Source organism: Theobroma cacao, chromosome 9, assembly GCF_000208745.1.
Source record: "Theobroma cacao cultivar B97-61/B2 chromosome 9, Criollo_cocoa_genome_V2, whole genome shotgun sequence".
In the NCBI taxonomy this organism is placed as follows: domain Eukaryota; kingdom Viridiplantae; phylum Streptophyta; class Magnoliopsida; order Malvales; family Malvaceae; genus Theobroma; species Theobroma cacao.
Genome location: NC_030858.1, coordinates 10194561 through 10261485, shown reverse-complemented (window position 1 = coordinate 10261485; position 66925 = coordinate 10194561). Strand labels below are relative to the sequence as shown.

General features: G+C 33.2%; 4 protein-coding genes and 1 pseudogene across 7 annotated transcripts; 3 read left to right on the top strand and 2 right to left on the bottom strand.

Moving 5' to 3' along the window:
• LOC18589099 (RING-H2 finger protein ATL13) lies at positions 7340-9372 on the top strand. The gene has a single exon (XM_007013922.2). The coding sequence runs from the start codon at positions 7640-7642 to the stop codon at positions 9122-9124; it is 1485 nt and encodes a 494-aa protein (XP_007013984.2). The 5' UTR covers positions 7340-7639; the 3' UTR covers positions 9125-9372.
• Positions 19947-39678, bottom strand: LOC18589098 (annotated as a pseudogene).
• LOC18589096 (GPI mannosyltransferase 3) lies at positions 41222-45922 on the top strand. Of its 4 annotated transcripts, XM_007013916.2 has the most exons (9): positions 41222-41576; positions 41746-41863; positions 42893-42997; positions 43103-43389; positions 44309-44590; positions 44699-44900; positions 45185-45336; positions 45424-45586; positions 45690-45922. In XM_007013916.2, the coding sequence occupies exons 1-9, from the start codon at positions 41368-41370 to the stop codon at positions 45771-45773; spliced, it is 1602 nt and encodes a 533-aa protein (XP_007013978.2). In that variant the 5' UTR covers positions 41222-41367; the 3' UTR covers positions 45774-45922. The 4 variants fall into 4 exon arrangements, with proteins under 4 accessions (XP_007013978.2, XP_007013980.2, XP_017981907.1 ...); XM_007013918.2 differs by having other exon boundaries at positions 42893-43389; XM_018126417.1 differs by lacking the exon at positions 41746-41863 and having other exon boundaries at positions 41485-41576; positions 42893-43389.
• On the top strand, positions 50508-51290 carry LOC18589095. The gene has a single exon (XM_007013915.2). The coding sequence runs from the start codon at positions 50788-50790 to the stop codon at positions 51118-51120; it is 333 nt and encodes a 110-aa protein (XP_007013977.1). The 5' UTR covers positions 50508-50787; the 3' UTR covers positions 51121-51290.
• LOC18589094 (VAN3-binding protein) lies at positions 51696-54854 on the bottom strand. Its single transcript, XM_007013914.2, has 8 exons — positions 54485-54854; positions 54301-54378; positions 54134-54202; positions 53694-54051; positions 52593-52760; positions 52362-52411; positions 52163-52211; positions 51696-52035 (listed from the first exon to the last, which is right to left on the bottom strand). Exons 1-8 carry the CDS (start codon positions 54662-54664, stop codon positions 51815-51817), a joined length of 1173 nt encoding a protein of 390 aa, XP_007013976.2. The 5' UTR covers positions 54665-54854; the 3' UTR covers positions 51696-51814.

Here is a 66925-nt window from a genome sequence, read left to right as displayed (position 1 = left end):
TCGGGATAGTCGGTAGATAGCCGATTGCATCAAGGACTTCAGTTAGCTTTGCATCGACAAAATTGTAGTTTCACAGACTCGTACCTTATTGGTTAGTTGGGGGCTCACGTGTCACTGTAAAAGTAATTTTATACTTCAGTTATCTGCTTTAAAGTACGTATGAATATATTTAGCTTTTACACTACAGAAATTAATTATGAATTTCTCTATAAATATTATTTTTTTTTTAAAATAGAATATTTTATTGAATATTATTATTTTATTCAAACAATTATAATTTCATTTCAAATAATTATTTTAGACATCTAAATTTACTTTTAATTATGAAACATGGGTTTTTCACCCACACACCAAGTTTTTAGCGGGTTTCGATATTTTCGAAGAAAAATGACGAAAATGCCCATGTAAGCTAGAAAATAATATTATATTGTTTTGATTTGAAAACGACTTATGATTTCTTGAAATGCGAGATTTAATAACTATCGCTCACCGGGGAGATGCGGAAGCTGATGCTAAGCCTGCGGGGTTCTGATCGGCATTCCGAGTAATAAATGCCTATCGGGATATCGCGGCGGTTGTCATGGGCCCGATGGGAGTTCCAGGTCATGACATTTAAGTTGCTGTTGGAAATCTGAAGGTGCATTTGTCCATGAAGTTAAGGAAGATCCTTGATTATTGGCCCAAGAGAAGTTTGGATAGTTCTTCTACCTTGGGTTGTAAGTGTTAGAGTAGAGGTTATTTTGTTGGCTATTCCCCACAAATTGCACTGTCTCTGTTGAGCTTAGACATTGATAACTTGCATGATTATCTTCACAATACTCACAAGCTACAAAAGGACTTTGCACACTATTTATACCAAAAGATTCAAGAGTTTTAGTTAAAATAGCTACTTGAGCGGATAATGTTGAAAATGCATTTACATCATGAATTCCAGCTACTCTCTTATGCATTGCTCATTTTGTTGGCCATTGGTAGTTGGTTGCAACCATTTCCTCCAACAAAGCGTATGCCTCATCAATTGGTTTAGCCATTAAAGCTCCTCTCGCAGCGGCATCAATGGTGGTTCGAACTTGCCCACTTAGACCATTGTAGAAAGTTTACACTTAAAGCTACTTTGGAAGACCATGATGAGGACAACGCTGAAGTAATTCTATGTATCTTTCCCATGTGTCGTACAATGATTCAAAATCTTGCTACATGAATGACGTGATATCATTCTTTATTTTCGTTGTCTTAGTCGGAGGAAAGAACTTAGCAAGGAATTTCTGAGCAAGATTATCCCATGTTGTTATTGAGCCAGTATGGGAACGTATTCAACCATGCTCTAGCCGCTCAATGAGAAAGGAAAAAACCTCAAATGAATTGCATCATATGTGACACCATTATGTTTGAAAGTGTCACAAATCTCTAAGAAGTTTGATATATGGCCATTGAGATCATCATTTGGAAGGCTCCCAAACTAAACTGAGGTTTGAATCATGGTGATTATAGCCGGCTTGATCTTGAAATTATTTGCTTGAATAGCTAGCCTACAGATGCTTGATGGAATTCCTTTTACCAAAGGAACAACATAATCCCTTAAGCAACGATTGTCAACTACTACATGCTTTTGGATTTGCTGTTCACCCTGCTATCAGCCATTGTATTTACTGGAGCAATACCTTGTTGATTCTCTAGTCGAAATCTGCGAAATGTTTGCTCAATTTTTGGATCACACGAGTAGTTTCCAAGTTATTTGCTCTTCTCATACAATAGTTGAGCACAACTGCAAAACAAAGAAAAAATACTTAAATTAAGACTAATATGTAAAATTTTAATATTAGTAAATAACAAAGAAAACAAAATCTTAGGCAATGGTGCCAAAAACTTCTTGTTGAATTTGCACACATAAGTATACATATCGAACAAGTAATATAGAGATGAAGAAGAATATCGTTCTCACAGAGATTTGTTCTTAAATCTTTAAGTATTAAAATTTATGACAAATTAATCTTATTTAAGTAACTAAAATTTTCAAAAAATTAATTAAAACAAGCACTAAGTTAACTAACAGAAATTAAAATTATTTAGAAAAGACAGTAGACTAAAACCTAAGATTATGAGTTCATTTAACATTTCATCTGATATCAACTTCTCTTATTATTTACATTCATGGGTGTTTTACTAACATAGAATCCAAAGCTATGTACAAGTCTCCATTGACATGCTTGCACAAATACCTAACTTAATTGAGTCACTATATATCTATAGGAACCAATTAAATAAGGTTTATTAAGCTAGTGTTCTAATTTGGCAATATATGGCAATTGGCGTATGTCTACCTGAATTGTGAATCAGATCACTTAAGTGACGTGAACATATACTATTCAAACCTTAGTCCAATCTAAAATCTCTCTGTCAAATCTCAATTAAATTCACAAATCAGTTAATTGTTGGTCAAACAATCTAAAGCATTAAGAATAGATTTGAATAAGCAAAACTACACCCACTCATAGTAAATAAAAGAGAAACAAATATTCAAACTACATGTTGAAATCTACCACAATCTTAGAAAAATAGTTTAACTCATAATATCTAATAAAAGCAACATCCAAAGAAATTTAGTCAAGAATCCAAGTCAAAGAAAATAAAAGAAACACAAGAGTAGAGAAAGAAACTAAGAGTTGAAGCTTTGCAATCTCAATTCTCTCTCAAATTCTCTTGTTTTCTTGCTTTGTTCTTGGCTCCAAATCTCTAGAATAGTTGCTTGCTGCCTTCCTCTTAAAACCTCTGAAAAATGTCCCTAAAATAGGCTCCAAGTAACCTAACTTCCATAATCACGTTAAATTTTTATTTTTGAAAAATCACCTAACCCCGTGGCGCTCTAGCCTTGGGAAAATGTATGGTGTGCTTCCTTTCATCAACACTGCAGCCTTGTTTTCCAGTGCTGCAGCCTTGGCTTCCTTGGCGTTGCTGCCTCGTTTTCCAACGCTTTGGCCTTCCTCCACCTTATTGCCTTGTGCAGAACTGCAGCAGTCGAGCATCTTCCAACACAATTTTCACCTTGATATGATTCGAACTAGGCAAAGTAGTAAACAAGAAGATTTTATCTCCTAACTTTCCCATGGCTTAAGAATCACGTCAATTGAATTTTTTGAGTAAAAGATGTGTGCCAAATACCGCATCATGTGCAATCTATGCATACTACTGCAGTACCCCGATTTAGACAAATATTTTGACCATGATGGAGTCAGAACTAGGTGAAGTAGTAAACATAAAAGTTGTATCCCTTTCTTTTAACATTCTAGTGGTCAAAGAATCACCTAATTTGGAGTTCTTTATAGGGAGATATGGTCAAAATACCGAAATATATACAAATAAGGCCATCCCCATACTTGCATAGATTTTCATCAAATGATCTTTTAGTCATCAAATTTCCTACAAAAGTAATAAGAGAAATTAGGAATAACTACTCTTAAAGTAATTTAAAACAAACTAATATAAAATTAAACTAAAATAATTTAAATTAACTACTCAACATATAATTAAACGTAAATTAGAAAAACAATTAAAATGCTAAAATCCGAATCTAAAATCTTAAAAATATAACTATTTAAGCATCCAAAATATATCAAAATAACTCTATATAATAGATTTATCACTCCGCTGGGTTTTGGTCCTGCAGATGTTTTTGAGTTAGGGACAAATTCACTCATGATATATGAAATTATTCTCATTGCCTTTGAAAAAAAGGAAAAAGAAGAGTATATGGGAGTTACTTACCATGTAGAAGAGATAAGAAAATTATCTAATTAATGCGCCTACTCAAAAACTCCCTACAACAATTTGCGGATTATTAAAATCAATGGGCCTTGGGACAAATAAATGGTGATTTTTTTTGAAGCAACATAAAAGAAAGGAAGCATTTGCACTCTTGTTGCCGACAATAACGAAAGGCTTATTTTCATTCAAAATGGTTATTTTCATTGAACAAAAATAAAAGGGAGAACTGAGGTGAGGTGACAATGGCATTGGCATTGACATTGTCATTACGTGGCCTGTTTCGGCTTGGTCTTACAATTTCTGAGATCATCAGCCACTTGGAAATCCTAAGGAACGCCACATACCTTTCCATTCACGAATCATGTCTAACAACGCAGGCAATACCTTGATTTTTCAGACAAAAAATAAAAAAGAAATACCTTGATTTCTCCCTTTTTTTAAAAAAAAAATCCAACAAGTTCTGATTTATAATAACTGGCAAATAATTCTTTGATATCGAAGCTAGCAGGTACAAGTACTTTGAGACATTTAAAAAAAATAGAAGAAAAGAACCATTTTAAACTCTTTAGGAAACAAGTAGAGGAAAAAGCAAGCAGAAAATAGTGTTGTTTTTTCCCATAAACATGGCAACATTATATTAGTTTAGGATATAAATCGGGGGCGGTGCATTTCAACATTGTGTACGTAGGCATTAGCACTATTATGTCAAATATTTAATATGCCAGCACAAAAGTTGCATGTAGAGGCTCGAGTGGATTAGTTATGTTCGATTCAATTATTTTCAAAATACTCTCTCCCTCTCTCTCTCTTTTCATCACAATCAAATAATTTAAAACAGAAATTTTTTTCTTTCTTTTATAATTAATTAGAAACCCTTTATCATGTAAGACAAAAAACATTTGTAACTTGTTTCAAGTATGAACTCTACCCAGTTTCCTTATCTTAATAACAAGAATTTGGTTTCCAAAATTTTGTTAAGGCCCATGGCTCTGTATAGAAGTTTGTAATATTCTATACTTGCCTCGAAGAAATTGAAAAGAGAGAAAAAAGAAGTAAATAAAAAAGCCAAAGTTTACCTCTGTATTTCATTTTCATACCGCAGTTATTGACATGGGTAAATGTTAAACAAAAACTGTCATAGCCAAAGACACCTGACATTTTCTCGAAAAGAACTTGCAAATTGTAGGACCATGCCCAGGTTTGGTAATGGACTAAGCAGCTGCAAAATTGTCAACGTAAGGCGGTTTATATTTTTGCCCTATTTCTGTCGGGAAATGAGCCTGACCACAACTCGTCAAAGCATGATAGGGATTGGTAAAAAAGGAAACAAAATTCTTTTAAGATATCCTCCAGGCTAAGGTCTTCAAATAGAAACACCATGACGTTCGAAAAAATTGGTTTGTCACTATACGTTTGGAGAAGCATCACTCTGCAGTGGACAGATGAATAACCAGGATCTGATGAGTATCCATGTTTGGAGGAAACATTGGAATAAATTGCATCCTTGCCTATAGAAATTAATCCAAATAGCTATACTAAATAAACCATGGCTATAAGCAAAATAAATACAAATAGCTAGCTATTGACCTTGTGCTTCAAGTGCAGGTGCAAATTAAAGTCTGGTGATGCCCTTACTCTCATTCCAGCTGGTATTTCTACTTTTATTTGTTTACAACCAGACGACATATTTTAAACAGGAAAAGTAACAAAAGCGTAGACTTCCTGTCATCGCTTTTTCTAATTGTTTCCTCCCAAACAATTTTACTACTCTTATTTGGTGAAATTCACGTGTCAGGGAACTAATTCAAGATACAAAAGTGAGGGTAAGAACTAAGAAGTGTAAAAATTATTAACTTCAACAATAAAAGGAAAAAAAAAAACCACGTGTTCTCTAATCCCATGAAATTTAATATCCATATCAGTCATCTAATTATGTAAATTTGTCAAATTATTTCAACAAATTCTTAACCAACTCAGATGATTTCAGGAGCTGAATGACTTAAAACTCTATTATTTTATCTTAATATTGGTTGAGGAAATTGGCTTAAATCTTGAAAAAGTGCGAGACAATTAATTGCTTGGGGACCATTGATTAAGATATTAGCTTTGGAGAAGATCACTTAGAGGTAAGTTGTTTGCTTATACTTTCATCTTTTTCAATGTTGCTGTCACTCTTTGTCTGTTTTTGAAATTCATGAAGCTGCTTAGTCGAGGATGCGATGCTCAACATGTCCATATACTTTAAATAAAAAGTGACAAATATTCGGAAATTATGACCAAGGGAGCTAGCTCACATTTCAATGAACCAAGTTTCTTTAGCTTGTTCCATGACCATGACCATTGTCACGGTAACATCCCCAAAATTTATTGCCAACTACAATAAACAAAATTAATTGGCAAATCATATGCATTTTGAATTGCAATGTATTAAATAATCTAAATTCAAAAATAAAAAATAAATAATAGTACAAATTTTTAAAATAAAAAATTAATGTCTCTTTAGCATTTCTCTCTTAAGTTTGGGATAGTTATGAGTTATGAGTCACTATCCACAATAACTTTGCCGTCCAAATTTCTCTTTGCAGATCACATCAGTATCACTGAGGGAGCAATTATTTACTTGCTGAAGTAAAACGCGGAAAAGGAAAATTGATGCAACCTTCAGGTGTAATTATTCTTTTATACTATATTTGTTAACTTGTAGTATTTCGTTCCTTTCTCTTCTTTTTCTAGTGCACGAAATCCAGAAGATCATTTCGTAGCAATGAGACAGCAAAAGTGGAGACTTCCCTTCTCCTAAAATGGGTGTTTGATTCCGTCAGTGACTTCACTTTAAATAGCACCGAAAAGCAAGTATCAAAATCCATGAGGAAGGTTCAAGGAAAAAGTTGTCACTTCCTAGGCTATGGGGTCCAGGAGCTTCCACAATTTGTATATTTTTCCCCCCCAGTAAATCCGTATACTATGCTTACTCTTCTACTGTTTCAAAATACCATCTCTCTCCAGCTGTCTCTCTCTCTCTCCCCCTTGTAGACTTTGGAAAGTTCACTTGTCTTTAGTTTTTTGTCTTTACCCAAGAAGAGAGGAGAGGCTGATCTGAATCAGGTACCAAACTATCAGCCCATAGAAGTGGTGGAATAGAAGGGTCTGTCAAGAATGGGGATCAGAAAAAAAAAACAATGGCACTAAAATAATGCAAAAAGATAATCCAATTTCCTAATCCTCTATCTCTAAGCCAAATAATTATGGATTTGTTTTCTTCTGAAGATTATATACATTTTCTAAGTTTAAGGAATTAAACAGGCATTGGGGTTGATGCATCAAAGGGTTCCGTTTTAAGTCAACCACTGAAAGAGCCTTGTATTTGATGAATTCTTGACAAAACTCACCTTATTTATAATTTTTAACCATAGACAGATACAGGAGATTTTATTTTTCATCATTACTTTTTTTAGTTTGCAGCATGAAAGTGATTGGCTATGCTGTATTTACGCAATAAGATCTATTCTCATTTATTTTCTGCTCTGTTGGGTAGATTTATTGGTTCCTATTTTTTGAAATTCACCTTCTGGCCCATTTATATCTACCCTTTAAAAACGTATTCAATTCTTCTTCTCCTCTCTCTCTCTCCCCTTCTGGTTCACTCCCTCTCTTCCTTTTGACTTGCAGCTTCTAATGCAGTAAAAGGAAACGAATGTTACCATTGAGTCTTAACCAGAAAGACTTGCAAATCCTGGAAAACTTTTTCTACTGGTTTTGCCATTAACGCTGGGATATGTTTTTCTTGGTAGTCCCAGATGGGATCCTTGTTAGCATATGATTCAAGCCTAAAGTTTCAATCTCGGTAAGTTCTCCCCATCTTTTTCCAGAAAACACAATGGACTGGATTTTCCATGAAATTAAGCAAAGAAGCTTGCTTTCTCCATCAGAGCAGCCATATTACCTCCCTCAATCATCACCATTAATGCCTCCACCGCAAAATTTGCATTCTGATAGTTTCAATTTGAATAACAAGGTTAGTCCGAGTATCTTACTCATCATTATAATCCTAGCTATCATTTTCTTTGTTTCTGGTTTGCTTCACCTTTTAGTTAGATTTCTTTTGAGACCTCCCAATAGAGAGCCAGAAGATATAGACAATGTGACTGCTCTTCAAGGGCAGTTGCAACAACTATTCCATCTCCATGATGCTGGTGTTGACCAATCTTTTATAGATACTCTCCCTATTTTCCACTACAAAGCGATCATCGGAGTAAAGAACCCATTTGACTGTGCTGTTTGCTTGTGTGAATTTGAGCCTGAAGACAAGCTTAGATTACTACCAAAATGCAGCCATGCCTTCCACATGGAGTGTATTGACACTTGGCTTTTGTCTCATTCCACATGCCCTCTGTGTAGAGCTAGCTTACTCCCTGATTTCTCTCCAAATAATAGCTGTTCACCCATTGTTCTTGTTCTTGAATCTGGGAGTGAAAGCTCAAGAGAGATTGTCACTGACAGAGAAGGTGCTCTAGGCAGAACCAATTCAGTTGTGAGATCAAATTCCCATCTGGGTCTTTGTGGAGACACTGAATTGGGGTCATCCCAGCGTAAATCATGTGAAATCCTGGAAAAAGATGAAGTCAACCCAACAGTGGCGGTGGATTCTGGGGAAAAAGTGGTGCCTGTTCGGCTAGGAAAGTTTAGGAATGTTGATGGTGGCGAAAGCAGTAACAATAATGTGGATGCTAGGAGGTGTTTCTCAATGGGGTCCTTTGAGTATGTAATGGATGAGAATTCTTTCTTGCAAGTGCCAATTAGAACCCCAATGAAGAAACCATCAGGCAAGAGGATTTGTTTGCCATTGACACCCGGTCACCGCCCAGCAATGTCTGAATGTGATTGTGAATCAAGACGAGGGTTCAACGGTTTTGAAATCATGAGAAACTTTGAAACTAAAGGGAGTTCTAGTGCTAGTGACAACAATGGCAAGGCCATTGGCAAGAGCAAGAAAGAAAGCTTCTCAATATCGAAAATTTGGCTTCGGGGGAAGAAGGAAAAGCAGAATATTACAGGGGATTCATCCAGGAGGGCCTTTTCATTTCGATTTCCGTTGCATCAGAATGTTGCTGCTACTGCTGCTGCTGCTGATGATAGCATGAAGGTGAAGAATGGTATTGGAGGTGCCAGGGATACTATCTCTGAGATAGACTCTGGCAGGTGGGGAAATGGAGGGAGTGAATTAGGTTTTGACGTGGAAAATCAGAGCTGCTATAGCTTAGATTCACAAGCTAAAACACCATCTTTTGCAAGGAGGACTCTGCTGTGGTTAGCTGGGAGACAAAACAAGGTTGTTCACTCATCCTTTACACCAAAGGTCTAGTTTCTTTCTTACTTTCTTTTTTCTTTTTTCTTTTTCTAGAAAAGTTCTCTTTGATTTCTTCATTTAGAAGGCAAAATTGGATGATCGTGTACTAGGAAAAGGAATGGAAAAAGCAAGAGGAGAGAAAAAAGCAAAAGAAGAAGGTTCTATTGAAAGAAATCTTGGCACAAATTTTTTACTCATTTCCTCCCTATTGCTTGTTCACCACAGTACATTAGGATATCCAAATTGATTAGCATTTCATGGTTTGTCTGCTTTCTTTTGTCTGTTTCAAGCTTTACGCTTTTCATAATCTTTAACAGAAATTATTGTTTTTGATATAACAAAACAGACTTAAAATAAATTTTATGTTGTGTGATTGGATTTTTTTTTCAAAGGAACGCTGTAACAGGAGGACCGACTTTTCCTTTTTCCTATGCTATTTTCTTTGTGTGGGTTGGTTCCTAAAGATTAAGTCATAGTACTTGTTAGTCTGTCAGGGGTGGTTGTGAACAATGAGTTGCTTCAGATTTTTTTATGGTGCTTATAAATTAGATTTGGACATATGTTGTTGGATGTCATTTTAGGCTACTTCTCTTTGGTTTTACGTTTTAATCCAAGATATTAAGAGTGTGCTCTCAATTCAAACCTTTTATATATTTTTCTACCACCGGATATAAGCCCAAATGGCAATTCTACTTTTTATTCTTAGTAATCTTCCTTTAATACTGAATGCAACCTGTAATCTAATCTTGAAGACCACAACGCAAGTGCTTGGGCTGGCTGTCGCAAATACTTTTCTGAATCATCAATTCCTTTCTTTTTCCAGTTTTGTTGTTAGGTAACAGCTACCCGTGGGCACCCGATGTGGAAATAAACATATGAAATTAGTAAGGCTTGAGGACTTTCAAATGGTTTGGGCTTTGAATCTTATTGTTCTCAAAGAGAAAGTAGGAAAGAAAAAAAAATCCAACCATTTCCTCATTTATTTGCGTAATAAATTCCATTATTCGACATGATTATCCGCTAAACAGGATCGACCCAAAGGTTTTTAGGCCGCAATGAGAAATGAGAAATAATAATAATAAAAGGTACAGCTAATTGAATATATTAGATTCTTCAATAAATAGCTCATCTAGCACAATAAATGTTAGTAACTGGGAATACAAATTATATTTGAGAAATGCACGCAACTCTTTCCGTTTTTCATCCAAATTCTTGAATTTGAAAGCATAGCAGCAGAAATTTGCTAAGACTCTGTCTACAGCTGTCGCATTTAATAGAGGCCAAAAGGCCAAAAGAAAAAAAATCATCTGCTAAAGATTGCAGCGATTGAGGGAAACTAAACATTAATGGCTGATGTCAATAAGGTCACGGGAGCCGTTGAAGGGCCATTTTCTAGCATTATTTGTCATACCTAACACCATTTCATGTGAAATTGTCCCATTGTGTAAATGTGGACTTTTATTGCAACCTTAAATTTATGAGATGAGTTAAATTAAATAGGCAGAATTGGTGAAATTCGAAAATTTTTGTATATCGAGTAGAATTATTGAGTGTTTATTGAAGTTTATCAACAACAGGGGATGAGAGATGTTGTAAGGCGATCTTAATTATGAATAATAAAATCGTTGCACAAGTGATTCAAATGAAAATAAATGAAATGTTAATTCAAATTTAACTTTTACTATTAAAGATCTCTTAAAAAACAAATAACAAGTCAATATCATATTAATGTGTATAACAAATCTAATTGTTTATCAATTTTCTTGTAAATATAACTTTTTAATATTCTATTAATACTCTTATAATTGTGGTTTAATTTTATTAAATGATTTTATAAAAATTTCATTTTCACGTGTTATTTTGACACAAAATGTTTTTTTTTTTTGGACCTTTTATGAGGTTTACTCGTACCAAATCTTGCTTTGAGGGATTCACGTTTGGCATGTAGAAAAATCCAGGATTGTTGCATCAAGTTTCTGTAAGTCAACGAGAATTGGGCCAAAAGACCTTAAGCCCTGCCTCCGTGCTCTATACGGTAACCTGATTTTGTTTTCAAGTAATATTTTTGGCTAAATATGTCAAAACTTGAATGTAATCTTTATAATAACAATTAATTAAAGATAATAAAGTTTTGTTCTTCCATTTCATTGAAATTTCAACTCACCTATTTTGATCAATTAGGAAGATTGACAACGAGAGTTACTGTACTTAAGTCCCCCATTACGACTCTTATGTGATAAATTTTTTTTAAAATTTGAAAGTTTTAATATAAAAATTTATTTTTAATATTTTAATAATAAATATATGGTTGAGAAAGGTCGAGCTCTAACCTGAGATTAGATTTTCGATCAGCCGCACCTAGCTTGATCGGACACATGTACACTTTTAATCTATACCATACGATAGATAGTATGGTCACGAGGTTCCAATTGCTTGACACTTTGCAGCCTAATCAGCTACCATTTTCTTGCATAACCCTTAAAACAATTTTTATAAACTTTTTTTATTTTTTATATAAAAAAGAGTTGAAAATGATATTTTCAAAAGAAAAAAAGAAAAAGAAGAAGAGAAATTTTGACTCTATATATTTTTTATTATAATAATACATTACTCATTCATTAATTTCTAATTACGTTACTTGAGTGTATAGAAAAAAGTTTAAATCTCTTAATAAAAGTATTGTTTGAAAGCAAGTCAAGAAGCTTGTTGTGTTACAAGAATGGTTAATCAATTAAAGAGCAAAGAAAAAAGGGCTAAGTAAAGTTAAAATGATGTTAACTGATTAACATGGAGCCTTAATCAATTAAGGCAATGATGGATGCTACACTTAAGTGCAAACAGAAAAGCTTTAATTAGTTAGCACATGGCTTAACTAATTAAGGAGGAATTGGATGCAAAATAGAAAGTTCTTAACCAGTTAAACAAAGGGTTTAATTGGTTAAAGCTCAAAATTGAAGTATCTAGAAAGGCCAACATTCAAATTCAAAGTAATATTGACCGTCAAAGGGCACCAAATAAAGAAATTCAAATTTGAAGATTTCTTAGTCAATTAAAGCCTATTTCAATCAATTAAGGTTGAAGAAAGAGAAGCTCTAATCAGTTAAAGGGAAGAGTAATAAGTTAAAAGAAGTCTGATGAAAAATGCTGCTTGAAAACAACAAGTCTCTAATCAGTTAAAGTTATCGTTAATTGGTTAACACTAATAAGCAGACTACAAGTTAAAGAGGGTTTAATTGGTTAAAGCCTATCTTTAACCAGTTAAAGGTTCATTGCTAACGCATTTGAATTTAATTGCTACAAGACAAAATAATGGCTAGTAACAGCTAGAAACTATTTTTAATAACTAGAAATGTGTCTTCCAAGTATTTAAAAGGCCTCTAACGGTCATAAATGAGATAGAGAACCTACCAAGAGTTTGAAAAGAGCTTAGAAGAGTAAAAACCTTATCTTTTACACTTGTATTCCACTCCTATCTTGGAAAAAGTGGTTGAGCTTGAACTTATACTTCTTAGATCAGTTAAGTGATCATTTGTACATCATTTTTCTCTTATTTCTTAGTTGAATATAGTGTGTGAGGCACTTTAAGGGTTATTGTAAAGGTTTAGAGCTTGGGTTAGAGGCTCGTCTTGTGAAAGCGTGGTAGAAGTTGTTAATTTCACTAGTTTTAGTGAAGTTGGGTTGAAAATTCTTGATTAGGAAGATCAAGGTAGTAGATGTAAATCAAGTGAACCAAATCAATATAAATATTGTGTTTTGTCAATTTCTCTTAACTTCTTTTTACTTGGTGTTTACCAACTTCAACAAGTTCATAAACCATTCATCTCAAAATCTTCTAAACGATTTTAAATTCCAAGAGTTGTTTTCAAAATATTTTTAACTACAATTCACCCTTTTTAATACTCCTTTTGGGATCAACAAGTGGTATCAGAGCCTAACTCCTTGAATTTAAAGTTTAACATTCTTACAGGAAGATCCAAATGGCTACACAAAACACTAATGTGGTTGAGGGGCTATCCACAAATAGGCTTCCTCTATTTGATGGATCCAACTACCAATATTAAAGCATTACGATATCTATCTATATTAAAGTGTTGATTATAAGATGTGGGATGTTATCACCAATAGTTTTTTCCATCCCCACTAGCACTAACTTAATTATGAATGAGAAAATTCCCAAATCTAAGGAAGAGTGGACTGAGGCAAAAATGAGAAAAATCCAAATAAACTTCAAAACCAGTAACACTCTTTATTGTGCTTTGGCTTTTGTTGAATTTAACAAAATTTTTGGTTGTACCATAGCAAAAAAAAAATTAGAAAAAATTTAGGATCATCCATGAAGGGACTTGCCACCATGTATGACCGATTGATCAACATAACCAATAAGCTCAACCAACTTGAGAAAATGATACCTAAACATGAGTTTGTGAAAAAGTTGCTTAGAAGTTTAACAAAAACTTAGAAACTAAAAGTTATTGCCATTCGAGAAGTTAAGGATCTTAACAACATCAACCTTGAAGAAATATGTGGCTCACTTATCACACATAAGTTGGAAATGAAAGAAGAAGAAGAAGAAGAAATAAAAATAAAAGGAAGGCAAGGAGAAAAAAAATCTTGCATTAAAAGTGAGTTCATTTGAAGAAGAATTGAAAAATGTCACAAGTAATGATGACAAAGAGTTAGCCATGATAGTTAGAAGACTTAAGAAGCTCATGGGGCAAAGAAACCAAAGATTTGGAAGAAGAAATCAAAGAAAGGATTAAGGTTCCTTATGAAAGAATATATACAAGATTGACTTCAACAAAAACGATAAAGTGGTTGCTTTGAATGCAAAAAACCTGGCCACTTTAGATCCGTATGCCCATTACTTAAGGAGGAATCCTCAAAGAAGATCAAGAAACCAAAAAAATTAATGGTGGCAGTAACATGGCTAGATAGTAATTCTTCAAGTTCAAAGTACGAGAAAGAAAAAGTGGAAGAAAGAGCAAATTTTTGCTTGATGGCAAAAGATGAAAAACGTGAGGTAACATCTAACTTATGTGATATTTCATATGATGATGTTCAAGTTGAGTGTCATTAACTATATGCTAAATTAGAAAAGTTGGCTTTAAAATACAAAATTTTAATAAAAAAAGCCATTTCATTAAATGATGAATTAGAGAAAATCAAACATGATTTTAATTCTGTTTTAAATCAAAAAAACATTTTTCAAATTGAACTTGACCATTCTAAAACAGATTTTGAATTTTTGAAGTTGAAACTAGAGAGCAAAAATAAAGCCTTAGAAAAGACATTAGATGAAAATGCTACTCCAATGATGAAAATTAGTTATCTTTATCTCTTTTGCTCTTAGTAGATGTAAATATTATTTGAGTATTGTGTTGAACTCTCATGATAAGCATCCTTGTAGGATGAAATGTTCTACAATTTGAGCACTATATCTATTGCATTGAATTATTGTGTATATTTAAAGAAGATTTATGTGAATGTAAATTTTTGAATAATGTCTAAGTTTTAGAATTTGTTTGAGTTTCTCTCAAGGCGAAATCATAGGCTATATTTAGTTAAGAAAATGACTTAGGCCATCCTTGGACCGATTGAGCCTTTCGTGCCACCTTACTTTAAATTTATCCCTAGAATATCTCTTTGAGCTTAATGTACCATTTTCTTTGTTTAAACACTTAATTATTAGCCTAGACCGTTACATAAAATATTTCAATTTTTTGCATCCTTCACTTCTAATTGCATAAGTCGATTTAGGAAGTGTAATGAGATAAAAAAAAAGGGTAGTAAAGAAGAAAAGTGATTAAGAGTTCAACATGTTTGTGTTCATGTCACTGCCCAATAAAAGAAATAAGTTTGAGGTGTGAAAAAAAAGAAGAAAAAGAATGAAGTGTTAAACAAAAGAAAAATTTGATGTAAAATGAGTGTACTGGAAGAAGGAAAATAAAGCTCTAAATAAGTCTTAGATTGACTATGTGCTTATGGTGAATTCAACCATATAATATCCCATCCTACCTTTATCCTAGCTATACATTACAAGCCGAATAAAGTCTTAAGGATCCTTAATTAAGTGTTAGTCTACATCAGTGGAGAGAGAGATGAAGGCAAACAAATGAAACTCTTGACTAATTTGAATTTTGCATGAGCATAAATTTATCTGAATTGCATAATGGTTCATTGTAAGAGATTGCTCACACATAGGAATTCCTTCAAAAATGGGCTTGTATGTGAGCTGAAATGTGAACTTGAATAATAGTTATGTCTTACTTTGAGTTGAGAGAAAATAAGATGACTTATGAGAAATATGAAGGTAATCATTACTTTGGTGCAACCTAATTCTAGTTAAATGTTTTTCTTTTCATTTAGGTTATTTCCTTTTTGTTTTAAATTTTGCTCAAAGACTAGAAAAAGATTAAGTTTGGGGGTGTGATAACTCTATTACGTAGAGTTATCTTATCATATTTCAGGTGCTAAAATAACCAAGTTTTCGAGTTTTAAGTGTGGTTTAGGTTGTTTTAGTTGCTTTTCTTTAATTAAATAAAAGCATGTCAAGTTAATTAAATTTTAGTTATTTTAGTCCAATTATGTGTTAAGATATTTGATTTTAGTTACTACTAATTTAGCCCCTGTTTTGAAGGTTAATGAATGAAGAAGGGTTGAAGTTGAAAGGAACCATGAAAGGCTGGATTGGTGTAGATGTATGCTAAACATGTTGTGGTTTTTTTAGCATAACTTGAGTTACAGAGGCCCGCTTGACATGATTTTTAGATCACCAGAAAGCTAAGTGAAAAGTCTACAACCTCCATGTTGATCACCTTGACTAGTTCCAACTAGATCATGGCAAAAAATCATATGGAAAGTGATTGAATTGTAGTAAGGGAGAGCATTGAAGCAGGAAGGAACAAGGCAGGAAACAGCAATGTTGTGCTCTCAACGCCACAGCACTGTCTAGGTCAGGGAGCAAAGCATTTGACAGAAGCTAGGCATCATGACACCACCTCAACATATAAAGGAATTGGCAAACATAAGCTTCAGCACCACGACGTCAAGCACTCAACGTCGCAACACTTCCCTAGCCAAGCACACCTTCCCAAGGCAATGAGCTTGGTGTCCTGGCACCGGCCTTCCAACATCGCGACGCCAACATTAAATGTGATAAATCTGGACCTTTCGATCTTTCAGATCAAATGGCCATTTCGAGGGGTATAAAAGGGACCTTTTAAGGGTTGGAAAAAATGAACTTTTTGGGGCAGCAAATTTCAGTAGATTAGAAGAGAGACAACTTTCTACAAAAAAAGAAAAAAAGAAGAGGATTCAAGAATTTTTGGGGAGGCTTTAATCATATGCATCAACTCAATTTTCTCTCATTAGTTTTATCTTTCATTCTTTACCTTTTATTGTAGAAATGAATGATTTTCTGGAAATGTTGGATTTTGTTAAAAATATGCTGAACTAATTTTCTCTTTCTAGGATTATGGAAGATGTTACTACGTAGATTGGATATTTAGGTTGGTTAATAAATACTCTTTATAGATTTATCAGTGTTTATTTAGTTCTATACTTATTTCCTCTTTTATTGATTAATAACCAACAAGATGAGATTGGGTGTTTAGATTATGCTTGACAAAGATAAATCTAAATAGACCTAAAATTGGATAATGTATGTTAATTCATTTCATGAGTTGAACAAGTGATGAATTGATAGGGTAGACATACACCTATTAATCATACATAGTCAATTTAGGACTTAAGCTGAAGGTATTTGACTTGATTTAATGCTCCACAGACATGTGGGAAGTAAATTTAGTCAGGTAATTGAATGATATCTCGATGGAGAATCATATAAATTGGTAGATCTTAAACTAACATGGAATTCTATAAAGAGTAGACCATTAACCAATTTATTACCCAATTGAAATATTAGCTAAAACCATAGTCTTAGGCCTTAGTCCATTTCTTCTTCATTAAATTTGATAGCAATTCTTAGTCTAGTTTTAGTTATTTAAACCTTATTTTCATTTCAATTCTTAAATCATAATTAATTCGATAAAATCGGCTTGTTTTAGTGTTAGTACTTAGTAACGATCATTAAGCCAATTGCTTGTGGGATTGACAAGCTTTCTTTTATCACCCCACATATACTTGTGTGAATTTCATGCTAAATTGTATAATTTTTTAAGTAAATATATTGGGAATTTAGCAAGCAACAATGGGCGCTACACTTAAGTGAAAACAAAAAAGCTTTAATCAGTTAGCACAAAGCTTAATTGATTAAGGAGGTACTAGACGTAAAACAGAAAGTTCTTAACTAGTAAACCAAAAAGGTTAATTAGTTAAAGCTCAAACTTGAAGTACATAGAATGCTAGAAGCACCAAAATTCAAATTCAAAGTGATATTGATTGTTAGAGGGCGCCAAATGAAGAAATTTAAATTTAAGGATTTCTTAATCGATTAGAGTCTACTTCAATGAGTTAAGATTGAAGGGAGAGAAGCTTTAATCAGTTAGAGAAAAGACTAATTAGTTAAAAAAAGGCTAGTGAAGAATGCTACTTGAAAACAAAGAGTCTTTAATCAATTAAAGCTACCGTTAATTGGTTAACACAGAGAAGCATATTACAAGTGAGAGATGGCTTAATCGATTAAAGCTTATCTAACTAGTTAAAGGTTCATTGCCAGCACATTTGAATTTAATTATTAGAAGAAAAAATACAGCTAGTGATGGTCAGAAATTGTCTCTAACAGTTAGCATGTGTCTTTCAAGTATTTAAAGGGTTTCCACCGTCATAAATAAGATAGATAAGCTACCAAGAGTTTGAAAAGAGCTTAGAAGAGCAAAAGCCTTCTCTTTTACACTTGTATTCCACTCTTATATTTGAAAAAGTGTGTGAGCTTGAACTTGTACTTCTCAAATCAACTAGGTGATCATTTGTACATCATCTTTCTCTTATTTTTTGGTTGATTAGAGTGTGTGAGGCACTCTAAGGGTTATTATAAGAGTTTGGAGCTTAAGTTAGAAGCTCACTTTGTGAAAGTTTAGTGGAAACTATTAATTCCACTAGTTTTAGTGAAGTTGGGTTAAACATTCTTGATTGAAAAATCAAGGTAATGGATGTAGGTCAAGTAGACCGAGCCACTATAAATATTGTGTTTTGTCCACTTCTCTTAACCTCTATTTATTTGTTGTTTACTAACCTTAACAAGTTCTCAAACCTTCCATCTCAAAATCTTCCAAACGATTATAAATTCCAAGAGTTGTTTTCCAAAATATTTTTAAGTGTTATTCACCCCCTTTTAGTATTCCTTTTAGGACCAATAAGGAAAATAAGGAAAAGATAAGTAAAAAGTGAGTAATATTTTTTTTTCCTTCTCTCTCTTTTTTATTTTTCCTTTCATTTTTTCTAGGTAAACATTTTTCATGAAAAAAGATAAAAAAAGAGAAAAATGTAAAATAAGCTTAATTTAATTTTTTTTCATTTTCTTTTTTTCTGAAGTACAGCAAAGAAAATAAACTTTTTATTTGAATAATTTTTAAAAAATCAATTCAATCATTATAATTATAATAAATAAAAAAATATAGGCTTGAATAATAATAAATATTCAAAATTAAAGAAAAAAGAAAGAGAGAAATCAAAGACAAAAAGGAAAAAAGAAGATAAGGAAAACTGGGAGGAGAAAGTATTACTTTGCATTATAATAGTAAACATTATAAATTTAAATACACATAAATATATAATTTTGTAATTATTATGCAAACACTGTACATAAAATTCGTATCATGAGTTTCTTTTTTGATTTTTTGTTTTTAGATTATTTAAAAGATATTAGTATCATTAAAATAAAATTTAAATACTCAAATAAAATTATTATTAAATTAATTTTTTTTATCTTTTTATGGACTTTGTTTTGAGAAGTATCGTTTTATGGACTTGAAAAATAAATAATTTTATTATTTATTTGTAAATTTTAGTTCATAATTTAATCATATCATTGAATATTTGACTGAAAAGTGTTTGTTTATATATTAATTTTAATACATAAAAAGATTGATATTAATTTAATTTTTGTTATAATTAATTGAAATATGCTGGAGTCATGCAATGATTTATTAAGAGACACTTCAGCATTATAAATAATTATTTTATTTTTCAAATGCATTTTCACAATTGCCAAATTTATATTAACTTCAGTGTGTATTAAAGTTTATGATAAATTATAAAATTTATAAAAAGTTCGTAAAATTTTTCACTATTTTCAATTTAAAAAAAAAATGAATGATAGCATCATGCAGGATCATTTCTCAGTGTTTTAGGTTAGAAGCCTAATTAACATGCCAAGAAGAAATGGCTGTTTTATTAGCAGCATGAACCACAAGGAATTGAAAGATCATTTTGTTACAAAAGTTATAGATCATCATGACTAGACAAAGAATCAGCCAATGCATAATGAAATAGAAACCCAATAATCTTGAGTTTATGATGAACAGATGTTTCTGAATGTTTATTTTAAATTAACATCTCAAAATTGCTTTAACTAATTGATGAATAGGTTTAATTAAAGTACAGGTATTTCTTGATCATTTGCATATATTTCTATTCTACTTCGCATCATGGAAAAACCAAAACAAAAAGAAAGAAATAAAAAAGGCAGCCCATTTTTTTTTCTCTACAGCTCGGATTGCACAATGGGGTCAATGACTGTCCTAACTTCAAATAGTTCATGTTGTTAGAACCACCCAAAGGCAAGACCCAACTTTACAAGTCTTTGGCTAATACAAACGCACATCAATCATCCTAAGGATATGAGCAAGGAAAGCAGATGGCAACTTCAGAACATCATTTATGTTCGGACGTAAGTAGTCCTTAGTTGTTGTTGCACAATCAACACAGAATAATTGCCACCAAAATCTGCAGATGAAAGCAGGTCTCCAATGATCCCAATCTCCTGAAATTCACTCCATTCCTTGAGACCTAAAGTCTAGGGATCTTCCATGTTGTATCATCTCCCAACAATGATAAGCTAGTGATCATCCACAATGGGTCGAAGAAACGATTAAGTTTCTATCCCATCATTTACCTGCTCATCTACGTACTTATATATCCACTTTCCTTAACACCCCTCAACATCTCATCATCAAGCATTCTATCAGAATCAGCTAGGATGGCACCTAATCTATTGGTAGCTTTGAGATGAATTACCGTAAGGCTAACCCTTTGATCTTGGGAAATGCGTTTCCCTAACACTACTGCCTCCCTATCATCTTTACCGCCCAAGAAAACCACAGAAATGCTATATGATGATGACTCTGATGATGATGTGTCTCTAGAATTGGAGCATTTTAGATGGCGGCGGCCTTCAACAAGGATCCCTATTGAGCAAGGCGCCCTTTCCAAGATGCTGCAATTCAGGCTCCCAATGGCTTGGTCTTCTGATTCAATGCTTCTATTAATGTACCATCTGCGGTGAAATGGAAGTAGCATAAAGGATGTGAGCTTGTCCGGGGCGAGGTTGCATATGTCATCATACATCAAATTTGGTGGACAGACTACAGTGAAAACATTCATTGATACAACTCCCCAGTTATCTTATTCAAACTGATTGAAAGACCGGACAACGTTCCCAGAGTAAGATTGTTAGACAGGGTTTTCTTGTGCTTTTGATGCGTAATGAAAAGTGGTGTGGCACGCTTACTGAGCTTAATGAGGTGAAGGACATCAATAGCAATAGGGCTTTCTCTGTTTGGGCAGGAGGCATTCAAAATGTTAATGATAGAATTGACATTACTCGGTATGTGAATGCAACCAATCATTCACAGTTCCTCATTGAGCTTGGAATGCATGATGCTCCTTTTATGGTAGCCTATATATTTCCTCGAAGGATCATAGAGGCTTTTCACAAGCACTGGCACAATGCTTGCTAACAAAACGATGATAATAGACACGAAAGCGAATGTATCCTAAGATACAACCTGCATTTGTTCAAGTGATATAATCAAATAAAGCATTAGAGGCCTCTTTTTGTGTGCATATGCACGTGTTCATTATTAGAGATTATGAAATTAATAACATGGCCTTCATCAATTCTCTAATAAAACCAATTAGGGTTGATGTTCAGATATTAAAAAACTGAGAAAAATGTCTGTTTGTAATAGATGGATTTCAAGCTCTTAGGTTTTATAGTATGTACCCCATTTCCTTTATCTGTTAAGAAATGTTAATTCACCAATACATGCGTCCTCGTGCTTGTGAGAACGTGATTACATAGTTATACAGAAAAGGATCGGAAACAGGAGACTGAATACATACCATGTTGTCATTCAAGAAGCTATACAAACCCATCTCAACGATACCTTTGGTTATCATTATAAAAGCAAGTGCCAAAGAATCCCTCATGGGCATCTTGCATGATAAGGGCAATGCCAGAGAGACTACAAATTTGACAATAATTGCTACAACAACAGCAATTGCTTAGTGTTGTGCATAATCACTACTCTCTTTGAGGTAAGACAGATCAATCCTTATGCCATATGTTGATGCAAACAAAGGCAAAAACAACCCTGATACAACAGGGTCCAACTTTTCAACCAGAGCAGATCCCAATGGGGGTCCATCGGGGACAACCAATCCCAGAATAAATGGGCCAAAGAGAAGGAATATATTAAAGATTCCGGTCATCCTAGGTGACGACATGAACCCCAAAACGACAACATAAAGGAAGACATCTTTTAGCTGGCCACCCTTAGGCGTGAGTTTCACCATCCATTTCATCGTCAGTCTCAACACAAACACCACTAATAAAATAAAGGCTATAGCCAATCCAAAATCCTTGAGAAGCAGTGTTGCTGATTTTTCTTGCGCTACCTTCACACATTGGCTGAGATTCATAAGAACTAGTCACTCCATGTCACTGACAAGTGCTGCTGATAGTCCTAAGCCTGCCAAGTTCCGAATTCAGGATTTTCAACTCAATGAGAAGGCAACGTATGACCGGAAATGAAGTTCCGGAGTATGTCACTACAAGAAAGAAACTGTTGTTTTTAAACAATTCACCATCTGTGCCAAAGGCCTTAACTGTTATCAAACAAAATGTCAAAGGCACCATCACTGTTAGTAAACCAAAGCATACGACTTTCCTTCCAGCCTTGTATGTCATGCTCAGGTTCATAAGTTGAAATCCCTAAATTCATGTGTGACTATTAGAACACCAAAAGCATCAACTATTTATTATGTACTTGTTTAATTCATAAAGGTAGCCATTACTTGCAACCGAAAAAACAAAAAATTATTGATCAAAGCTAGATCTTCCTCTGTGCATTTCTCTATTGTTTATGGTGGCTCTCAATAGGTAGATATCGATGGTTTAGAAAGGAAGAGGGGACCTAGCCAGATATATATAGTAAAATAAACCATGGTAAAAGCCTCCCTATAAAAGCTTATTGAGCTAAGGCTTACACAACCGCCAAACCATACTGACCGAACTAGACGTGCAAAGCCCATCATTAACTGATCATTTTAATATTAATTGGACTCTCATGCTTTGTCTCACAATAGGACTAAATCATCGGTCTGTTTTATCAAACCAAAATTTCTAATTAATAGTATCATACATAAAATTTTAATATTCTCTTACTTAGGCAATATTAATTGAAATTTATTTTGACTTTAACAAAATACTTTAAAAAACAAGACTATAGATTGATTGACTTAATTTTGATGTGGCCACAATTTAAGAAAAAAACTATTTAGCCCTTAAAGACAACGTCTTAATGATCTTGTCTAACAAAAATATTTAATACTGAATTATGGCAGCCATTATGTCCCTTATTGATATAAGACTAATCCATAGTTACAAGTACTAGTGATGCTATCAACAATGGATCATAGTGTGGCTGTGTAGCAAGAAAATAACACCCAAATGTGATCCTAATGTGCCATTGTCACTGTCAATCCTCTTGTTGATTTCTTTAAACCTGATGTGAAATCTATTTTGGCATTAGCAACATGCTTGTATGTCTCCCACTTATCCTTGAGGTTCCTTACTAGTATCATTTATGAGACATACTACTAAAATCATTCTTGAGATAGACACCAATCTCAAGATTTCACAAAACATATATGCAATATAACAAATTTAATAAATCAGGTGTACATGTACAAATAATATCAAATAACATGTATTACCAATCAACGATGATCATCAATAAATATGAAATTAAACATCTCATGGATGTCCAAAGACATAGAAAAGGGTCTCAATACAAATAAATGCAAAACATGATGTGAGAGTTTAAAAACATAAATAACATACTTCCACTAACCAACTACGTCAAAAGACCTTAAAAATGCCTATGTTTTCAACATGTCTACTAAAAATGTAGGTCTTAACCCCCTAGTTAAAGGATTAACTAACATGTCATTAATGTTACCGTGCTCAACAACAATGTCATCATTTTTTTACAAAATCTTTAACTATCAAATATTTTATCTCTATATGCTTGGCCCTTATAATATTTTTATTAGTAGTAGTAAATAAAACCACTACAATGTTATCACAATAAAACTATATAGGTCTAGTAATAAAGTCAACCACCAACAGTTCTTTAATGAGATTTCTTAACTAGAAAGCTTGTGTAGCTACTCCATAGCATGCTACAAATTTTTGCTTGCATAATGAATGAGGTCACAAGTATTTTCTTTATACTTTTCTAAGATAATATACCATCAACCAACGTAAAAATATATCTTGATGCGAACTTCTTATCATTTAAGTAACTGGTTAGGTTAGAATCTGTATGACCCTTTAGTTTAAAGTCTTCAACTTTTTTTTTTTTTGATAAACTAGCATGTAATTTTTTAGTCATATTCAAGTATTTCATCACATCCTTTTTAGCTTCCTAATGATTTCTATTGGGATTAGATAAATATCTTCCCAAAAGACCCACTGTATAGACAATGTCAAGCCTCATGCACACTTAAGCATACATCAAGCTGCTTATTGCAATAACATATGACATTGCTTCCATATATTCCCTCTCAACATCATTTTAGAATATTATGCCAATCTCGATTTATCAATTTTAACAATTGGCAGATCTCCACTTTTGCAATCAAGCATATAAAACATATTCAACATTCGATCAAAGTATGCAAATTAAGAGAGTTCAAACAAGTGATGAGATCTATCTTTATGAATTTCAGTCCTAAGGACATAAGATGCTTTCCCAAGATCTTTTATGTCAAATTCCTTGGACACAACTAGCAAGATATTAATAACATACACAATAAGAAAGATAAACTTGCTCCCCCTGATATTGAAATCTATGTGTTAGTCTACCTTGTTCTCAACAAAATTAAAAGAGGTTATTACTTCATCAAATTTAAGATATCACTAGTGAGAAACTTGTTTAGACCCATAAATAGACTTTTGGATCTGCACACAAGATGATCTTTATGTTGGTCCCAAATAAATGTGCTAGAGGGGGGTGAATAGCACTTTTTGGCTCTTGTCAAGATGAAAAACTAATTTGAAAAGTAATGAAAATGAAAATAGAGTAGACAATGCGTAGGAATTTAGAGTGGTTCGGTCCAAGACCTACATCCACTACCTTGATTATCCAACCAAGGATTTCTAACCAATCCACTAAGAACCAATAAAATTTCCTAGGTTTCACCAAGCTTAACAATGGCTTTTACCAAGCTTAGCCAAAACCTTTCACAATAGTTTTTTCCGAGCTCAACTATAACCCAACACCTAACTTTTCAAGGCTAAGTTAGAACCTTAACACCAACAAGTAATCCTAGCTTGATTGAATCCCTTAGAGTGACCCTTTCACTCTAAAAACATAAAGAAAAATGAAAAGAAGTGTACCTATGATCACAATGTTGATCTAAGTGGTACAAGTTGAAGTGCAAAATATAATTACAAGGATGAGCGTTGAGTGCAGTGAAGTGCAAAGGATGTTTTCTAGTTTTTCAGCTCTTTTGTGTGTTCTTGGAAGCCTTCTTTCTTTTCTAGCCGTTGGAACCCTCTTTTATAATTGGAGAAACAACTTTGATGGCAGTTTGAAAGTTTTCTACCTGTTGAAAACAGTTGGGAGTTGGTTCTAGCCGTTAATCTATCTTTTAGTGCAAAGTTCAAACTTGTAGGCAAAATGCTCTTAGTTGACTAATCGATATCTTAGTCGACTAAGTCGTCTCTGTCTTCTGTTCTCAGTTTTTGACAGTGTGCACTTAGTCGACTAACTCATTCCTTAGTTGACTAAGTTGGTTCTGTTTCTCTATATTCTTCAGCCCGCCAACCTTCTATTTAAATTTTAGCTGACTAACTCTTCATTAATCAACTAAGGGACTTTTGTCTTGTTGTTCAATTGTGACTTCCTTGTTTCTATGCTCTTTGATATATGCATTTTAATGATTGATTATTTATTTGCATACAATTTTGTCTGGTACACTTAAATAGAAATATTAGACATAAATAAATGGGAATGTTTTATTATCATCAAAAACTAATGGAGCCCACACTTTATCATTCTTTTTAAATTGTTTACGTTGCAACATGTAAACCTTTTCAATATGATTCTTAATTGGAAAAGCAATCATAACATTTATCTAGTGTAGTTCTAAATAATAATGAGCTACTAATGCCATAAATACTCTAAACAATATCTTAATAGGATACAAAAAAAAAGTTTATTTCTAATTAAAATCTTTGGCAACTAGCTTGACTTTAAGCCTGTTAATCTTTCTTGGTCTTGCATGCTTATTTACAACTAATGAGTTTACAACCATTATTTAGCTTAACAAGCTCCCATAAACTAGTGTATAACATGGATTTGTATCTTATCCCTCATTACATCTCACCACAAATCTAATTTAGGACTTAAAAAAGCTTCTAGAAAAGCTATTAGATATATTACATGACTAATATCATAATCACCATTTTAAAGATAGAATTCATAGATGTCTAAGGAAAGAGCAGACTTTCTTACCCTTGTAGATCTTCTTTATGGCATCTATTATACAACATACTAATATTGAGGGATCTCATCAAGAAATAAGTGAACTTATTTTTGTTCCCAACTAGTGTATGTGCCATATTATCCTTCTATATATATATAGGTATAGAAATACTAAAGTCTTCGTATGCTCTCCTCCATCTCTATCATGAGGCCAACTATTATTAGCCATTTTTAATTTTAAAAAAACTTAGTTGTTTTTACCTTAACAATTTTACCACCTTTCTTGAGTAGTAAAATTAGCAATCCTTAGAATGATTTGAGTTCCCAATACAATAACAATAAGTGAAATGATAGGCACAGTTTTAAAAGACAATTCTAAACACATAAGTGATTAAGACTAGGTTTCTATTAAGTCTAAAACTTAAAAGGGATTTTAGGTATAGATTTGGTAGAGATTTTATTCAAGATATGCACATTTATTTTGATTACTTCTCCCTACAAAAATTCTAGTAAACAACCCTACTAATCATACTCCTCATCATATCTTTAAGGTGTGATTCTGCATTTTAGCCACACCTTTTTGTTCAAGATTACTAAACACAGTGTATTGAGACACTATTCCACAACTTTCTATGCATTTGGTAAACTGACCCTTTTGTTGTCTATTTATGTCATGTCTACCATAATACTCATCACCCCTATTTGGCTTGATAGTTTTAATGATTTTTTTCGATTGTTTCTCAACTTTAGTCTTACAGATCTTAAATTTATCAAGAGTTTTAGATTTTTGTTTAATTAAGTACATATAATTGTAACAAGAAAAATCATTAATAAATGCCACAAAATATCTACAATTGCAAATAAACATAAGTATATGGTCAATTTACTAAATTAGAACTAGTATTTAATCTCTATTATTTATCTTTGTCATCTTATCCCTACAATAATCAACACATGTTTCCAAGTTATTAGAAATAAAAGTAGGTAGGATGTTATCTTTTATCAACCTTTTCTACCCTTTCCTTGGAAATGTAGCCAAGTCCTTTATGCCATAACATGAAAGATATTTTCTTTATGTAAGGTCTTTTGGCAACTCTTTCAACATAATAAGAGGTGACAAAACTATTAGTGGGAGCTAAATACGATTTATATAATCTATGAGTCCAAGAACATAAGCCAATACATTTTGATTAAGTAATTATCTCATCAACGTAATCCTTTATTTCAATTGTAGTGTCTACTAAAGAAATTGAAACTAAATTTCAAGAAACTTTTCTTACAAACTCAACTTCCACCACTTTGTTGCCAATCATGACCCTAGATTTATCCTTATTTGGCTTTCTCTTACTTGTGAATCTTTTTAAATTTATGCTTTTCTAGCCAAGTTTTATATTTAAAATAATCTTGTTTTTTTATGTCTCTTTTCTTGCAAAAGAAATTTTCATGTTCCTTTTTGAAGATAGCTTTAAGACCTTTAACATTGAAAAATTGACCAGATTCTTTCTTTTGTCATGAACCTTTTAGGAGTATTAAATTTAATGGACCATCTTAATGATGTAGTTCTTGGCTTTTCTTATCCCATCATAACTCATGGAACGAAGTCCTTTTAGAAATGTGCCAATTTCAATATTTGATGGCACCTTATACTTGTGTTCTACTATAGTTGAGAACTCCATTATTTTAGTAATATTAGGAAATCCACTTAATAGATATACAAGGATTGAGCTCTTAACAATAAGCAAACAAAATTTATTGGATCTCTTATATACCTCAAAGGCTTTCTTCTCATTCATGGAACTTTAAACAATATATTATACAAGCTCATCTATATTCATAGATAAATTTGTGTACATTTGAATGACAAACTAATATGTATCACTTTTCTAATCCTTAACATTTGATCTAGTTAAAATCATAGTGGCCAAGTCTTTATCGATAGTAAAAGTGACTCAAAAATTTAAACAATGCAACTTGATTGTTATTCATAATAAAAATCACTGTTCAAGATAAGAAATGCAACTATTAGTTAATGGGCAATAACAAAATAATTAGCAACAATTCATGATGTGCTAAAATAATTGAAGAGTCCAAATGCATCATCACAGACTCCCTTTTGCACAAAGAATATGACATGCTAATTGGCACTCTCTACATAAAGCTAGTATGACAATATTCTAGTTTTCGAAAAGCCTATTGTCTTGGGGCAAACAGACCTTCTAGACTGTTATGCTTTCAACCATGATACTTCATGTCCTACTCTAAATTACCCTATAAAATAACCTTCTTTGGGTAGGTGATTGTATAAAGCAATTTAAAAAATCATCCCGTAACCTTTAGCTTAAAAAAATAATTCATTAATTTAAGCAAATGAGCCACTTTGGCAGCTAAACTCTTACATCAATTAATAAAAATTATCTTAAACTGAGAATTAATTATTTATCCAAATTTCTTAATTTGCATACTTAACCCAATGTATACAATGGACCATTCTTGCTGAAATACTAAACCTTGGTGTATCTCATTTGGTCCCAAATAGTATTCGTTACAATAAAACTTAGGGCCTTAAACTTAAAAAAGAAAAATACAATATATTTTCTAAATTATGTACATAATTTCAACTCGAAAGTATACAAATTTAGAGACTAATATGAGGAGAGTATATATAGCCATTCAACTCAAACATATGCATATTATTTTTCTATCACATGCATCTTAGAAATATCTCATCAGAAATATTCAAAATAATTAATTAAATGCACATAAAAATAAATAAATATTAAACATGCATTAAAAATTCAGAAAAATAGGACAACATGTAGAGTTGGACAACTAGAGATGAACTACCAAAAAATATTTCAAAAATCATGGGCTTAATAGGCCCCACATGCCTCACACTCCACATTTGAGAGTAGGCTTCGCTACCCAACAGATTTTTTTGTTTCTTTAACTTCTAATTGGATCAAGGTCAAATTCAATCCATTTGGGTATTTATAATTATTTCTTTCTAATTCTTAAATTTTCAATTATTTTTGATGAAATTGACCATTCTAAATCTTAATTAAGAATTTGTTTTATAATGCCCATGCATTAAAACTCATCAAAAACTGCAAAAACTAAAATCAATTAATCAAGAAAATTAATATTGAAAACCCATTCTTAATCTTTTTTGAGTTTCTTCAAAATCGGTTGTAATACACTTATATTTTATGTAATTAAACCTTAGATATCTACTTTATAAGCCATGTAAGTTGATTTTAAGAAAGTAAAACACATAAAATATAAGTGATTAGCCAAGAACTAGATTTAGAGTTCTATATTCAAACCTGAAACATCATTATCCAATTCTTATCTTTACGATACGAATTAAGAAAATAGGTTTATGCAAAATTAATCTATGTATTGTGAGAAACAAAAGCCCTAACCTAATGTCTAGAAATGATGATCAACAAATAGGATACCCACGACAAAAAAGGTGTTCCCAACATGCAATTTTACCAAGTAAATTCATTAAATTCCTAATTTATTTTTTGTTGGCTCCTAATATCACATAAGTTGCTCTGATATCACATGTAAGTTAAAATCCTTAGATCCATATGTGAATATTAGAACACCAAAAGCATCAACTATTTATTATGTACTTGTTTGATTCATAGAGGTAGCCATTATTCGTAGCGAAGAAAAAAAAATCTCGTTAAGGTTAGATTTTCCTCTTCACACTTTTCTATTATTTGTGATAGCTCTCAAGGGACAGATACATTGGTTGAGAAGGAAAGAGGGGATCTAGCTAGATACATATAGTAAAATAAATCCTAGTAAAAGCCTCCCATTAAAGTCTTACTAGGCCAAGGTTTACACAACTGCCAAACCACATTGACCCAACTAGAAGTGCAAAGCCCATCATTAATTGATCACTTTCATATTAATTGAGCTCTCATATTTGGTCTTACAATACGACTAAATCATCAATCTATTTTATCAAATCAAACTTATGAATTAATAGTAACCCACCTAATAAAAAATTCTAACACCATCTTCACCCACTTAAAAACAAAAAAAATACGTAGCCCAAGGATGCCACTGTACCAAGAACTTGAACACTATCCTCTGACATTGTAACCAACGAATTACGACTCTTGAAAATCAAAAGACCGATTATTACCCCTACTTGCATTAAGAAAATGTTGATAACCTTTTGTCAGAATTTCCTAGCAATGAATCAACTACTAAAAATATAGAAAAAAAAAGAAAAAAAGGTAAGAAATATGAGAACATGCACATACGAGAATCTGGGAGAAGAAACTTGGCAATTTCAAGTGTTTAAGTAGATTATGAATAACTTGAGTGAGAATAAAAGTGACAATCATCTGGAGATAAAGTCTTGGCCCAAAAAAGCCGTGAATTTTTCTGTTTGTTTGTTGCTCAAGATGTATGCAGCCAAGCCTGAAGAGCTGACTTTGGGAAGAAATTTAAAACAGACCAGCTCCACTCTGCCTTGACCTTCCATTCTGGTGGTGGACAAGCTTAAATTACCAAATGCAATCGTGTCCTGGCTACAAAGATATTGAAGGGAATGGAAAGGAAAGAGCTAGAGAGGAGATTGAATTGAACGAGAAAGGAATGGGAATCATTGCTTATAAAACAACACTTTTGTGAGTTATATCAAATTTCTTGTTTCTGTAGTTGTATTGTTCTTGATTAGAAATCAGGTCGACCACCATCTTGTCCAACAATTTCTTGTTTCAAACTCCCTATGGCTATTTGACATTAATTTTATTAATTGGATCATAAAATCTTCATTATTGTTGTTAATTCGGAATGGAAAGGCCTATTTTCCAATTCATTTGCTTCTTCCTCTGACGCAACAAAATTTAACTAAAGTAACAACTAACAACTAAATATTTAAATTACTTTATACAAGTTAGTATTATTATTATAAATATTAAATTCAAGTGAACCTTATATGATATCTCAACAAAATGGGGTTGTTGAGAAAAAAAATCGAACTTTAAAAGAAATGGCTCGAACCATGCTTTGTGAAAACAATCTACCAAAGTATTTTTGAGCAGAAGTTGTGAATTCAGCAGCCTACATTCTTAATAAAGTTTCAATAAGGGCCATGATTTCTAAAACCCCCTATGAATTATACAAAGGCAGAAAACCAAACATTTTCTATTTTAGAAGCTTTAGCTGTAAGTGTATTGTTTTGAACAATGGAAAACATTCCCTTGAAAAATTTGATGCTAAAAGTGATGAGGTAATATTTCTAGGGTATGCATTGAATTCAAAAGCTTATAGAATTTTTAACAAAAGAACTTTAACAATTGAAGAATCCATTCATGTAGTTTTTGATGAAACTAATGCCTTGCAAAAGGAAATTCTTATTGATGAAAATGATGCAGAAGACCTTGAGAGACAAATAGAAGAAATGAGCTTAGAAAACAAGAAAAACAGTGAAGAAAACTCCTTTGAAAGAGAAGCAGAAACTCCATCCTCAGAAAATTTGCAAAGAGCTGAAAATCAACATAATGACCTTCCAAAGAGCTGAAAATATTTCAAAGATCACCCACAAGAGCAAATTATTGGTGATCCTTTAGAAGGAGTTAAAACCAAAAGAGGAATTAGAGAAACATGTGAATTCTCAGCCTTCATCTCACAAATCGAGCTTAAAAACTTTGAAAATGCAAAAAAGAATAAAGTTGGATATTGGCCATGCGAGAAAAACTTGAACAATTTGAAAGAAACCGAGTATGGACATTGGTTTCTAGGCCATTCAATCAGCTAATTGTTGGTACAAAGTGGGTGTTCAAAAATAAGGTAGATGAGCAAGGTAATGTAATTAGAAAAAAAGCTAGGCTAGTGGCTCAAGGATATAATCAAGATGAAAGCATTGACTATGATGAAACATTTGCTCGTGTTGTTAGGATAGAAGCCATAAGATTATTGCGTGCATTTGCATGTTTCATGAACTTCAAATTATTTCAAATGGATGTGAAAAGTGCATTTTTAAATGGTCTCATTCAAGAAGAAGTCTATGTCAAACAACCCCTCGGATTTGAGGATTTTGAAAAGCTTGATAATGTTTTCAAACTACATAAGACCTTATATGGATTAAAATAAGCTCCAAAAGCTTGGTATGAAATACTCTCAAAGTTCTTAGTTGGGAAAGGATATGTGAGAGGAAGTATTGATACAACACTATTCATTAAGAAATACTTTAACGATTTGATTATTGTTCAAATTTATATGGATGATATTGTATTTGGTGCTACTAATGAAGCTTTGTGTAAGAACTTTGTTAAGAAATGCAGGGTGAATTTGAGATTAGCATGATGGGTGAATTGAAATTCTTTCTTGGCCTTCAAATCAAACAATGCAAAGATGACATCTTTATCAATCAAGAAAGTACATTCAAGACATGCTGAAAAGGTTTGATATGCTGAAGCTGAAGTCAATCAGCACTCAAATGAGTCTCTTTACTAAGCTTGATAAAGATGAAAAATGAAAGAATGTCTATCAAAAGCTTTATAGAGGTATGATTGGCTCTTTGTTTTACTTAACTACTAGCAGACCTGACATTCAATTTAGTGTATGCTTGTGTGCTCGGTTTCAATCACAACCTAAAGAGTCACACTTAACTGCTGTAAAAAGAATTTTTAGGTATCTCTTGGACACATAAAACTTAGGATTATGGTATCTTAGAGGAACATCTTTTAGTCTTATTGGATATTCTGATGCTGATTTTATTGGAAGTAAAACGGATAGAAAGAGCATTAGTGGCACATGTCAGTTTCTAGGAAACATGCTCATATCTTGGTCAAGTAAGAAACAAAACTCTGTTGCACTTTCAACAACTGAAGCTAAATACGTTTCCTTATGTAGTTGCTATGCTCAAATTATACAGATTAAACAACAATTAAAAGATTTTGGAGTAACCATGCATAATGTTTCAATATTCTGTGATAACACAAGTGCTATCAACATTTCAAAAAATCCAGTTCAACACTTTAGAATAAAGCACATTGAGATCTGACATCATTTTATCCGAGATCATGTGCTTAAGGGAGACATTAAAATTGAATTTTGTCAACACTTTGCATCAGTTAGTAGATATATTTACCAACCTTAAATAAGGAAAGATTTTGTGAAATTAGGAGAAATCTAGGAATGGTTAACGTATAAGAGCTTTAGGTAAATTTTTAAGCTTTTCTCTTATAAGACAGTAGACACTTAGTTGATTAAGAGAATCACTTAATCGACTAAAAGTATTCTGTGTTGATCCTTTTTTTTTGAATGATAGACTTAGTTGGGTAAGTGTAAAACTTAGTTAGTTAAGGAAATAAAGATAAAAATAATAAAATTTAAGGAAAAAGAAAAGCATAACGAGGGAAGAAGAAAAGGAAAAACTGTTTAACTGAAAAACAAAATAAGAGGCAAAATTTTGAATTTTGAAAAAGGGAGTGACTGACCACATTTAAAAAGAGGGAGAGTAATAACCTCTCTTAACTCCTTACTCTCTCTTTTTATTCTCTCCTATCTGAAACCACACCTCTCAAAACCGAAACCCCTTCTCTCAAACCTTCCAAACCCTAAGTTTGAAACTACCTAAAACTGATGGCTAAATCCTCACAACTAAGCGACATTCTGAAAAAGAAGAAACGAAAACGACCCATGGAAGAGAGCCCACCATTCAAGGCTCAAAAGAAAAAAAAATGAGTCAGTTCAGACCATCATTGACCTTTAACTTGCCCTAAATTTGAAATCAATTTTAGTAACATTCACAAAGTGCTATTCACCCCCCTCTAACACACTTATTTAGGACCAACAACAACCACGTAAGGTAATTCAACCCTGAATCAACATGACATTCGATCTTGGTCACAGACATTTCCATTTCATTGATTCAGTTCATTGACCCTAACTAGAACCCACGAAAACGCCCCCAGCGAAGGTAAGAAATTCAACTTGCATAAAGGTTATAAGAATAGCAGACTAAAGTTGAACCCCCTTCTTTGTTAAAGTATTCACTCTTTAGTTTACCTCTCTTCTTACATGTTGAATCTCCCACCCCTCAACTTTTCTTTTTAATCTTTCTGCTTACAAGATTACCTTTCTCATTCTCCATGGTGCCACATCAGGATGTTTAGTTCATTTTACCGCATTGCTGGAATCGCTTTCGATGAAAAGCTTGTGGTTATCCTTCCATCTTGAAACCGAAAATATTAAAAAGGCTTCCTTAACAGGCATCATCTCAGCAAAATTAGAGTCAGCCTCACAAATCGCTTTAGAGAAAATAATTTTGACTTGTCCTCTATGGTTCCTTAATATTCCCTCAATCCTTATCGGTCTCGGATAGCCTCGAGTTGCTCCATCCACATTAAACTTCATTTGACCATACTTTGGTTTCTCCCATTATATACCCTTCCTTTCTTGTTCCTTTCTAGCCAACTAATTTTGAATCGTGGGTTGTCTATACACATTAAGAATTGATGGATATTCCCTTGGCCATTTTGCATTCACCCAAGATGCCACTCGAATCCTTTCGAGCTCAAAAACCTGATCTGTATTCCATTCTTGCCTTGAAACACAATTTTATTTCTGTTTTTGCACATGGACCAAACAATCACAAAAAATCCCATTTTTCATATCTTACCATCCAAACCTCCTAGTTGCCACTCATTCCACATAGCAAACAGATCTTTGATATTGCCCTAAAAAGCCCAATCCATACCCCACATTCTACACCAGCCCAACCAAACCTTCCGAGACTTTCTACATGTAACACAAAGATGGTCACATGTTTCCCTTTCTGCATTGCACAATGCATATTGGAGCATATTATTCAAGTTCACACCTTTCTTGACCCTTATTTTTCCTTGCAACAATTACCGCACAAAAACCTCAATTCTAAAGAGAGCCAAATTAGCCCACACATGTTTCCACACCCCATCAACATTCTTATTAGATGCAAGGGCATACCTGCAAAAAGATTTAGTTGTGTAGCTACCACTAGCTTCTCTCTTCTACACTAACTCGTCTTTAAAATCCTTACTAAGGTGGAATTCTTTGAGGCTGCCTTCAAATTGCTCCCATTGCTCTACCTCATAATCCAAGAGTTGCCTCCGAATTTGAACGTTCCATACCCATATCCCTTCCTCCCAACTGCTAAATTTAGCAATTTTTCCACTTTTTTTCACTGTCAGTGTAAACATCCTTTAGAAAGCCTAAGCTAAAATAATGCCTTCAATCCATTCATCTTGCCAAAAACTCAAGTTTTCACTGTTCCTTACAATAAATCCAAAATTTGAATGAACTTGCAAAAAGAATTTGTTAGAAAGGGAAAAGGGGCTAATGATTGTTTTTCACAATGTTGACATTCTTCTGTTTGTACTCATGTTTGGCAAGAGCTCATTAGGATCACAACTGGTTTTCTGAACAAGAACTTCTTTCCATAAGCTATCTCTTTTCTTCTTGTACCTCCAAATTCACTTGTTAAGGAGTGCCTGATTTTTTACCTCCAAATCCACAAGCCCAATCCTGTCGCACTCCCTATAATTGCAAACCTTTTCCCACTTCACATAATGAACACCTCTCTTCTGTTCCGCTTCTTCCCATAGAAATTTTCTTTATAATTTCTCATGTTCATTTTTCACTTTCTTAGGTAATTGAAATACGGACATGTAGAAAATTAACAAACTTGCCAAAATTGACTTCAAAACTGTAACTCTTGCTCCAATAAACAGTGTTTTAGCTTTCTAACCCACTAACCTTACCTCCATTTTATCAATCATTGGTTTCCAGTACTTTGCAGATTTATGGTTAACACTTAATGGTAGCCCTAAATATGTTGTCAGAATCGACCCCACCTGACAGTCAATATGATTTGCCTATCTCAATACTATGTCACATTTGACCCTAATTCCAATCAAGTGACTCTTGCGAAAGTTTATCTTCAGCCTTGACACTTCTTAGAAGCGCTATAGAATTCTTTAAAGAATTAAAATATTATCAAGAGACTGTTCACTGAAAATAATAGTATCATCGACGTATTAAATATGAGTAATCACAAAGCCATTGTTGCCTATCTCCACACCTTTACACATATCTAACTCCGTTGCTTTATTCATCATACAACTCAAATTCCGTCACCATATTAAAAAGAAAAGGGGACAACTAGCATCCTTGCCTTAATCCTCATTCCATACCAAACTGTTTCGTCGGTGAACCATTATCAAGAACTAAGATCTTAGTTGTGGTTATGCACTATTTGATCCATCATCTCTATTTCTCTCCAAAACCCATCTTTCGCATTATAAGATCTAAAAAATTTCAGCTTACATTATCGTATGCTTTTTCAAAACTGAACTTGAGAATCAGCCCTCCCGACCTTTCTTTTTTCAGTCAGTCCACCACTTCATATGTCATTAATGAACAATCCATTAACTGTCTTCCACTCACAAAAGCAAATTGGTTTCTACCAATGACCTCACCAATTACCCTTCGTAATTGGTTAGCTAAAGTCTTGGATACTATTTTATACAAACTACCCACCAAGCTGATTGGCTTATATTCACCCAAATTTTTAGGATTTTGCACCTTCAGAATAAGCGTAATGAATGATGCATTTATCCCTCTTCCTTGCTCTCCACTCTTGTAAAAATCTTTCGTGAAATTCATCACATCAGCCTTCACAACTTTCCAATGTAATTTGAAAAAATTTAAATTGAAACCATCGGGTCTTGGTGTTTTGTTACCATCACATTTTTGTATCGTCTCCCACACCTCTTTTACCCCAAACGGAATCTCTAACACATGAGCTAAGTCATAGTTGAGCTTGTTAAATCGCCAATCCATGTCTTCTAATTCAATCACTAGTTTTTGACGGTACAGATTTTCAAAATGATTTGCTATTTCCTTTTAAATGTTGTTAAAATCTACTGTTATCTCTCTTCCAACCTAAATTTTCTCAATAAGATTAATTCTTTTTCTAGCTGATGCCATCGCATGGAAATACTTTGTATTTCGATCGCCATCACTCACACATTTGACCCTTAATTTTTGAAGCCATTCTTTTTCTTCCCTTTGGTATAGAACCCATAATTCTACTTTCTTTGTTACAATTTCCTCCTCATCCTTTGATCAAAATCCCTTTCTTGTGCTTGCATCTGTAAGTTTTTCAAATCCTCTTCAATACACTAAATTTTTAGCTGAGTATTCCCTAAACTTCTCTCTTTTTGATCTTTTATTTCAACTTTCATTTCCTTAAGTTTGTGCCAAATCCCCTTCCTTCCTATCCCAAAAAGATTTTGTTTCCCCCAAGCTCCTACCACTAGCTCTTAAAAGCACTTTTCCTCCATCTAGTAATTAAAAAGCTTGAAAAGCTTGGGCCCCCAATTTGTTTTAGTGGACTTCAAAATGATTAGGTTATGATCGGAAAGTGAATTAGGAAGACACTCATAATGATCCCTTGAACACATTCCACCTATTCAACTGCTAAAAGAAAGCGATCAAGGTGGTTGAAAAACCCTTTCTCATGATACCCACACCATGTGAACTTATCCCCCATTAGCGGTAAATCCATTAAAGCCATTGAGTCAATAAAATCACCAAACGCCTTTGCTGATCTGCCAATTTCACCACTTTCAATTCTCTCCTACTCACTGCGAACGGTGTTAAAATTTGCTCCCAAGCACCACATCAATTCCTTCCTAATCATTATATCAGTCAATTCACACAACAGACTTCTTCTCACCATTTCCTTATTTGGCGCGTAAACATTCATAAAACCACATCTTCTATCGATTTGTTTAACCTTTTCGATTATTATTATGAAGTTCATATTCTCAATACATTCGTCAACCTCTATGAAATCTTCCCTCCATATACGTATTAGTCCCCTTGATCTGTGAATTCAACATATGGATTTTCCTCTAATGTTGTCTTTCCCCCACGTCTTCTTGTATATGTCGTTCTGTACCTGTTGCAACATTATCTCCTACAAAAATAGCACATCTGACCTATTCTTTGCCACCAATTTCTTGACCATCTTTTTTTTTCCTACTATCTCTAGTCCTCTAACATTCCAAGAAATAACATTCATTAATTAATATAAAATCTCACACGTACCAGGCTTCCAATCGGCTTTTCAATTTTTGTTTCGTTTCAGTTTGCGATCTTGGGCTTCAATTTCAAAGAAAACCTTCAACACCTTCTCCTTTCTCTTTTAGAAATGCATGCCCAATCTCTTGCTTATTTCCTAATATTTGTCTGCCTTTATTACCATTCTCGTTTTTACTTCCTCCTATTCTCCATCCGTTCTGCCTCCATCATGTGTGTCTTGGAAATTAGTTGACCCATACTCTAATCGATCTTTCATCTCTTTTTTTCTAATTCTCATTCTTTCGCTTACTTCCCCAAGTCTCAAAACCCTCTCATCCGTATAATCTAAGCCTCTATTTTGCTCTGCAATCTCTTTTTTCTGTCTCACTATTTTTCTTTCCCTTCTTACATTTGACTTGTTCCTTCGATAGATTTCTAAGATAGTTTCTTCTAATTCCCCCTATATTCTACACCTCGTTCCTCCATTTTTGTGACTCACCTCATTTTTTCTAATGATCCACTTCTATTTCTCCCTTTTTTTCTTATCCCCAATCTTGCTATTTCCTTTCATATTTAGATTTTTCATCATTGACATACTTTGTGCCACACTGCTGTTAAGCATCATTCTGTGACCTCTATCTTTCATCAAAATTTCACCCATCGAGTTCACCAAGCCTCTGTTGCCTTCTGCCATGATGAACTCTTTCTTCTTTACTCGTTCTTCCCTTTGGCTAGCCTAATCACAAGTGCTCAATTTTTCCCACTTTCAAGTAGTCATTTACCACTGGTGTTTCCATCAATGCCTTTACACTTCGCATGAGCTTTGTGGACCATTTTTTCAAATCCACTAAATCCATTCTCATTACCCCGACTAGTCGTTGGGCTGTTCCCCCACTGACCTGATCCTTTTTTTCCTTTAATCACCCCTTTGCTCCTAATTCTTTTATTTGACCCCAGCTGTTGGCCCGTCTTTCATCCTTTGACTATTTCTTGGGTCGTTTTTTTAGGCCCATATTCTTCTCTTACCTCATTTTCACTTGGACCCTTGTCTTCCTCCCTACCTATCCATTCTCTATTTGAATTTGAATATTGCTCTTTTTTTACCCATTTCATGTCAAACATTAACCTCCTTTCAACCTTTGACCCTAATTTGTCAGACCATTTTTCACTAAAATAGCCATTATTGTCAAGCCTAGTTAGTAGGCTTTGCAAACATTCTTCCTTTTTAATTTTTGCAACCGTCCTTCTATAATTTTCCTCGATTGGTGTGCAACCATCGAACTCTACCCAATCTTCACACCAGCCTTCCTCCGACCATCGACTTTTCAGTTTAGAATCTGATGTTCCTTCACCAAAGTTGGAAACTCTCACCCTTGGTTCACTTTTGACAACATCCACTATTGTAGCTCTGATGAAATAGTCTCTTCCATTAACCTTCAGGTGAGTGTACGTTGTGATATGCTTCAATGATTTAACCTTCACACAGATTAGAGCTTGATCAAGTCTCCAGCTTTCCATCGTATCCTTCTCCGCATTTATGAATCTCCCCCACATGTCCCCTATAGCTTTGAAACCATTTTCATGCCACACATGTAGTGGAATCTCTTCAAGTTTGACCTAGACATTGAAATTCCTTTCATCTTGGCCAACACAATATGGTGACAAGGAGACAAACCATTGTTCAAATAGGTCCATGCATCTATTCAGGTATTTCATCATTTCCTATTTGTCTCTAAACGTCACCAAGACGAAAAGCCCCCCACTGAACAAACCTATGCCAAAATGCCTTCCCTAAACAATGAGCATTCCACTGAACCATAATTAATGGGGCTTCTTAATTTTCCCAATGCACTTTTCCTCAACCACTGTAGATCCTCCTCCTTTATAACCAAACTGGTGATCTTTCTGTTTACTATTTTATTTCCCATTTGTTTCTTTTAATCCCCTTTGTTATCTATCTGGATGTTTGCTAATAGAGTATCCTTAAAAGTTCTGCTGTTCTCTCCTTTTCGCCTTTAGATTTCGAGTCTCCAACACATCAACATCTCTATTTTCTTTCAGGTCCTTTAGTTTTTCAGCTTCCACCACCTTTATCCGCCTGCCATTTATCTTTCGACCATGCCTTCAGAACATTGCTCTTGCTAGTTCCCATTCCTCCCTATACCTCACAAATGCATATCTAGTTACATTACTTCTTTTAGGGAGAGGAAGAAAGATATCAACCACCACACCAAATTCATCAAAAAACTTTTTTAGTTGCCTTCATTCCACATTTTATTGGAGGTTCCCTACAAAGGCCGTGAACAATATTCTTCTCCACTACTCCACTCCCCAAGGATCCCTCTTCCTACCTCCATCTGTTTTCTTATGCTCTTGACCCCTGTTACCTTTAACTTGATTTCAATTTGCAAACCTCTGAGCATGCCCAACATCACTACCTAGACCACTCTGTCTCACCCTCGCTCATTTTCTCACTCTAAGTCGCTCTCTCTCTCTCTTTCTCTCCTTTTTTTTTCATATATTGTTTATTTGGATATTTAGCCTTCATTATATTAAGATTGTGTGTCAACATAGACATAGTTATGATAAAATGATATTATCAACTAAAGAAATTAATAATAATAAAAAAGAATAAAGGAATTGATCAGAAGGTAGAAACAAAATGAGAAAAAAGAGAAATACGAAAAGAAGAGAAAAAATAAAAGACAGTGAAAAAATAATGAAAAATTAGACAAAGTTGAAGCACATAAGAAAATTCAGAAAGTATAATGCAATGTCAACAATAGTCATATTAACAAAAATTAACTAGTTATTTCTAATCAATACTACATCAATAAAAACACGTTAACATATAATTAAGGCAATATCAACAAAAAAATACATCATTTTAATCAATATCATATTAATTTGGTACTCAACATATTTCAATTTGAATTGATATTAATAAATTTAAAAATATAAAAAATTAAATTTTATATAATTATTATGTAGATTAAATCCGTTTTTTTATATAGTACAAAGACCGAGAGCACAATTTTATTTTATTTTTATCTTTTGGCTTTTTCTATTGTTGCATAGCTAGAATTGGAGTTGAACTTTCGCCCCTGCTGCTGAAGGCCAAGGCAGAAAGGGGAGAAGAGAAACTGTGTAAGTTTTTTTGTCTAAAGTCTCACATCCACATCCTTGAGGCAAAGGAGAGAGAGAAGAATGAAACGAAGAAAGAATGATTCTTCAAATAAGCACCCGAATCTGTCTAGCGAAGAAGAAAAACAAGAAAAGAAATCTCCAGATTCTTCAAAGAAAGTATTGGCGATTTGTTTGGGATTTCGAATGCTCAACGCGCTCTTGATTCAAACTTATTTCAATCCAGATGAACACTGGCAAGCCCTCGAAGTTGCTCATCGCATCGCCTTTGGGTATTTCCCATTTCTCTTCAAAATTGTTATCATGACTATTATTATTCTTCAATATTGTTCTTGAAGCATTGGGAATGTGTTGGAAATGGTAGTTTAGTGATGTCTGGCGGGACGGTCATGTTGGTTTTTTTTTTTTTTATTTATGTGTTCTATATGATGAAATTATTAGGTATGGTCATTTGACATGGGAGTGGAAGAAGGGAATTCGAAGCTACTTGCATCCAATGTTGTTCGCTCTCTTTTACAAAGTTATCGCGTTTTTGGGTCTTGATACACCGTGGTTCATGGTAAATATAAATAATATTTGTTACTCCCATTTATGCCTGCATTATGTTTATGTGAATCCATGTGCGAATGGGTGTCTCTGCCTGCATTATATGTATGTGAATCCATATGCGAAAGGGTGTGTGTGCTCATTCTTTTGCTGCATGTGTGTGTTTGTGTGTGTTCATATTTACTCGGAAAGCTTGTCGTGATTTATCGAAAATAAGCACAGATATCTTACAACTTGAAGAAAAGCGTCTATGAATTATACTAGGTGCATCAATGTTTAAGTTAAAACTGAGTTCCCCTCTCTATTTTGGTATTACTTTAATTTTTGCAGTTTTGTTCTTCTTTAACATTCGGCATGTGCGCTTAATTACTTTTTGCTAAATGTGCTGTTGTTAATTTTCACTGCTAAAATAAGCCTTGTTGTAACTGAGATAGAGATTGTGGCTTAAGTAGTTTTTATATAAAGATCATCAAGTTTGACCTTTATGGTGATGGAGAAGAGTCTTGTCTACAGTTGCATGCATTTTGCTCATCTTTATAGGAAATTCATAACTAATAGTGAGCAAATATAGATAGAGAAGTGAAAATAACTGAATTTCTAGTAGCAGGATGCTTTTCTGGTTTTATAGCCTTGGTAGAGGACTTGAATTCTCTAGACCAGCATTTTGTCAGGTTTTTTACCTTCATTCCTCTGAGGCACAAGCAGATTTTGCCCTTGAGAATGCTTGGTGCCGTCTGAACTGTATGCAAATGTCAAGCTTATGAAGTGGATGTTGAATTTTATGATTATGCATTTTAGCTTTGTGTTTACAGACTTATTTTTGTTATTTCGTTGCTCAGAGATGTTCATTTGTCTTCTCAAGAATTGCTGATAAGTAACTAAAAAACAATGGTTTTGTTTGCATTCTTGTGTTTCATTCAGACAAGTATGTCTAGTTTGCTTTTCTCATAAATAACATCAAGCTTCGGGTGCGCGAAATTGTGGCTTATTTTATTGTCTGTCAAAGGCGTTGTACTTACATCCATTGTCCTTTGCTTTGTAGATGAAGGCCCCACGGCTGCTGCAATCCATATTTTCTGCAGTTGGTGATTTATACTTGTATAAACTTTCTCGTGTTCTGTTTGGTGATGGTGTTGCAAAATGGGCTGTATCCTTGTCATATGTTATAAGGTTTTATGCTTTGCACTTGTTTGCAGTCAAGCTGTTTTCTGGTTGGCCTTTTATGATGGATGATGTACTTAACCATTTTCAGTTATTTTCTCAATTGGCAAACTGGTTCAATTTTTTCTGTTTCAATCGTACATTATCAAATAGTTTGGAGACTGTTCTTACCCTTGTTGGCCTTTACTACTGGCCATGTATGAGAAGTTCTTCGAACAAAGTCCCTTCAGATTCAAGAAAGTGGGGTTTGGCTGTAGCTGCATTAGCTTGTGCCATTAGACCAACAAGTGCTATTACATGGGTGTATGTTGGCCTACTTGAGTTGTACTTGACTCGTGCGCGGCTGAGATTTATTTTTATGGAGTTGATTCCTATTGGGTAGGTTTTATTTTCTCCCTTTCTTTCCCTTAGTTATGCATAAGCATGATTGAAATTCTTGAGACTAAGTACAATATGAAGTAATGACTGATGAGCGCACCAAGTGAATAACACAAACCTTGAGTTGCCCATAGGTGTCTGCATGAGCATCCAGCTTCCAAAAGAAGTCCCAACTTATTTTAATATCATGGCATGTGTGCACATCACAAGGTAAAGTTAAATGAAATAGTAAAAGATAAAAGAAATGTGAATTTCAAATGCTATATGCCTTAGCACATAAGCCAAGTTTTGGCAATAAATGGTGTTTTTGATTAGAAAATATAAATATCATCGTGCCATACAGTTCTTAGATGGACTAGAAGCCTCAATAATAAATTTAACAATAAACATTTTTACCCTACTACACTACTATCTTACTGCATGACTCATGATTTTTAACTCCAAATTTGCATTCAGTAGCATTAATAGGCATACAAATTAAAAGTTGGAAGATGTAATCCAGTTTTCTAGTTGCTATAAAAACCATTTGAATTTCTCTTGAAATAGAGTAGTTTAAAATTTTTATATCCAAATAAAGATAAACTTAGTTTTATTTCGTCGAAGACGACATATTGAGTCAAGCATATAGCATGTCATGTTTAAACCTGTGTTTCATTTTCTTTTGGTGGGAAACATTGTTGCTTAGAGCAGAATGTGATCTTTGATAAAACACTCGACACTTGGCTGAATTAAGTTCCACCTTAAACTTGCAATACATTGATAGTGCAACTCATGAAAATGGAGTGGATGTACAATGTTCATTGTAGCTTCAAAGTGTATAAATGTGTGCATGTGTTTTTAGATTACAGTTGGAGTTCATTTCCTATTTTACTATCTTCTTTGTGGGTTGTTTCACAATCATTTTTCCTTATTTTATCAGGACTCTGGTGCTTGGATTTATGTGTTTGGTAGATTGTCTATTGTATGGCTCCTGGGTCTTAGCACCACTTAATTTTCTCAAGTTCAATTTTCTTTCCTCTGGTGGAGATTATTATGGAAATCACAAGTGGCACTGGTACTTCACTCAGGGATTTACAGTGATGCTTTTCAGTTTTCTTCCATTTTGTCTTGCTGGCATTATCAAGTCTAAAAATTGGAAACTTTCTGGCCTTATTGTGTGGGTTTTAGGACTATACAGCATACTTGGTCACAAAGAATTCAGGCAAGTTTCTCTAAACCATAAATATGATGTGCTTTGAGTTCTTGCTCTGTTGAGAATTCTTTATCTACCCTTTGATCTGCTTTATTCTTATTCATCTGTTTGCTGTAGGTTTGTCCTCCCTGTGCTTCCCATAAGTTTGATATTATCTGGATACTCATTAGCTGCACTTGAAGAACATGGTGCTCCAAATAGTGAAAGGAAAGGACCTTCACACATTCACAAGAAATGGCCTTCAAAAAGGCAACTTGCTATCTGCTTCTTGCTTGCAACCAATATTCCAATGGCCCTCTATATGAGTTTAGTTCATCAGGTATATCAAATACCTCGTTTTTGCAAAGAGCTTGACTCTTGCCTCTTCTTTACTGAAACAGCTTAATTTGCTTGGTCACTTCCATCCCATGTGTATTTTTTGAATATTTGCTTTAGTAGTTGAAGTAAACATCTCTCATCATTATCCTTTTCATTTCGTTATTATGGTCCTAACTATGAAGTAATAGAAACGGAAAGATCCTTCGCTAAGTTGTTTTGTTGGAAATTCTGTTTTATTCCTGGTTCTTGTTCACTTGATGCTTAAATCTCAAACTTGCTAGACAGAGAGGAACTGAGGATGTGATGAACTATCTATCTAAAGAAGCTGCGAGAGAGAAAGTGAAAAGTATCCTTTTCCTAATGCCCTGCCATGCCACACCCTACTATTCAACTCTGCATCGCAACCTTCCCATGCGTTTTTTGGATTGCTCACCAAGGTGAATGACTGGCAGTATTTTTTCTTTCCATGTTGTTATAATGCTGCTTTTCTTTTGTAATTCTTATGTTATTCTTATGTGTAGCAGTGAAGAGAAAGGAATCCCTGATGAATCGGATCGTTTCATGATGAATCCTGTTGGTTTTGCAATGGATTTTGCAAAAACTTGGTCTTGCCCTAGTCATATTGTATTGTTCGATTCAGAGGAGAAGCAATTAAGAAATTTTCTAGTTTCGCATTCTTTTAGAGAGGTACAAGTTAATACGCTTTGTTTGATCTATTTATCAAGTCATTCTTTTGCATGCTACTTGTGGCACTTGCAATTAAGCTTTTGATTTTTAATAAAAAGCGCAGGTTAGAAGGTTTTTCCATGCTCACTTCAAGGTAGACCGAGATCTTCAAGCATCAGTCGTTGTATACGCTACAAGTGGCATGTGAAAGCTGTTTCTTACACGACCAGTTTTGTAATTTAGCTCTTGATCTCTCTGAAGATTGTTTTCTTGCTCCTTTTGCCCTTTAATGATGTAATTCATTGTGTTTTTTTTTTTTTATAAGCTAAAAAAAGTTGAAGTTTAACTTGAGAAACAGCTTTGAGGCGTTTTGATAATTCAGTATTTAAATTTTTTGTAATTAAAAATTTAATACTTAAAATTTTTTCGAAAATAAGAATTCAGTGTTAATTTTTTTTTTTAATTTATCAAACACTATTTAAGTCTGACTCAGAACATTGCCAAATATTAATAACATCGGCAGATGGCAAGAGATATTGGCTTAGAGCTGTCCCCACCAAGCAACTCGCGAGCTTGTTAGCCTAGACAGTTTACCAGGCAACCGCATCACAAGTAATCTAAGTTGAGTCCAGTAGGGAGTGTAAAGGGTTGGCGAGATGGGGTAGAAAATTTTCCGAGATGGTTCATGAAGTTGGATTTATGGTTGTCCTCGTATCGCGCCAAAAATCTTTTATCACTCACGGAGTATTTGGTTGGAGAAATAGAGTAGTTATTTCTCCTCTATTTCGAAGTTCTCTCTAATAATTGGTTTGTTTCATAGAAATGATCACTCTTGAAAAAGCTTAAATAGCAATTACAAAGAGAGATCTCAGTAATAATTATTGCAAGGGTGGAGAATAAGTCAAAAATTTTATTAAACACAATCATCTTTAAATAAATTTAAAAATTGCCATCATGTATAACATAAATTTTGTTTTTTCATTTTTCACATTTTCTTTCTCTCTCGACCCATCTTGTACCTCTCTCATTCTTTCTCTAAAGTTCTTTAATGGAGGGCGACACATTCAGCGACGGCAGCACTGATGCCGCCTACGAGAAGTGTCGATTGGTGTTCTCCCTCCATATCCAGACATAGGGGTATCAGATCAGAGCTCCATTATGTCGGCCACATTTCTAGTGGTTGATTAATGAGAAGAAAGAAAAAGACAAAAGAACAATAAATAAAAATACTAGAATGAAAAAAAAGAAAATTAAAAATTAATATTTTATATTTTAAAATTAATTTAAAATTTTAATTATAAAAAATTCATATATAAGATTTCAATTATAAACTATTAATATTTTAATATTTTAAAAATAAAAATAAAAAATAAAATGATCATATATTATAATAAAAAATATTTTTGTTATTTATTGCTTATTCTTTGGTTACTTTTAAAACTATTTCTACCAACTTAACATTATAATAAATCATAATACCAATTTATATCTTATTCCATTTCAACGAAATAAATTATATAATAACTATTCTTCTTTCATTTTATTATCATGAAATGATTAATTTATTCTCTTTCTATTTCATTTTCCGAACCAAATATACCTTGAGTTGTGGAAAGCTTAATTCTTGAAACTTATTCTGAGACTGCAATTATAACTTACAAAAGATGCTGGTAGATTTGCTTGCGTCCCCGAGCAGCATAGATACAGTGGCAAACCTATTGATTATCTTGCAGTCACTATGACACATGTAACATAGTGTTCAAAAAGATTTTCTTTTTAATTTTCAGACAGTTAATATTTAGCACAATCTGGAACTAAGAGAAGTCCACAATTAATAAGCAAAGTTTATTGCTTTTGTTTAGTTGTTTTTGGACAAAAAATATTTAGCACAATCTGGAACTAAGAGAAGTCCACAATTAATAAGCAAAGTTTATTGCTTTTGTTTAGTTGTTTTTGGACAAAAACACAACAGGGCAGCTGTTCAGAAATCCTGTAGTGAAACTGTGTATTCTTTTGCACTTGTCTCAACATGAATCCAAGCATATCTACTAGAAGAGTTGTAATTTCAGATCAGGAACACTGGTTTTGTATGGATATATTTCAGAGGTCATCTTGGATGCAGTGAGCTGTACTTGAAATGCTAGCTTGTCCTCTTGCAAGTTGGCCTACTTGGCTCAACTAGCTACATTCTTTGAACCCCATCCACATCGAAATCCAGCAGCTAAATTGCACACTGCCCATAATGGAAAACTCTATACGATATATGTTCAGCTGATTTGCCAGTTCCTGTTGAAGTTATAGGCCTCTACCTGCTGTAAAACAGTCTGAAAATCTACATTCAATCAATCTCTTGTTGGTGGGTAGGATAAACAAGACCCACTTGCAGCTCTCATTAGATCCTCAAGTGGGAGAAAAGATATGCAAGGAAGGACCACATTTCTAGAAATATTCATGTACTTGATGGATTATCAAAGGCTCCATTTTCCTGGATCAGTTTTTCCATGGTATATTGAAAAAAAAGACAAAGCTGATCAGTTGGTAGATAGAAATTTAGAAACGCTGGAAAAGACTATATAATTCTACATCCTCTGGTCTTGTCACAATTCAGAAGGACCTCAAAGTGTCAAGGTTCAGCTCCCCCGGAGAATATCCAGCAGACTTCATACAGATGGATGGGGCAGCTGCAAAAGAACAAAGCTTTATTAGGTGGTTGGGTTGGTCCACAAATATCTGAAATGAGGTTAAACAATAGGGATGTCAACGGGTATAGGGAATTCGTTAATTTTGAGATACTCGAATCATAATCTTATAAAACATTAATTACTCTAATTCTATTAATTACTTGAATAATTTAAAAATTACTACCATAACCCTAACCCTAACCCTAACCCTATTACATTTTTACTACCTTATAATTACCCTAACCCATTTAAAAATCCGATTAAATTAAAAATTATTAAAATCTTCTTCATAAGTATCCAATTACCTAAACTCGTACACATATATAATAATATTTCTCTACGTATTTTATAAAATTAACTACTAATTAAATTAATAAAAATAAATATAATAAAATTTAAATTTAAATAATCAAAAAACAAAGATTTTAAAACATAAACTTAAATANAATTTTTATAATGTTAACACAAAATAAAAAATAAAGATCTATATTTAAAGTATTATAGTGTATATACAAAATAGTAATTATATTCTTTATAAATGAACCCAATATATATAAAGTATAAATATTAAAAGACATTACAATTTAATTAATAATTATAATTTTATTAATTAATTTAATTAATTATATGAATTTGTCCTTAGTTACATGAAATTTAAAAAAAATAGATAAGTTTCAAAACTATTCTAATCTCACAACTTCTTTTTAGATAATTAAGTTTATATATTATAAATTTATATAAACAAAGATATAATATTATTTAGTAATTAATTTATATAATAGTAATTATATTCTTTATAAATGAATATAATATATAATATAAAGTGTATGTGTTAAAAGACATTACAAGTTATATACTATAAAGTGTATATAAATATATTACAATTAATAATTTTATAAGTTATAATTTTTAAAAATGTTAACATAAAATAAAAAATAAATATATTATATTTAAAGTATATATATACTAAAAGTATTAGTATATATATAATATGGTAATTATATTTCTTATAAATGAACTCAATATATATAATGTATATATATTTAAAAACATTCTAAGTTAATTAATAATCATAGTTTAATGAATTAATTTAATTAACTATATGAGTTTATCTTTAATTACATGAAATTAAAAAAATAGGTAGATTCAAAACTTTTCTAAACTCAAAGACTCTCTTTAAGTATATATATTATAAGTTATAATTTTTTTAATCTTAACACAAAATAAAAATTAAATACATTTATGTTAAAAATATATATAATAGTAATTATATTCTTTCGTAATATGATATGATATTCATATTATTTAAACATAATTAATAATCTAATAATTTTTTATTTATATATATATTAATGTCATCACATTAATAATTTGGTTAACTATATTTTAAATATATTTATCAACATTTAACAAAAAAAATTGTTCGTCAAGATGGTACAAGCTTTAGGTGCTTTTCTATCGGGTTCAGGTAATGAATACCCAAAGAGTGATACCCGAACTCGTCCCGAACTCGTTTATTGATACCCAAACCCTATCCGAACCCGATTTAGATAGTGAAATCATTATCCGAACTCGTTCTAAACCCGTTTATTAAGTACTCTAATCCGATATAACCGGGTCGGATACTCATTGGTACCTTATAATAGGGTACCCTTTGATATCCCTACTAAACAGGCCTTTTTGCAAAGAAAAGGAATCTGAAGTACATTGCAGAATATGATAAATGAGATGAGGAGACATGGACTACAGAAAACATGCCCACCACCAAGACATAATGTGGTCCTGGCCATACATAGTTGCCATCATTTCATGATCCTGCAAAAGTTGTTGCATCACATAGGCAACCCATGTCTTAGACATAATTACTAGAGTATAAGTTGAGCTCCATCAACAATAAAGATGATTCGGTTAACAAAAGGATCTATATATAACCCAAATTCCAAAAATATAAATGCAGATTAGCTAAAGTGTATCTATTTGTAATTCATGTGAAACAAAGGAGGGGATTGCTTTTAACTAAAGGAAAAATGGTGGATTCAGTACCATTAAGTCAATGTTGTAATGACATCTTCATCACTTTTGTCACAGGAAACAATTTTACTAACTCCCATTTTGTACTTTTTCTATTTATATATCTCTAACTAGTGGCACACACACACATTAATTTATTTTTTTATAATGTTTGTTTCTTGGGGCGAGGGGTGCAGTGTCGAAATTAATATGGTTTTCTGAGAGGAAACATTTAAATTGTCCTAATGTAGTACACCATGCTTTGTTGTCTACTGAATTCACTTCCAAAAACAAATCCTGAGGCTAGTTCCAGCTTCTTGTGTTCCTTTTAGTTTTATTGCTTCTCTTTAATTGTAGTTAACTTTACGGTATACTGTCAAGTGAGCCGAAATTTAGAGTTTACTACTAAAGCCGTGTATAGAGATATACAGTGATGTTCACTAGGTGACAACTGACAAGTACTGAAAAAGCCTCAGGCAGCAATTTGCTCCATATCTCCCCCATCTTGAGCTTTAAAGGTTGAAGTATTAAATGGCCCCAAAGTTAATCATCTACATAAGCTCCTTTGGCAAACATCGAATTTCCAAGCTCCAAATTTTTCTTGCACTCGACATGAAAAAAGCTTGCTTCTTGTCCATGAATCAAAGAACTCAAAGGACAAGAATGTACCGTCTAGTGTTGAGAAAAAAAGTGAAGTTTGTAAAAGTTTCAGTGCATAGAAATCTTTGTACTCTGCGAAGGATTGTTCCAGGTTGCGAGGAGGCTGATTTAGAAACCATGTTTCAGAGGTCTATCGAGCATATTATCAAATTAAAGTCACTAGTTTATGTTCTCAGAAGCCTTGCAAACTCCTATGGTGTATGACTGGATTTATTGCTGGAATTATCTACAATTGCATCAACTGTAAGTTTCAATTTCTTGTAACACAGAATTGGCCAAGCAGAATATATTTCTGAAGCATCCTAAGTGTATTTTAGACAACAAATGTCAAGGCATATTATCATTTATCTTTCAGAATCCAAAGATTTTTTTTATGTTGCTACTCTTTCTGCATGCGGTTTTAATGGATTAGATTGATTATCTGGCCTAAAATTCTTCTGGATACCATAAATAATTGTTTATGTCATTTAATTACCCTCCGATGATCTTGAACTCTTGATTGCTACTTCTTTTAAAAACTAATAAACAACCAATGATATATATTTATATATATATATATATCTATGCGAATGGCCTAGCTCAGTGCAACTTTAGGCGTCATGATTGTAAAGCTTGCTTTGAGAAGTAGCATATATCAATTCCTTTTCTCTTATAGTAGTTAGCAGAGGAGATCTAAAGTGCAAAGATTTGAGTACTAACTAGGTTTGATCAATTCTTGTTGGCGGCGACAGCTTGAGGCAGTTATTGGCAATTAAATTGTGCTACTCTTTCAAGATTTAACGAGAGAAGTCCATATTCTTATGTCCAATAAGAGTTATTACAAAGTAAATCAATATACAATACTATTACAAATATCCAAAATAGATTGATGCAGAACATCACCAAAAACACAGTAACTTCAGTTTTTGTAGAATTGAAGTTCATATTTGGTAAAAGAAGTGGAAAGCATGAGCATATGATTAATGGTCGTAGCCCATGTTTTGTAACTCTGGTAATCATCTACCATGTCTAGCTTAATCGTCCCCAAATTTGTGGTCAACAGGATTAGATAACATGTATCAGTAGTCTCATCAGCTTCAGGATCTCCATACAATTCAGCATGCAGATCCAATACAATGCCTAAATTAAAGGATCCAGATTTTGATCAAATTCCATGCGATCGTACTCTTTAAACAACTTGTTTGTAAACAGTAATGGAGTGCTAAATGAAAAGAAAAGGGGAGAAATGATGAAAAAGGTCACTCACATTCTTTCCTGCTTTTTAACAGGCTGAGCTTCCTTAGTTTAAGAATAACCTGCCAAGTGTATTATATGAATAAAAAATCAATTAAGGACTAAGGCAGCAGCTAATATAAACAGATATGCGCACGCCAAGAAAGCATTTCATTCAATGCATTCAGTTATTGTTAATTTCTGAAGTAGGGGCTTCAGCTTCATAGGCTGACCTTTGATTCACCATCCAGGACGATGGACACCGATCTGACCGTGTACTTTCCTGTTTAGGAATAGCATTAACTGATAAGGAAAGTAGAATCAAAGCTCCAAAAGTTAATTATTTTCTGTAATGGAATAAATGGCATATCTTTTGATGCTCTATCAAGTTCAGATGATCAATTTCATAGTTTTGTTATTTATTTATTTTTTTCAGAAAATTAGACTATAAAAGATCTACTAACCATCTGGTGTTTCTACACCTAGCTCAGCACCCTTTGCTAGCATTGACCTGCACTTCTCAAACTCGAAAGGAAAATCATTGCTGTCCTTAATTGGCAGGACGGGGGCACTACCATTCAATCCGTTCTTGCATCCTGTTCTTGATTTAAGGGTAGCAGCTCCTCTTAATGCTACAATAATTTATTAGAAGGAAAAAAATAGAATCAAGAATGAGTTATAAACATTAGCAGAGATTAACGCTTTATGCTAGCTACAATACAATCATTTATGGTCTTTTCTTTTTCAGTTTCTTAATTGTTTATTGTTCTTTTACACAATATTTTTTTTAAATATAAAATTACGAGATTTAGTTAATTTTGAGATTTAATTATTTTTAACATCAATTTATTTACTATCAAATTAAATTTTAATTCAATTACATACTAAATTTATTAGCTTTGAGATAAATTTATTAAATTATTTTTAGTTAAAATAAATTAATTACCATCAGTTTGAAAAAAAACGTTGAGTGATAAAAAATTGATTAAAACAAAGAAAAAAATTGGAAAAAAGAGGGAAAAGGAGAAAAAAGAAGAAGAAAACAAACAAAACGAGGATACTTTAATATATAAAGTTAATTTTGAACAAATATTAATTTGACTAATGATATAATTTAATGGAAGAAAGTTTATTTTGGTAATTATTTTTTGCGATTGAATTCTATATAATTTAATACATGTTGGAATTATGTTTTAACCTAAATAAATTTAAATTTGATAATAATTAAAGATAATTTTAAAACTAATTAAATCTTTCAATCCAATTCATGACTACTTAAATCTCAAAATTTTGTAGCTAAAAACAAAAAAGTCTTGGACAAAATAAAAAGAGAAATAAAAAATAAAATATGAAATAGAGAAATAAATAACAAAGGATACATAGTTTTCATTTTAAAATTGACTTGATAAATAGTACTATTATTTTTTTTTCAAAAAAGTAAGTAAGTTTTCAACCTAACTTCAGGGATAAAAAGGTTTTTTTCAAAGTAACTCCAAGGCACATACTCAGAGCAGTTTATTTGCAAAAATTGCAGGTCAGGCATAAAATATAATCTTTATACTTACATGTATTAGCAGCAGCAGTTAGCGTTAAGATATCACTTGCACTGTTACCACTCATGGCCGAACCTATAAGGCTGCCAAGCTGCTCCTTCTTTGCCCCCATTGCTTCTGCCACTTTGGCGCATTGTGCTGCAACCAGAGCAGCTGCTGAGGCTACTGCAGCCTCCTTGGTTGGGTTACAATCCTCCCTTTTGGAGTTCTCAGCCGCAATTGCAGCCAGCGCAGCTGCTAATCCGGCCACTGACATTGCAGCGTGCACTTCAGCTCTTTGTAGTCTCTCTTCTTCCTTCCGCTTTGCTTTCATCTCCTTCAACCATTTCTTGATTGAAATACCCTTAAAGGGGACTATCTTCCAGGGCATCTGCTCATATACATGAGGAGTTTCAAGGTTCTTTTTCAAGAACAGCTACAAAGAAATAGAACCAAGTACCTAAACCACCTACCCATTTCTTTCGGAAACAGCTGTTGTAGTTCAGTTCTGGATGCATTGCTTGTTGCATCCATATCCATGACTGAAGATAAAATGAACAATCCATTGTTTTAATTGACGGTAAAGAAATAAAACAAGTATTAATTTTGACAATGCCCATAGCATTAATTGAACTGTTACCTTCACATCATTGGATTTCCATGGTGGCAAAGACGACTTGAAATCAGTAGCATCGATCTTTGTGCTTTTTTCCATCTTCTGCAAGTTACAAAAGCTTGAATTGAATTTTTCTTTTTCGCCCTTAGCATATAAATTACAACATGTGCAACGCAAGTCAACATCTTGTAGCAGTTTGAGTACTCACCGTAAAAGACATTGGTGTTTCACTCTCAAATTTCTTGATTGGATTGTCTAAGACAACAATAGATTGATCATGTAACTCAGGCTGAAGAGCTTGAACCGCAAAGTTGCACCATTCACGAGAAAGAAAATCCATTGTCTCGGGATATGCCTCAGAAGGCGATGGCTTGGAGTTGAAATCCATACAATTAGGAGCAGAGGATTATCGAAATGAGCTTAACAGAATGGCAAAGGCTTATTCTGATTCAGATATAAATAACTCTCTAACTCTAAGCAATATGCTAAATCAGCAGCACCTTAAAGCTGTGATGTGACTTCACTAAACATTGCTCATGTGCCTCTATATATCATTACCGTTGGTGGAACTTGATCAATTTAACAGATTAAAATCAAGCAAGTACATCATGCATGTTTCAGACTGATGTAAAGGAGGCAGGGGTTATGAAGTACAGCTTGTTTCTGTCCTCGCCCGTAGACAGAAGTTTCTGGAAAAGAAAATCAGACAGATGGGATGTTACAGTTGGAAAGGTTAACTAAATGTTCAAAAATATATAAATATTAAGTTTCAAACAAGGGGGGGACCTACTTGGAATTATGGGAGTTTAGAGATTTTCAGATTTTGATTGGGTTGGAGTGGGAGGTCCTCAAAGATTCAATGAGAGACTACACATGCTAACCACTGTAGAGGTAGAGGCAATGGATAGACTAGCAGAAGAGAATCATAAAGGGGAATCAAGAGGCCCCTTCTCTTTTCAACTTTAAATGAAAACCATATATTCAAGCTAAGTCTGATGAAGTTTTAGATTCAAGTGATAGATTACTTAGCTATAGCTAGAGCTGTCTAACTAGGGCCATCAAATTAGCCCCTAGCCAAACAGGCTTAAAAAGGAAGGAGAAAAGGAGATGGAAGAATTGCGAGACATTATAACCTAAGCATTCACACTCGGGCCAACATTGAGAAAAGGAAGTAGACATGTATCATTGAACTTGACATTGATAAAAAAAAGGAGCAGACAAGTATCATTAAACTTAAACATTTCTTGATTAAAATAAAGCTTGCGTGATTAGCAACAATTCAAATGATCTTGCTAAAGATTAACTTTTTGTATTAAATTGTAGTATGGGTGTTTGTTGGGTAGCTTTTCCATATAAAAATGTATTAAGGGGTCACCTTTACTCTATTTCATTGAACAAAATTTGTGAACTTTTGGAGATTTGGTTAAAGGTGTGCTCATTAGACTCATGTGACAGGCTAATAATTTATGAGCTATTAGATGCTTATATCTCAATGGTTGTTGTAACCAACAGAATCAGCCGACGAGTATAGCGCCAATGCACCATTCAGTCCATTGCTTTATTTGCCAGTTAGCAAAGCTCAAAATGGAACAGTTTTTGAATTTTGAGCAGTAACATATATTTTTTTTTTGGGATAACAGGGTATAACCCCCAACCACGAGTTAAAAACATGGGAATCGTGCGTGCATATAACATATAATTCCGTTTGAATGCAAGGAGAGGTTTGCCCAATAGATATACATGGTATTAGAGTTATAGATAGCAACAATTAACTCAACATGCAGATAAAGCTCAATCTTCAATTAACATGCAGATAAAGCTTAATCCAAGAACAAGAAACAAGTATAACGGAGGAAATAGATAAACATTAAGGATGATATATTTAAATCTACAAATTAAATTATGTTTTAGCCAAACTAGAATTTTGATAACTGTTTTATCAACTAAAATTTTGATAACTATCTTATCTTATTATCTTTGTATTATAAATACATCATTGTGAAATAGAAATACAAAGACAGTTTTCTTTCATATTTAATATTCTATATTGAATTTCCTTACAGCATCAGAGCCATTGTAAGCCCAATCGAGTTAAGAATATTTTTTTTTTCTGAACTAACCATGTCTTCCTTAAGCTCAAAAAATACAACTTGCCTTCCAACAACCTCATCTAATCCTACACTTCTTTTCGCAAATCTACAAAATCCCTTGATTAATATTAATGCTGCTACATATTTGCCTATAAATCTCACCCTTCTCAACTTTCCTTCATGGCGAACTCAATTAAAGTCTTTCTTAGTTGGATATAAGTTACTTGGATATGTGAATGGTTTCACCCCTTGCCTGCTAACCACGATACCACAAAAAGGTTCCAACCCCTTTTTTCTTATTGCTAATACAAAATATGATCATTGAGTCAAACAAGACCAACTATTACTTCATAATTTTATTTCATATGCCATAGAAAGTGTTGTACCTTTCTTTACCTCTGCTGAAACTTCTTTTGATGCTCGGGCCAAAATCAATAGGTTGTATGCTAACAAGTATAGATCTCAAATGATGAACTTACGAGAAAAACTTAAAAAATCCAAAGGCACCAAGATAGTTGCTAAATACTTCCAAAATCTCATAAGCATTGCTAATGAACTTGCATTGGTGAATTCACTTGTAAGTGAAGATGAACTTGTCATCCATGCTCTTAATGGAATTGGTTTTGACTTTAGGAAATTGCAGGTGGTGTAATAGCTAAGGAATCTTACATTAATTTTGAAGAATTGTTAGATAAGTTCACTGATTATGAAGAAGTTATCGAAAAACAAAAATGATCAACTAATATGATCATTTCTTCTGCCCATCTTGCTACCGAAGCTACTTCTTCTCATTCTGGTAGACCAAACCAACATCAACCTCCTTCAAATACTAGGTTTTTCTCACCAACTGATTATTATAAAAATTCATCTCATTCAAACTTCAAGGTTGTTTGTTAGTTCTTTGATAATCGAGGCACTTTGCTTAGTATTGCTTCAAGATCAGACTTAAATCATCTACTCCAACTACTAATCATGTTAGAACATCAACATCATCCCTTTGGTGGTTAGGTGACTCATGTGCTTCTCATCATGTCACTACTTAGTTGCAAAACTGACAATTAGCATCAAAGTAAGGAGGTCCCAATGAACTTTTTATTGGTGATGGCACAAGTTTATCAATTTCTCATATTGTTTCAACTTTAATTCGTCCTTCCTCTTAGTCCTTTTCATTAAATAATGTTTAATGTGTTCCTTAAGTAAAAACCAATCTCATATGTATTTCCAACTTCACTGACACTAACAATGTCTATGTTGAATTTTTCCCTTTTTTCTCTTGGTGAAGGATCTTCACACAAAGAGGCCACTTGCTTAAGGCTTAAATAAAGATGGGGTCTATGCATTCCAAGAGATTGAGCCTTTGATTAAGCCCTTTGCACTTGCTAATCTTAGACTCAAGACAAAACATTTATACATGGCATCTAAGACTAGGTCACCCTTTTTCTCAAACTTTGCAGTCAGTTATCAAGACGAACCCTAAAGTTTATGTAATTACAATTTGACCCAAAAAATATAAATTTTTATTTATTTTTCCAAAATTTTATTTATATTGCTAACATTTTGTTCTGATTCACATGTGTTATAAATCTAATTAGTTAACCATCTTCTTGCTTATATGTTCTGTATTAGAAATTGATTTTCTAAAACATATATAATTTGAGTGAATTTAACAAATGCATGTTAAATTAATTATTTTATAAATTTTGTTTTGTGCCATTTGAGAATATTTAAGTATGATTTCAATATTTTACTTTTTTGTTAGGTAAAAGTTATAAAATGCATCATGTGATTAGTTTACTTATTTGTTAAGTAAAATTATATACTGAAATTGACCTTTTATAAGTATCCATTTTGTGATTATTTTAATTATTTGTTAATTATTATATATGTTTAATTATTTGTTAACTATTTATGTTCCAAAATAATAAATGCATATGAGCAAGTGCGGCATCCCTATTTTTTATCAATAGATTTGATGTAATAGGTTCTTTTGATGTAACTTATTTTTGGATTGTATTAATTATTTTTTTAGGCCCTGTAAAGGGATACAATTTCATATTTACTTTATGCATAATATTATTTGGATATGGACTCCAATAAATATCAATACAGTTCTTTATTAAAACTCAATATATTAAGTTATATTGCATGTGGCAAGTGGGAGTTGTTCCCATAATCCAAGGTTAAATTAAATTAGATATTTTAATTCATGCTTATAGTATTGGCGATGATTACAAGCATGTATGCAAAATTTTTGAACTAGTAATATATGTAAAAATTAAATATATCTAATTTTAATTTATTAAAAAATTATATATGTGCCTAATTAAATCCTATGCAATTATGTAGTGATATGGCTTCAAAATAGGTTATTGTTAATTTGATCAAAGGTGTCTGTCATAATATGTGGTCCATAAACTCAACTGTTTGATATGGAAGAAGAGTTGCCACAAATCTTTTTTATTTAGGTGTGATTGGTCACCTTAGTGAATTTATCTTTCTTAATGAGGTTCTATACTTGACTTAGGTTCATTAAAAAGGATAAGTTTCGATCTACGAAATAAGCTAGGTTCAAGAGTACGGTTACGTGTGAGGAAGGTATTAACCCCTCACATGACCCATTCAAATAATGGTACCAAATTAATCAAAGATTGTCTTTTAGCCTGATAAAATTCTAATTCCATATTTAATTTTCTTTTAAAAATTATTTTTATTATTGTGTATATTTTTTTATGTTGGAAAATAGAAAGAAAGCTTATCTCTATTTTCCCAACAGGTTGCCAAAATTTGAGAAATTTTATGAAAAGCTCTTCTTGATTTCCCAACAAGCTGGCAAATATCAAGAAGTTTTATAAAAAAAAACTTTTTTTAAGTCTTTGTTAAATTCTGGGTTTTGGATGTGACAACATAAGGAAGAAGAGAGGAAGATGAGAGAAGTTGATTTTGGAATATTCTCCAATTTTCCTTTTAATGAGCAAGAAAACAAAACTAGCAGAATACTTTACAATGGAGTTAATAAACAAGTTGAAAGAGAAATCTAAATTGAATATTGATAAAACTGGATTATGTATGTTACACACACACACACACACATATAAGGTTAGTTCTAATCTTAATCATAGTCTAACTTTAACTAAATAACATTATTATAGCTTCTAAACTAAAATAGTATTATAGTATAACTTTAAGAAGATATTGTAATCTAACTAAGTAATATTGTAGTGTTACAACTCTAACTAAATAACTCGTATCATAATCTTAACACTCCCCCCAAACTCAAGATGGTATGGTACATGCCAAATTAAGGTTGAAAACTAAGATATACTAAGATAAATAGTTGATAGTGCTTTTGAAATCAACTGGAGGTTGAACGATGTTTTGACATGACTAAACACGTGAATGACGTGATGAAACACAACATAAAAGGTTGAATGATGTGGTGAAATATGGCAAATTGAATGACATGAAGAAACACAACAAGTTGAATGACGTGGCAAAACATGGCATGAGTTGAATGATGTGGTGAAACACGACAAATTGAAGTTGAACATCGTGGTGAAACACAACAAGTTGAAGAATGAAGTTGAACGTTGTGGTGAAACATGACAAGTTGAAGTTGAATGTCATGGTGAAACACAGCAAAAGATAACAAGTTGCATATCATGGTGAAACACAGCAAAACATAACAAGTTGCATATCATGGTGAAACACAACAAAGTTGAAAATCTTGACAAAACACAACAAAGTTGAATGACATGGTAGCGGACGTGTCAAATAAAATGTCAATGCATGGAAAACCAATGTTTTGAGAATTCTTTAAAATAGTCGAGGGCCTTGGTGTTTTAGACAATATTTTTCCCATTTTATGAATGTCTTGATTTACCTCGTCTTTATTTGGCTCTTGAACATAAGGTCCTTGATTTCCAGCAATGGAAATGTTTATCTTCATGTCATGTGGACGGGTAGCTAACTTTTCGAAGGTCGTAGGCTTAATGCCTTGAAAAATGTAGTGTAATCCCTAATTCAATCCCTTGGACGCACATACCAAGGGCTAATGACTCAGACAATCACTCTTTGTAGTTGAAGCTGAGATTTGTCCACTTGCGAATGTAATCAATCACAAGCACACCTTTCAATTAATGTGAAGTCGTGAGTGCAATCATGCTCAGAACAAGTTGAGTGCTTTAGAAATGATTAAGGAACTCATGCTTTAGTTGTTCCCAATTGTCAATTAGCTTAGGCTCTAATTAGTGTACCAGTAGAAGGCATTTCCTTTTATAGAGCAAACGAACTACTTCACCATAAGATCTCCATAAGTGCTAGTGTTGTTGCATGTTTCCACAAAGTGTGCAACATGTTGGTGAGGATTTCCTTTACCATTGAATTATTGGAACTCTAGTGGTTGATAATTCTCTAGCATCCTCATGTGATTAATCCTTTGGGAGTATGGTCTCGCATAAGTGTAGGAATGTTAGGTGATGTTTTCCATCTATTCCTTGATGGCTTCCTCGATGAATTCCTTCAATTGGTTAGGAGTGACCACTCATTGTCTTTTTACTGGGGATTGTTTTTCACTTTTTGTAGTGGAATTATCGTAATTTTCTTAAAGATTCTAGTGCTGGTTTTGGCCTTGATCAATTGGTGCCTTTCCAATAAGGTTGTTAATTTTTACCATCATTGAGGCAATTTAATCATCATTTTCTTTGATGTTTGTTGCCAGATATTCCACAGTCTCCACTAGAAGCACAACTTGTTCTTCTAGAGATGTCGTGTGATAACTCTATGATATAGAGTTATTTGGACTTAATTTTGATAATAATGTAGCTTAGTTCTTGTAGTAATGCATAAAAATTGATTAGGTTTTATTTCATTTATTAGATGAGTTAATCTAATCTTAGTTAATTTTGTGCTTAAATTGATGTTAATGTGCCTAAGATATTTTATTATTGATTAATTTTTTAATTTTGTAGCTGTGCAATTGAAAGAGTGAAAAGTTGTCAAGTTAAGTGCTCACGAGATGTAGACCTACACTGCATATGTCTCAGTATTTTGACTATAACTTTCTCTACAAAAGTCAAAATAAGGTGATTCTTGGCCATTAGCAAGCTAAGAGAAACATATACAACTTTCATGTTTACCACTTTGCCTAGTTTGTCTTAAAATGTGGTCAAAAACCTTGTCAAAATTGAAACATAGTAGTAGTCCTAGAGAGATCATGATTTTTGCAAATTAAATGGTTGAGGCCACGGCCTTGGTGGAGGTAGGCTACAACTCACATAGTCTAAAGATGAAATCATGGTTAGAATTGACTTCTTTCTTCACTCAACTTGGCCCAACTTCAAAGCCTTATAAAAGCAATATCTCGGAGGACTTTTAGAGACATGAAACACCAGATTTAGAGTTAAGAATTGGACACAAAATCATTAAAAAAAGTCTCATTGCAGCTAAGAAGAAATCAAGAAATTCAAGAAGATTTGGAGATCAAGATTACAATTCTTAGGATTTTTTATCTTTTTGTTATTCTTTTATTTTCTTGGTTTAGTTTCAATGTTTAAACTTTATTTGATGATGATGTGCGACATTATGAGGAACTAATTTATTTATCTAAGATTATGATTGAACTCAATACATAGTCTAAATTATTTATCTCTCTTTTGCTTATGTTTAATGGTTTTAAGTTGTTTATTCTATTTTGTTCTTAATGCTTCTAATTGCCTGATCACCGATTAGATTGATTTGGAAACCTAGGTTAAACCTTGATGAAGGAGATTTAGGTAGACCTAGAATAAAATAGCGTATGATCAAATACAGTTAGTTGATTAGATGGTTTGATTTCCATCTACGGTAGACATACACCTATAAGCCATACGAAGCCAAGATTAGAGCACAAACTTAATGAATCTTTCTTCAAATTAATTTGAATAGACATATAGTAAGTTGATTGGGAAAGGTATTTTTATGAGAACCTCGACAAAGACTTGTAAATAAATTAAGACTTTAGGTAGCAACTTAATCCATTAAAATAAGTTAAGAGAGAGAGAGACAATATTCAAATGAAATATTGAGAGATATCATAATCTTAGGTTTTGTAGTTAATCGAGTTTAATAAAGTAATAGATTAGTTTTAGTTTTTAAGTTTGTTAAATTTAATTTTGCTTTTTAATTTAATTTTTATTATTTGGATAAAATTAGGGTGTGTCAATTTTAGTAGTTAATAATAGGAATTAAAACAATTATCTGTGGGAATGATACTCTACTTCATCACTATATTACTTGTTTGTGATACGTACACTGTTGGTCCCTATAATAGTGCTAGAGGGGGGTGAATAGTATAATTTGGCTCTTAACAATATTGGAAACTAATTTTCAGAACTTAAGAAAATAAAAACAGAGTATAAGATGCACAACAATTTAGAGTGGTTCGGTCCAAAACCTATATCCACTACCTTGATTATCCAACCAAGGATTTTCCCACAAATTCACTATGAACCGGTGAAATTCACAAGCTTTCACCAAGCTTTACAATAGCTTTTACCAGGCTCAGCCAAAACCTTTTACACTAGTTTTTCACGGGTTCAACTAAAACCTTAAGATGGTTTTCTAAGGCTCAACCACAACCTACAACAATCAAGCTATCCTAAGCTTGAATAGCCCCTTAGAGTGACTTCCTTACTCTAAGAATACAAGAGAAGCAATAAAAGAAAGTACTTATGATCAATGGTTGATCTGATTGGTACAAGATTGAGTGCTAAATACAAATGCAAAGAGTAGGCGTTTAAGTGCAGACAAGTGCAGTGAAGCTTTTCTGATTTTTCTACTTTCTATAACTCAAATCTCATTCAAGGCTTCAAAAAACTTGTTTCTCATTGTTGGAAGACCCTTTTATACTTGGAGATGCAATTCTGATGGCAGTTTGATAGTTTATGGCCATTGAAAACAGTTGAGGATGAGTTCTAGCCGTTAATCTGTCTTGTAGTGCTCTGGTTCAAATTGCAGACAGAGAGCTCTTAGTCGACTGACTTGGTCGACTAAGTTGATTTTGTTTCTAGTTTGTAGATCTTGGTAGAGAGTAGTTAGTCGACTGTCTTGGTCGACTAAGTTGATTCTGTTTCTCAAACTCTTCAGCCCGCCATTTCTCCAATTTGAAACTTTGATCAACCAACATTCTTCCTTGTTTCACCAATAAGCTTCCTCTTTGTTAGACAGTTACATCTTGTTGATTTTATCCCTCTTTTTCTTTCAAGAATACTTTTTGAAGAGCTAATAAATTAATTTCATATATTAATTTCTTACACACTTAAGTAAAGGTATTAGACACACATAAATGGGAATGTTTTATTATCATCAAAAACTAATGGAGCCAATAATCTCCCCTTTTTTGATGATGGCAAAACATTCCTTGATTAACAACATAGTGTCTTTTTAATTCTTTTTAGTTTTCTTCATGAAAATTAGGATTGATCCCCTTAAGTATAAGCTCCTCCTTAGTGTGTGCATATTTTGCTTATTTTGTTTCAGCCAATTTTATTCTCTTCATATAGAAAATGATATTGTACATTTAGAGTATACATATGTGAAGCAATGTAGAGTGATTTGCAGTAAGTAAGTATTAGTAGATCATCATTAAACTTTCAACTTTACGTGTTGACAGATTTTCATCAATGTTCCAGCAACTGTCAATAGTTTATTGATTTCAGATTTTGTCCACATCATTCATGTTTCAATTGATATACTATACACACCATTTATATCTATTTACAAATAGAAGTTATCCACAATTCCATAACAAAAATCATTTATCAGCATCAATATTAGCATATCATCAGCAGATTTTGTTCATGACAGTAAAAACACAAAAATATCAGCAGACTTCAATTTGTAGCAATTAAGCATCATAGTCATATCAGCATTCATATTTCACACACAACCACATAAACAACAAAATTAAAAGTAAGTGTTTAAGTGCCACCATGGCACAAATAGCAATTAATAAAAAAGTATTTCGAAATTACCCTTGGACAGTTTTGCTTCCTATCTCCTATTTGTCTAAGTTCCTGCTCTTGATTCTGCTTTCTTTCTTTCCTAGGTTATTGGTTCCTCCACCTTAACATTTTTTTTATTCCTGCACCCATTTTCTGGTTCCTACACCCATTCTACTCCCCTTTTTTGTCATCATCAAAGGAATGGGCTTTTATTCATCTGATGTGTTAGAGGGTGAGGATTTAGAGTCATAGAAAGGGTTTAGGGGAAAAAGAGAAGGCTCTCGGAGAGGTGAATGTTATGGTGAGGACTTGTTTGAGACATGGATTGGATTTTGAGGATAAGAGGCTGAAATTGGTCTGGATTTCTCTACCAACCTGGAAGACTTTCTTCTTTTGAGAAAAGCTGTCTTGGTGGCCATAGTATTTCTGCCTTCGGTTTATGGTTTTAACTCAGTTGGTGGTGTTGCAGTGGCTTTGGATTTTTCTACTTTTGCCTTTACTTTGGTAGTTGATGCAGACTTCTTCCCTTTTCCAACATCTCCACCATCTTTTTGAGTTTTTGTCTTGACAGTATCTTTTTCAGCTTATCCTCCTTAACCATTTAATGAAAGACATCCATAATGGAAACTTCCTCTGAATTTGGAGGAGAGTCCTACTGTTTCTCTGTCCCTGAACCAACCACTTATATCCCTTGTTCTGAATCATTTTTGCTTTGAGGTTCAGGAAAATGTGTCTTGGTTGGCTGATCATCCCCTTGGTGAGAGTCTTCAGACTGCAGAACAGGATTGGTAGATTTGTAGGTTGAACCTTCAACTTGAATGCCAAAACTTCCAACATGAGGAGTAGATTTTTTTGCTGACTTGGCTGAAACTTTAACACCTTGTTGTGTGGTGCAGTGCTAGATGTTGCAAAGTTGTCTACAGCCACAAGTTCAGATGGCATGCTTTCCTTCTCCTTCAGCTTGTTTTCCAACTCAGTGATTTTCTCTTCAACTTTCTGTAGCTTTTCTCCTTGGTCAGTTAGCTTACCATCAATCCTCATGAGCAAATTAAAAATTACTTCATTTGCGAATCTGGAAGAGGCTCTTTTAGATTGAGTAGGTAGGTTGTGTTCTTTTCTTGGACCAGTCTTGGAGGTTTTAATGAACCTTTCTCTATCAAGTACATACCCCATTTTAACCAGGCTGCCATAATGAATAGCTTGATCTCTGGTTTTTACCAAGTCCATATCATACCGCTTTGCCCATATTCCCTTCTTCTGTACAAGGGATATAATCACATTCCATACGGCAGATTTACCTTATCAAGTTTACAAGCACTCCTCATCTTTTCAATCATATATCTTCCCAAATTTAGAGATACCCCATTAAAGGCATGCTCCATCAGCTAAAAGTCCTGGAGGCTGATGTAGCTAAGGCTTCCACTTCTACCCTGTATATTTGTTGCTATGAAATAGTGTAGAATTCTAATTTGAGGGCTGGTTATCAAACCAGAATTACTCTTTGAGGAATATTTTTCTTTTCTCCTAGTGATGATCTCCCACAATGAGGATGGATCATATTTTTCAAGAAGCTCAAATTCTCCTTCTTTACATTCTATTTTCAGCAGGTTCCCTAAGTCTTCAGCAATCACAACAAACTCTTTTTCATTCAAATATACATTCAATCCATCTTCCATATAGTCATCAAAATCTATTAATTCCTTTCTTTTCAAAGCAATACCAGAATAGAATTCTTTAACCAGACTTGGACCATAAGACCTATTCTTAAAAGTGCTGTAACCTTTTAGTTTTAGTTCATCAAAGTACTCAGATAAACTAGTTTGGATTTCAACATTTTCCTCAAAACTCTTTCAATCAATAAATTTTCACAGAAGATTGGTGCATTCTTGATATTCTTGAACCTATATTCATGCAACTTATTCCTAAACTTTGAAGAAGATGAACTAGTACCTTTGTGGAGTGAGGGTTCTATATCTTTCTTTTTCTCAGTTTTTTTCTTCTTTTCTCTTAGTTTCTCGGATATTTCTTTCATTGAACCAGGCATGATTTTCAATTTCTTCTTTAGACTTTTCGTTCCTGTTCCTTCCTCCATTGGCCTTTTCCCTTTCTTTTTCTTTGATATCTCTTTACCTTGAGATGTTTTAGCCATATTGGTTTCAGAAATTTCTAAGGGTTTATGTCAGTTTCAGAGGTAAACAGGAAGATTTAGGTTTTTGTTTTTAAAGCAACGAGTTTCAAGGGAGAGGAAAGAAGAGGTAGTCAGCAGGTATTACTCAAAAAAACTGCTCACCTTCCCTTAAGTACTGCCTTACTTTTATTTCTTCATAATTTTAAATTTCCCTCTAAAAGTTTGGTTATTTACCTTTGGTAGTATTTCTTCATTCTTTTGCACCTTGTAAACCCAAAATTTTACCACTTTTTACTTTTTTTTCTCTAAACTCACTGAGTCTTATTATTTAAAGCTGTCAAACCACTCTTAGTTGACTAAGAAATCCTTAGTCGACTAAATGTATTCTATTTTCTATCTGAGAGCCAAAGGTTTTCTTACAATTCCTTCACAGTAATCATCCCTAAATTTCT

What these genes read in the sequence shown, in the direction of transcription:
- LOC18589095 (XM_007013915.2), top strand. Translation starts at nt 50,788, where the DNA reads ATGGCCCCAAAGTTAATCATCTACATAAGCTCCTTTGGCAAACATCGA.
- LOC18589096 (XM_007013918.2), top strand. Translation starts at nt 41,368, where the DNA reads ATGAAACGAAGAAAGAATGATTCTTCAAATAAGCACCCGAATCTGTCT. An exon ending in ATGGAGTTGATTCCTATTGG is followed by an intron (nt 43,390 to 44,308) that starts GTAGGTTTTATT and finishes TTATTTTATCAG; the next exon opens with GACTCTGGTGCTTGGATTTA. An exon ending in TTTTTGGATTGCTCACCAAG is followed by an intron (nt 45,337 to 45,423) that starts GTGAATGACTGG and finishes TATGTGTAGCAG; the next exon opens with TGAAGAGAAAGGAATCCCTG.
- LOC18589094 (XM_007013914.2), bottom strand. Translation starts at nt 54,664, where the DNA reads ATGGATTTCAACTCCAAGCCATCGCCTTCTGAGGCATATCCCGAGACA. An exon ending in AAACACCAATGTCTTTTACG is followed by an intron (nt 54,379 to 54,484) that starts GTGAGTACTCAA and finishes TGTAACTTGCAG; the next exon opens with AAGATGGAAAAAAGCACAAA. An exon ending in AGGTGTAGAAACACCAGATG is followed by an intron (nt 52,412 to 52,592) that starts GTTAGTAGATCT and finishes ATTCCTAAACAG; the next exon opens with GAAAGTACACGGTCAGATCG.
- LOC18589099 (XM_007013922.2), top strand. Translation starts at nt 7,640, where the DNA reads ATGGACTGGATTTTCCATGAAATTAAGCAAAGAAGCTTGCTTTCTCCA.